At 50.0% G+C, this 69,108-nt stretch overlaps 2 protein-coding genes across 3 annotated transcripts in view; one reads left to right on the forward strand and one right to left on the reverse strand.

The window, feature by feature from the left end:
- Positions 1 to 990: 990 nt before the first annotated feature.
- Positions 991 to 32,310, reverse strand: AIFM3 (AIF family member 3; the record flags this gene model as incomplete). Of its 2 annotated transcripts, XM_084297082.1 has the most annotated exons (20): positions 991 to 1,030; positions 1,616 to 1,636; positions 2,409 to 2,513; positions 7,092 to 7,167; positions 7,674 to 7,772; positions 8,465 to 8,582; positions 8,915 to 8,991; positions 9,585 to 9,648; positions 10,075 to 10,146; positions 11,699 to 11,814; positions 12,915 to 13,045; positions 14,869 to 14,960; positions 15,756 to 15,842; positions 17,691 to 17,803; positions 18,818 to 18,914; positions 19,797 to 19,841; positions 20,333 to 20,442; positions 22,221 to 22,330; positions 26,385 to 26,598; positions 32,280 to 32,310. In XM_084297082.1, the coding sequence occupies 20 exons, from the start codon at positions 32,308 to 32,310 to the stop codon at positions 991 to 993; spliced, it is 1,818 nt and encodes a 605-aa protein (XP_084153208.1). The 2 variants fall into 2 exon arrangements, with proteins under 2 accessions (XP_084153208.1, XP_084153209.1); XM_084297083.1 differs by lacking the exon at positions 1,616 to 1,636.
- Positions 32,311 to 42,936: 10,626 nt separating this feature from the next.
- POLE (DNA polymerase epsilon, catalytic subunit) overlaps positions 42,937 to 69,108 on the forward strand; it is a gene marked incomplete at both ends in the record, with an annotated part of 27,733 nt that continues 1,561 nt past the window's right edge. Inside the window, 46 exons of the mRNA XM_084297446.1 lie at positions 42,937 to 43,004; positions 43,091 to 43,226; positions 43,357 to 43,437; positions 43,549 to 43,593; positions 44,130 to 44,222; positions 44,855 to 45,009; positions 45,943 to 46,084; positions 46,416 to 46,496; positions 46,801 to 46,908; positions 47,354 to 47,464; positions 47,745 to 47,830; positions 48,395 to 48,514; positions 49,367 to 49,499; positions 50,264 to 50,377; positions 51,091 to 51,303; positions 51,620 to 51,727; positions 52,311 to 52,439; positions 52,834 to 52,936; positions 53,026 to 53,172; positions 53,849 to 53,994; positions 54,734 to 54,882; positions 55,278 to 55,370; positions 55,691 to 55,835; positions 56,450 to 56,607; positions 58,088 to 58,283; positions 59,023 to 59,237; positions 59,514 to 59,616; positions 59,835 to 59,915; positions 60,009 to 60,131; positions 60,214 to 60,432; positions 60,746 to 60,955; positions 61,407 to 61,550; positions 61,919 to 62,059; positions 63,516 to 63,669; positions 63,756 to 63,862; positions 63,995 to 64,171; positions 64,560 to 64,783; positions 64,967 to 65,187; positions 65,913 to 66,117; positions 66,596 to 66,769; positions 66,988 to 67,113; positions 67,563 to 67,695; positions 67,819 to 67,996; positions 68,334 to 68,465; positions 68,587 to 68,780; positions 69,008 to 69,108. The exon at positions 69,008 to 69,108 is cut by the window's right edge and continues 100 nt beyond it. Coding sequence (XP_084153572.1) covers positions 42,937 to 43,004; positions 43,091 to 43,226; positions 43,357 to 43,437; positions 43,549 to 43,593; positions 44,130 to 44,222; positions 44,855 to 45,009; positions 45,943 to 46,084; positions 46,416 to 46,496; positions 46,801 to 46,908; positions 47,354 to 47,464; positions 47,745 to 47,830; positions 48,395 to 48,514; positions 49,367 to 49,499; positions 50,264 to 50,377; positions 51,091 to 51,303; positions 51,620 to 51,727; positions 52,311 to 52,439; positions 52,834 to 52,936; positions 53,026 to 53,172; positions 53,849 to 53,994; positions 54,734 to 54,882; positions 55,278 to 55,370; positions 55,691 to 55,835; positions 56,450 to 56,607; positions 58,088 to 58,283; positions 59,023 to 59,237; positions 59,514 to 59,616; positions 59,835 to 59,915; positions 60,009 to 60,131; positions 60,214 to 60,432; positions 60,746 to 60,955; positions 61,407 to 61,550; positions 61,919 to 62,059; positions 63,516 to 63,669; positions 63,756 to 63,862; positions 63,995 to 64,171; positions 64,560 to 64,783; positions 64,967 to 65,187; positions 65,913 to 66,117; positions 66,596 to 66,769; positions 66,988 to 67,113; positions 67,563 to 67,695; positions 67,819 to 67,996; positions 68,334 to 68,465; positions 68,587 to 68,780; positions 69,008 to 69,108 — 6,422 coding nt within the window. The remainder of the gene's footprint in view (positions 43,005 to 43,090; positions 43,227 to 43,356; positions 43,438 to 43,548; positions 43,594 to 44,129; positions 44,223 to 44,854; positions 45,010 to 45,942; positions 46,085 to 46,415; positions 46,497 to 46,800; positions 46,909 to 47,353; positions 47,465 to 47,744; positions 47,831 to 48,394; positions 48,515 to 49,366; positions 49,500 to 50,263; positions 50,378 to 51,090; positions 51,304 to 51,619; positions 51,728 to 52,310; positions 52,440 to 52,833; positions 52,937 to 53,025; positions 53,173 to 53,848; positions 53,995 to 54,733; positions 54,883 to 55,277; positions 55,371 to 55,690; positions 55,836 to 56,449; positions 56,608 to 58,087; positions 58,284 to 59,022; positions 59,238 to 59,513; positions 59,617 to 59,834; positions 59,916 to 60,008; positions 60,132 to 60,213; positions 60,433 to 60,745; positions 60,956 to 61,406; positions 61,551 to 61,918; positions 62,060 to 63,515; positions 63,670 to 63,755; positions 63,863 to 63,994; positions 64,172 to 64,559; positions 64,784 to 64,966; positions 65,188 to 65,912; positions 66,118 to 66,595; positions 66,770 to 66,987; positions 67,114 to 67,562; positions 67,696 to 67,818; positions 67,997 to 68,333; positions 68,466 to 68,586; positions 68,781 to 69,007) is intronic.

Consider the following 69,108-nt stretch of genomic DNA (forward strand, 5'->3'; position numbering starts at 1 on the left):
AGTGCTGTGTCATAATAGGAAGATTCAGAAGGTTCTTGGATGTACGAGAAGGGAACGTGCTGGGCCTAACACAAAGCTCCCCCAGGACAGAGCACTGGAAGCTCTCCGTGGGGAATCTCCCCCCCAGCTCTGCTTGGCTGACACACACGGGGCTCTGGACTGGCCAGGCCCACTCCTGAGCTAGAGACGAGGCCCTTCTGCCAGCAAGACGGGTAAAACACAGCTGCAGAGCACTGACACGGAGAGCTGAGATGACACAGGTGGCTTCGTCACCACCTGACGAAGAACAGAGGACAACCAGAACACAAACAGGGGCTTTCAGAACGCGAGGGAAAACTGAGGCCATCTGCATGCTAAATCTCCCTGGCCACCTAGGGTGCTCATGAGGGCTAGGGACTGGCTGCAAGCAGAGGAGAACCACGGGTGAGTGCTGCAGCCATGCAGTGTGCAGAGAGGGTGTGGGTACTGACCTCCACAGGGATGCACTGAGCTAGGAGGAAAGAGGATTTGGGGAGGAGAAAAGTGCTGGAGAGCATGTATGGGCCACGGAGAGCAATGAAAGGCACTCATGCTATTAACAGGGACAACAGACGCGCTCAGGGCTCTCATTGTGCTCCTTGACGAGCGTAGACGCAGCTCCCACTGGCTCCCCTGACACCAGTGTCTGCAGTTCACAGCAGCTCCTTGCCAGCCGTGTGGTGCCCATGCTGGCTGCTGGTGCCTCGCCTGCTATCCCCAGGATCTGTTTCCTGACTTCCCAGTGTGAATTTCAGCTGCGGACCCCCCAGGCCCGCTGGCTGGTGGGGCAAAGGAGCTGGCGGTTTGCACACACAGGAGCTACCTGGGAAGGTGACTGCTGGGTGAAAGAGGCCAGGTTCCTCCAAGTCCCAAAGGAAAATGATTCAGGTGCAGTGTTTGAGGTGCTCCATGGAGCTGCAACTCTCTTCTTGAGGTGAGCGCAGCATCAGGAGGACGCAGCCACATCTGGTGTTAGGAGCCTTTCCCTGTTAGCCAGGACATATCGCCAGTTCTAGCAGAGACAGAAACAAGCAGCACTGTGAGATTTTGCCCGGCAAGCATAAATGAAGCTATTCAGCATGCTTCCCAAGCTGCTGGCCACACAGGTCGGGTGCTGCTCTGCCGCAGCACTACGCTGCACCCAGGCCATGCAGCACCCTTCCCTCTGCCCTCGCCCCATCCCATGCAAATCTGAATTCAAACAGTTATTTTGTAAAAACTTTTTTTTTCTTTAAACAAGTCCTTGTGGCATCCAGATGAAAATTCATGGAAAAGCACTGAAAAATAGACATCCTTAGTGGCTGGGAGAATTCAACCAAATGGCAGGCATGCCATCCTGGCAGGTTTGGGCACCAGGGATCTGCAAAGGGCATAGAGCAGCCTGGCACGGGGTTCTCCTGGCATGGCTCCTGCCAGCTCCACCACCCAACACATCATCATTGCCCGCAGAGAGGCCAGTCTGGGTTGCAAAAGAAGCACATGGTCATAGTCAGCATCTCCATGCAGGAATTGGAGATGTGGCCCAAGCAGGGGGCTGAATGACCCTTCTGTGAGCCCTACACCCCCATGTGGACTCGAGACCCAAAACTGAACGTACTTGCCATGACGGACAAACAGCCTAAAAGGTGCGAATGCAGTAGGAGACAGAGAGAGAAAAAAACATCTAGGGTTAGGTGGTTCTGCTTGCTCTGTGCTCACTGAGTCACCACAGCTCACCCCAGCACAGAGGCCAGCAGCTCTCCCCACCTGCCACCCACAAGAAATGACCTCCTTCCCAGTCCCTCCCAGTTCCAAACTTGGTGGTCAGCAACCACTGCCTGATTCCCAGACACCAAGCACAACTCCCCCCCAGAACATGCATGCTGGAAGCTGGGCAGACCCTTGATATGCTCCCAGTGTAAGCTGGGAGCAAGCTTAGGGCAAGCTTCCCTGAGCCGTGGGCTTTCTAGGCTGAGGGCTGCAATACTTGCACACGGGTGGTACCCCCAGCCTTTCCTCTGCAGGTGCCCCCAAGTGCCCAGGGGTGCCCTTGGCATCAGGCAGTGCTGTTCTGGTGGCAACAAGTGCCAGGCATGCCAGCCCCTCAGGCCAGCCTTTTGTCTCTGGCCCAGGGGGAAACAATCGCATCAAGTCTCTGCAAGGATATGGATCCTGATCCTGGTGTTCAAGACAAATCCCCTGTGTGCAGGACGCAGTCTAGGAGGAGGCTGGGTGGCAGCACACGGAGTGAAGGAACGAGTGAGGTGAGCAGGGAGATGTGAGCAGTGTATAGGATGGGAAAGAGCTGCCTGGTGCTGGTGGTGTCCTGGCTGGGGATGCTCAGCCTTGCCTTACACCGTGAGGGTAAGCTCAGCCCCAGCACCACCGGATCCTGCAGTGCACCTACTTACTCCACATCACGCTTTCGGATGGTCCTGCCGGCAGCCAGGACTTCAGCCACCTTGGAGACGATGGGATCGTAGTTCATGCTGGCCACAGCCACCACCTCGTCACTCCTAGGGTCAGGTAGAGCAGAGCAGTTAGAACAGCCCATGGTGGCCACATCTCCGTCACCCACAAAGCAATATGCTGGAGAGAAGCGTGAAGCAAAGAAAAACACCCTCTGCTCCAGGGCTAGGACGTGTCCCAAGGTGTGAGCACTGCAGGGATTGTGATGTGGGACAAGAACAGGAGAGGACGTGGAGCAGGTGCTCGAGGTTGGCCCCACTGGTCTCACATGTTGGCCTGGCGAGCAGCACCAGGGTGCCTAGAGCTGTCCCCGTCCTGTTGCTCAGGAGTGGGACCCCGGACACCTAAGGGAGGTGGGATGGAGACAGCTCTGGGCACCCTGGCACCTGGGAGAAACACCAGAAAAGGTGGATGTGGTGGATAAAAAGTTGCAAGGATGCCCAGTGGTCACTGTCAACCACACAGCTTTGCTGCCCTGTGCTGAGGGAGCAGAGGGGATGTTAGCAGGGACTTCCCAGTGGCACACTTGGCTGTGCTGCTCCACATCACTTCCTGAGCTACTCCTTGGAACAAAAGCACCCACCTCTGAGCTTGCTCCACAGGCAGAAACAACTGCATCTAGGCTCAGGTTCTGAGCAGGGCAGGGCTCCTCACCAGACACCTAATGAAGCACCAGGACAGCTGGGTGGCCAACTCCACATCCAGCAGCACATCCCAGTCTGGCTGACCTGATGGTCAGGATCCCATTGCTGGTGGCACAACACAGGATCAAAGGCTGAATGTGAAATGAATGAAGCAGAAGGAAGGAAGATGTAAAAATGCTGGAGAAGATTTGGATAAAGATGAGAAGGTACGGGATAAATGAGAGGGGCACCTCTACTTTGACATCTGCAAAATTCAGCCTGAGCATAAATCTGAGCATAAGTCTAGCTCAGGAGATGACTCATAAATAGGTAACCAAACAAACAATTCAATGACTAGAGAAGGTGCATAAGATATTAAATACTGGTGATGTTGTTGAATAAGCTGAGGAGTGGAAGCACCCAACAAATCAAGATCTGCTATTCAATCTGCTGCCAAGGAGCTCCATGACCAACAGAGAAAAGACCAGCGTGGGGGAGAAACACGTGCCTGGCCTGAGAGGAGGAGAGCAGAAACCATGCTTCAGAGAAAACTTCATCTTCATGGAGCCAGGACAGTTGAAGTCCTCTCTCTTAGCTGTCCCACAGAGCCGTGGGGCAGCAGCATCACAGGCTTCCCTCTCCCACAGGCAAGCACAGGAATGTAGGGCAGATCATAAGCCTCAAATCTTCTCCAGAGACACTGAGCTCTTCCAAACTGGCCAGACCCAGAGACTGACCAAACTCATGCAGGCTCCTTCAGAGGCTGGACCTGTGGTTCCTGCCCAAATGCAGAGTCCTGTGGAGCCAGCACAAAACAGTATGTGAGAGCTACCGCATTGACCAGAGCTCTAGAATGGCTTGGGTGCCACTGGAAATTGGGATGTGCACGTACAGCAGAGGGACATTTCTGATGGCATGTGGCTCTTCCATCCAGCAGACAAGGTAAGAATAAGCAGCAATGGATGGACACTGATGAGACATACATTCACACTGGAAAACAAGCACCCACGGTAGGTAGGAAGGATAACTAACGACACCAGAAGATCACAAAGCGTGTGTGTGTTCAGCTGAATTGCCTGCTGGGCTGTTACATTTGAGGCCTGTTGCTGTGATGTAGAAGAGCTCTCCAACTTCTGAGCCTGGATCTCCTCATCTGGTTGGCCTTACGTCTTGTGCAACATGAATGAGGTCCTCCACTCTCCCCAGGACTGGACAACCTTCCCTAAGGACATAACTCTCATCTGTGCAGAGACTGACAATTTTGTTTACAGAATACAGCTGGTCTCCTTGAGGATATTTGCAGCAGTATTTGACAGAACCGCACTGCAGATTTCCTCTTTTCCTGTTGCCCCGAAATTCAGAAATACAATCTACAAGTGAGAGCACCTTCCGCACCATCCTCCAGGTGCGCCCATCACACAGATCCTGCACCACTGCTTGATGTCTTCAGTGCTCAGCACACAAAAGGCAGCTGAGATTTCAGGACTCCTGGGAGGCTCCATACCCCAGCCACACCACAACACATGTTCATGACACTTCAGTGGTTTCCTCCATGTGCCTCTGGCCTCTGTGGGTGACAGCGGGTGTGCTTTCTTTCCTCCTTCTGCTCTTCTTTCCTCCAAATGCTGTTTGTTCTGTGCCAGGATGCAAGAGGCATGCTGCAGAGGGAACAGTGACAGCACTTCACCAAGTGAGAGGCCTCAGTTTATCTGTTAACGCCTGCACAAAATGGCTGGTGTGTGCAAGAAGCCAGCAAATTCTAGGCTGGATGCTGTTTTAAACTACACTCTGTCCGCTGTGCCACCTCATGTGAAGATCACTAATGTCCAACACAGACACAGAAAGAGCATCCTGCCACTGGGGACAGCAGCTGAAACACTACAACCTCAGATGCTCTTGAACCCTGCACTGACAATTGATCCAGGAGGTTCTCTCACCCCAGTGAGATGCTGTCTTGTACCGACACAGGTAACCATGGTACATGGATCAGACGTGGAGATTTCAAAGCTTTGTTCTTCCCGAGTGCAGCTCCCGGCTGCACTGCTGGGGGAAGGAGAATGAAAGATGAAGATTTCTGCTCCCAATGGAGAAACAAAGTGGATGGAGAGGGAAAGATGTGCTATTCTGAGGGAAGGAATAACCAAGGTAAGCAAGAGCAAAAAGACCTAATTCTGCCAGCTGGGATGTGAATGCAGCCCAAACGTTTCTGTCAGCAATAAAAGTGACAGATGGTCCTTTTGTGAAATAATTTTTAGGGGAATGGTGAACTGGAGAATCCCACATCAGTAGTGGCTTGTAAACACTTTGTCTGACAGACAGGGAAGGCCAGGAGGAGTCTCTTTTTTTTCAAGTGGTCTTTTGAGGCAACAAGGGTGCCCTTTCTGAAACTGGGACTGTGAATAATCAGAAGTCTTGGCCTAAAGACTGAGGGAAGGTGAATCGCTGTGGATGTGCACTGTGTCCATATGGCCTTCCCTTTCTTTGGAGAGTTCAATGCATGGGAAACTGTGCACCACGAGGAAGACAACCACAGCCACCCAGTGGATCTCCCATGATCTCCAAGGTCTTAGGGACCAGGGTGACATCGGTCTGTGCTGGAAGAGGTGCTGTGGTGAGCACAGTGTCCCATGAGGACAACTGCAAGGCACCTCATCCCATGCACATCCCCGCACAGGGCCTCACGCTGACCTCTCAGCAGCTCACCCTCAGCTCTGAATGGGGGTAAACAGTTTTATTCTTCAAACTCTGGAAAATAAAAGAGTTTTGTTATGAAAGTCGATGCTGAGAGCAGGCTCTGGGAATGGGCATCACCAGTGTTTCATGCAGGAACCGAACCAGTGCACACCAGAAGTCCAAACCATCAGGTGGATATGGAAAGCAGGAGGAGGTGGCCTGTTTGGGACAGTGTCCTCAATCCAAAAGCGTTAGTACCAGTAGCAGGACTATCACCAAACAAGAAGAAAAGCAGGAAATGCTCCCAGTCGCCTCTCACAGCTGGGCAGTGAGAGAGGAACCAGCCCGAGCCCCACCAGCTGCAGTACCTCTGGCTCTCTGCACAGGATGCCGTCCTACCACACCAAAGCCATCTCCTGGGGCCCCTCCTGGGTGGCAGAAGAAGGCAGCTCTCAGCACCCGCCCCATGTCAGTGCCGGACCCAGTGTGAGGCCCTGCACCATGCAGGGGATTAGTCACCTTCCTCTTGAAAGGGCTCTACAGATGTTTTATTAAAGTGGTCTGGCATTTCCTTTCTAATTGGGGTAGGGATAAACAGCTAAATCTGTTGTGCTCTGATATGGGACGGAGGAATAGGGTGATAGTTCAAAGATTGTATGCTGAAAAGAAATGGGATAAAGGCAATAAAAGAACAAACAGCAGCAAATATTCTGGGAATAAGTTTACAACACATAGTCTTTCCAGTCTAAACAGCCAGCTGTCTAAACAGCCAAGGCAGTGGCTATTGACATCCCAGCTGTCAACAGATCTCAGGAAAAGTATTCCCAGTCTCCCAGCCTTGGGGATAGCTGCTTTTCAGTCCAGGTGTAGCAAAAGCTCCTGAACTCTTGCTAACTTTCACAGCTTGTTAATAGATGGGAGTTTTCAAAGCTTAAGTTGTCAAACCAGAAACAGAAACAGCGATGCCTGACTGGTCCAGCCTTGGTCACAAATACTAACACACTGTCGATACGGGAAGGAAATCTTCAAAGGAAATAGTGAGCAACAAATTAACAGAAGCCATTATTTGCTCTCAGATGACAGGTGAACAAATCTGGCAGAGATACTAGGTCCAAGGAACTGCTTAACTTGCTTTACACTCAGCACAACATTTCTCTAGTGCCTGGCACTAATGCATCTGTATGTGCAGTTTTATTCATGTCCTGCATCATCAGTGTCCAGATAGAAACAAAACTGACTGAAAGAATCTCCAGCAAAAATATTTTCCAGCCTAGCAGCACAAGGTGAGACAAACGTCCATGTAGGGACACGGAGAAGAGAAACACTTACTTGGTGTAAAATGCAACAAACTTCAGTTCATCTAAGTCCCCTTGAATCACAACATCATCAAATCCTTCCCCGTGGCCTGAAAGACAAAGAAATCATGGGTTGGAGCAGGTGAGTCCCTGCCCTGTAGTCCCACAGACAGGTGGATGGCCCTGGTTGTGCTCCCCTCCAGCCTCCCAGCCTCATCCTGCCACTGGTGGGGAGTTTCAGCTTCACCCTGCTGCTGTCCCTCCTCCCCTGTGTGGCACCCTGAGGTGACACCTCCCTCCCTACATCTTACTGCACCTCCCAGTGCAGTCTTGTGTGAAATGACCTCAGGACAACACCTGTACCAGCCTAGACCTCAATGTCAGGGAGAAGGAAAGGGATGAACCCACGTGATCACAGGACAGTTGCTGAGAAAGCAATTTCCAGATCAAACGTTTTGCTCTAGTTTTTATTTGCTTCTATCATGTGCCAGGAAGGAAAGCAGACCTGAGCCAGAGGCTGGCCCAGAGGGGACAAAGATGAAGGTGGCTGTGACTTCTGTATCCCATGGCACCTCCACCAGCACAGTCTCTACTGTAGCCCTGGGTACCCCCTCACCTGCATATCGAATGCTCTTCCCAAACATAGCAGTCCACAGGTAGGGGATGGTGCTGATCTCCGTGCCATGGGCCAGCATGTTCAGTGCTGCTATACGGCCTGGAAAGCAAAAGCAGCAGAATAAGCAATAGAGCTCTGAGCCTGAGCAAGCATCGGGCCCTCAGGCCACGGCACAGCTCAGGTCATCAGCACCTCTAGTCCAGGAGCGCAGAAAGACCAATTCCTTCTGCTTCAGCTAAAGTAACCATACAGCATCAATCACCTTCACAGAGGAAACCCAACGCATCCTCCATGGCTGGGCTTGGAGGAGTCGTCCAGCGGTGCAGCTCTTACTGACTCCTCAACTCCATCAGCACTAACATGCTCAAGGTCCTGAGCAGGCCACTTGCTCTGGGAGCTATAGGATCCAGCCCTGGGCAGCCCAGCTGGGGACGTGTGCCTGCAGCCTCTCACCCTATGAGCTGATGGGTGCAGCATGAAATGCTTTTGACCCTCCCCGGGGCAAGGAAAAGATCAGGCTCCTGCAGGGACTGATCTCCTGGGGACACCTTGGTCTAGGAGTTATGAGCATCATGAGTGATCGTCAGTGTGTGTACGTCCAGAAGGCTGACAAATGAATGGGTAATGGACAGGATAAAATACACATTTCCAAATGTTGAATACAACTCCACGGTTTCCATGTTCTCAGTTCTCATTCTCTTCTTAAAGTGTTGGAAATTTCCTGGGTATCTGGAAACGGCTCTTCTCCTCAAGCAATTTTTGCTGCTGCAAAGGGACTGAAAAGCACCTACCATGCATATGGGCCATCTGCCAGTGAGGAACGTTCACTTTCTTGTTGTTCCTCAAGGCCAGCGGGAACATCACAGTGTCACCAGCTGCAAACACTCCGGGGATGTTGGTCTGCATCATCTGAAGGAGGGAAGCAGAATTGCATGTTGGTGGGGTTTGCACCCTCCAGGAACAGCCAACAGGGAACTGCCTGAGACCCACCAAGGTCCCCAGGAGCAGGAGGCGTGTGTGTGTGGACACCCACAGCATCCAGGGCCAAAAGAGCTGGGGTTTTGCAAACCCATCGCTTCAAGGAGGTTGTGCTGGCCCAAGTGCATGGCAGTCCTCACACCTCAGCATCTAGGGACAGACTGTCACCGTGCTGGTGGTTCAGAGGCCAAGACAAGTCCAGCTTGGAGGAGCCAGTGCGACCAAGATAGCTGCAGCTCTGGGGGCTGCAACACCAGGCTCACCTTGTTGACCACAATGAAGCCTTTGGAGTCAATGTTGATGCCGCTCTGCTTGAGAAATCCCGTTGCTGGCACTGCACCTGCAGGGGAAAGCAAAGGGCTGTTTTTCTTCTAGCCCTCATATATCTGTTGTGGATTGTTGACTGTTTGGAAGCAGTCCATAAAACAGCAGGAGAATGAAACCGGAATCTTGTTATTCTTCCAGTTTGCAATGTTTAGAAAAGTTGCCATTATTTATGGGCTTTTTTATCCCCAGGCGTCAAGGAGAAAATACTGTCTATGGCAGCAGCAATAAAATAAGATAATAAAAATAAATAAATAAATGCAACAAGAAAAAAAAAAAAAGTTTGGACTGTAAGAAAATAAAAAATTGAGAGAATTAAATTTAATGTTTTTTCTGAAAAAAAAAAAAAATAATAATAATAAAATGAAACTTAATATCACCCAAATGTTTTCAACTTCATTTTTGGATGTTAAGACCTAGAAAAGACTTTTTCAGCTTTGCTACAGATACAAGCATAGGGTGGAAGCTGGTACACCTCTACCTGCACCCTTCAGCCACCTGGCCAGGAGGAAGATGACTGCCCCGTCTCCTCCAGCACCAGCACTGTCGAAGCAAAGCACTGCTGGCCTGATGGGACCAGCACTCAGCAACGCAGCAGCAGCCCCTTACCTATACCAACGACACAAACGTCTGCACGTAGGACCTTCCCACTCTTCAGCACCACCTCCTTCAACTTTACAGGAGAGAGGGGAAATTACAGTTATTTTAGAGACAAAAAAAAGAAAAAACATGTAGCAGCAGCAAGTGAAACTAGCTTCTTGCTTCATTTCTGACATGCAAGTTGGCTGTAATTCCTTATACTGGGAAAAAGAAGAGTTTCAGAGACCACTAAGGGAGTCCTGCAGGTGCTTTCTAGGGACAGGGTTAAAACCATGCAGTGTTTCAGCAGGGTCACCCTCAATGCTCTCTCTGTCCCTCCAGGATCTCAAAGCAACAAAACACAAACAGGAGCACACTTGCTCCTGGGTGCTACGCTCAAGAATATGAATTTCAGGGGTTGGGAAAGAGAGAGGGCAAAAGCCCAGCAATGAAGGAGACGGCGGCCTCAGGGCGAGATGTGGCCACCTCTCACCCCAGGGGAGCCTTCGCCATGCTGTACCTTGTTCTCCTGCTCCCGCAGCTCCGACACCTCAGTCTGCATGTAGAACTTCACCCTGTGGTTCTCGAACATCTGTGGGGACAGCAGGCACATCACAGCCCCATGCTGTCCCACCCTTGTGCCTTGGCACCCTCTGAGCTCCCCTCCCTGCCTTCAAGTCCTCCCTTGCAAACCTGGGCCAGGCCCTTTCACAGCAAGCAGCCCCCAGAGGGAAAGGTCCAGCCCAGTCTTCCTCAGGGGTACTACTGTTGAGCACCTTCACATCTCAATCAATAAATCAGCTTTTAGAATAACTGCATCAGCAAGTTAATGAATGCTATCGAATGGAATCATGGAATCATAGAATGGCTTGGGATGGAAGGGACCTTAAAAATCACCCAGTTCCAACCCCCCTGCCATGGGCAGGATGCCACCCACTAGATCAGGTTGCACAGGGCCTCCTCCAATCAGTCCCTGAACACCTCCAGGGATGGGGCATCCACAGCCTCTCTGGGCAACCTATTCCAGTGCCTCGCCACCCTCTGAGGGAAGATTTTCTGCCTAACCTCTTATCTTAATCTCCCCTCTTTTAGTTTAAAACCATTCCCTCTTGTCCCGTCATTATCTGTCTCAGCAAAAAGTTGCTCTCCATCTTTTTTATAAGCCCCCTTTTAGAATTGAAAAGCTGTAATAAGGTCACCCCTTCTCTTCTGTAGGCTGAACATCCCCATCTCTCTCATAGGAGAGGTGCTCCAGCCCTCTGATCATCATTGTGGCCCTCCTCTGGATCCTCTCTAACAGTCCCACACCCTTCTTGTGCTGGGGGCCCAGACCTGGATGCCTTGCTCCAGGTGGGGCCTCACAAGGGCAGAGCAGAGGGGGACAATCCCCTCCCTCCCCTGCTGCCCACCCCTCTGGTGATGCAGCCAGGGTGCACTTGGCCTTCTGGGCTGCAAGCACACTCTGCTGGCTCGTGTTGAGCTTCTCATCCACCAAAATTCCCAAGTCCTTCCCCGCAGGGCTGCTCTCAATGAGTTCTTCTCCCAGTCTGTCCTCATGCCCGGGTTTGCCCCGACCCAGGTGCAGCACCTTGCACTCGGGCTTGTTGAAGCTCACTAGGTTCATGTGGGCCCAAATCTCAAGCTGGTCCAGGTCCCTTTGGATGGCATCCCTTCCTTCTGTTGTGTCAACTGCACCACTCAGCTTGGTGTCACCTGCAAAATTCCTGAGGGTGCACTGCATCCCCATGTCTATGTTATTGATAAAGATATCAATCAGCACCGGTCCCAGGACAGATCCCTGAAGGACACCACTCATCGCTGGCCTCCACCTGGACGTGGAGCCATTGATAAACACTCTCTGGGTGCGACCTTCAAACAAACTCCTTGTCCACTAAATGGTTCACCCATCAAGTCCTATCTCTCCAATTTGGAGAGGCATGATGACACTGGGCTGTCATATGGAACCGTGTCAAGGGCCTTACAGAAGTCCAGGTAGATGACGTTGGTCAGCCTTCCCTTGTCAACTGACATCGTCACTCCATTGTAGAAGGAGTGAATAAGTGAACAAGTTCACATCAATAAGTGAAACCAGCAGAACCCACTCTGTCACCAAAACCACCCCCAGGACAGGAAAGCGAGGTCACCTTCATGACAGCGCGGCCAACCCTCTCCCCAAAGAACTTCTTGAAGGGGACTTCCTCCAGCTCGACCAGGGACACCGAGTGGGCCCTCTCTGCAAGGTAGGCGGCCACCTCCATCCCTGGGGAACAGAAGCACGTCCCAGCGGGGCTGCTCTGTGGGGATTCCTGGGCTGCAGCCAGGCCCCGTGGCCACAAAGGGCCCCACAGCTTTGCATGAGATTTATCATTTACAGTGATTTATTCTTAGAGGCAGAAGTCACAGGAGGACTTTAAAGATCAAAACAAGTAACCAGCCATAATGGAGTCCCAAGAACCCCAGGAAGCTTTTGTTAATGGACCTCAGAGGAAGAGAGAAATCTGCCTCTTATGGCTTAGCAGAAATAATGAGCTACTGGCTGAAAATTGCCTCTGTGACTTCAGCTTTTTTGTTCTGTTCAGAAGAGACCAATTTTGGTGCTGGCAATTGCATGGAAACCTTCAGCATTTTCTTTCTACGCTTTTTTTTTTTTTTAGAAACTGTTCTCTTTGGTGGTCTGCAGTTTACAATCGGTCCCTCAAACCACACATTTTGTTGTAGACAGGACTGACTGAACCTTTAAAGCACGAAATTTAAAAAAAAAAAAAAAAACAAAAACAAAAACAAACAAACAAACAAAAACAAACAAACAAATAAAAAACAAAACAAACAAGTACTGAACATTTTGAAATAAATTCCCTCCCTAACAATCGTTTATGCTTAAAGCTTGCAGGACGTGCCAAAATTTTGTTACAGACGTATCAAACAAACAAAGAAACGAAACATTAAAGAAATTATAAGGCTTCTGTGTATTTTAAAAATTCTCAGTCCTGATGAAAAGTAGAAGAGAAATAAGCCCACAACCTTTCATCTACTAAAGACTCTCCTATCTGAAGCAAAATCTGCACTTACACACTGGATTGAAAACACCTGAGTGACAGTACTGAACTCATCATATGCTTTCCAGACTGGGATAGCAATGCTCTTTGTCCATGCAAGCTGAATTGCCCAGCCTCTCATGTAAAAATAATTTCTTCAGGTAGGAGATGTTTTTAGCACTTGGAGCTGCAGGTTGAACCATCCAGATCCAGTCTGTGGGGGATTACCTCCAACAGGGTAACGACAAATTAGGGGAGGGTCAGTGACAAGCTGCAGGGACACATGGAAAGTTGAAAAATGCTAATCTGCAAAATGAGAGCTCACCAAGGAAGGAGGCACCCACTATAACCACATTCTTGCTGGTGGCCAGTTTCACCACCCGGTTTGCATCTTCTGGTGTTCGGATGTTGAAAACATTTTCCACTTCCTTGCCTTTACAGCTGAGAGCTTTGGGTCTGGGAAAAAAAAAAAAAAAAAAAAAAAAAGTTGAAGACTGTCTAGGTTGGGCTTCTGCAGACACTTTGGCTTGGCTATCTGCTTCTGGGGGAGCTTTCTTTTTTGGGGGATGGGGGAACGACACAGATCACTAGACAGGAGAAGGCAACATGCTGCAGGATGTCACACTGCAGCCAAAACACCAAATTTTGTCATGTTTCTCTGCAAAGTCACCCTGGATAGACACATAATATAAAAAATAAAAAAATGCTGGTGGACAATGGAATGAGCTCCCAGCCCCATCCCCTGCCCTCATGCAGCTGCTTGGCAGGCAAATGGTGCAAGCCTGGCCTATGCTGTGTGTAGAGAAATGGTGCACAACACGGGATGGTTCCTGCTATAATTTTAAGTTTAACTGCTGTCATGTGGTAAAATTTTCAGAAGCTTACTAGGACACAGAAAACTAACTCTATCCTTCGGTAGAAAATTCAGAGCTAGATTTTAAAGGTTCCATAAGCATCTGCAGATGCGGGTTCTGTAGCAATTTAATCTTGTCATCCTCGTGTATTTACTGGGGCATATGTATTTTTAAATATCTGTCCCCTGCATATACATGTATATGACTCATGTCTGGAAATGCGAATGATGATCCTAAATAATTCAGGGATCTTAAAAACATTTACCCAGTGTACTTGGAGCTTATGCATAAGGATTTTGAAATTATTTCCAAAGGTTTAATCCTCTCTTGAACCTCATTAGGTAGAAAGTGCATTTGGCTGAGTACCACATCACCCAACACCAGGCCTAGCAGCTGATGTGGCTGCAGCTGAATCGTAGCATCCCAGTGGCAGAGCCAGACACCTGCAGATGACTGCAAGGAATCCAGGCATCAGACCCAAATATGAAGCAGCACCAAATATTGACAATTACCAGCGGCATCAGCAGTTTGCAAAGGGAGTGATTTCTCTTTTGCTCCCTCCCAACCAGGCTTGAAGCTCCCTGTACCACCTGGCTGGAAGCATCCCTAACCCAGATGATAATTTTGCAGAGGTTGAATTTGCCCTAGTCCACTTTGTGCCTTTGTGGCAGGAGCACACAGAAAGGGTGAGCAGCCCAGGGTTGCCAGACCTGTGCTTGGGTGCCATCCTGACAGCCCCTTTTACACCAGCACAGCTGCTCAAGGCCAGGCGTGTGAGGGATTCAGACACTCGCATTTGCCCCAAAACAGGGCAAAAAGCAAAATAGTGAAATGTCAATGGAGCAGTAAGGTTCAGAGACTTTGCTACAGAAAAGCCTGGTCTTGTCTACAATATTTGACATTTTCTGTGAAAATGTAATTTGCTCTTGAGCTGGCCCACAAGGAGAGACTTCTGGGAACAGTGCAGCATTAGGGTGCTGCTGGCAAATTCCTCCACCTTTGCACGATCCAGTTTTCTCTCTGTATTTTTTCTCTCTGTGTCTGTATGAAACAACTCATGAACTCAGGCTGCTTCAGCAGGTACTTTTCATTAACACTCTTTTGACCTTAACTCTGATCATGAAACTCCTGGGCAGCCTTCTTCCACACACCACAGCCCTTGGTGCTGGTGGTCCCTTGCTTTCTGGGCTATATTTGGGTGACACACAGGCTCTTTAACTCTGGCTGAGCAGATACACCCACCATAGCTAGAGGGAGATACTGACATATCAAATATGTATTTGTTACCTTTTCTGCAAACATTCTTGCAAACAAATTCAGTTTCTAAACGCAACTGCTGTGTTTGATCCCTTATCCCCAGGCACAAGCTCCTCAAGTTCTCAGATAAAATAGTTTCTCGTGATCTTTAAAATGTTTGTAGCTTACGTGTTTCCAGTCGCTATCAGCAGTTTGTTATATTCCATCTTAAATCCGTCCTTGAACACAGCTATCTTGTTCTTGATATCCACAGCTGCAACCTGAAATCATTTCTAAATAATGTTAAGAGATGAAATCTCAAGACATTCACTGAGATGCCATGTGCTGATCCAGAGGCACCCCAATTGCACCAGCCCACCAGGAGCCTCTTACGGCACACCTTGCTTTGTTAATGACTGCAGAGAATGCAAACCATTTGTTATTATTTTCTACTTCTGAATTGCTTTCTTGCAGGGGATGATCAGCACCCACTAACACACACAGGCTCAGAAGGGAAGACTTCAGAGCAAGCCTCAAGGCACCACCAAAATCCATAGCAGCAGCATATACCTGTTAATTTTTAAGCCTTGAACATTTTTGTTTGTTTGTTTCTTAGGCTTTAGTCCCCTTGGTTTCTGTCCCCAGCTCAGCCGACCCAGATCTTAAATCATCCTAGCTGCCATTTCACAAATCCTTGAAAATTCCCAATATGAATAAAATAATAGGGAGAAGTATTTAATCCATCACTGTCTGTGCTGCTTGCAGGCAGATTATCCTGATCAGAGGCCAGGTGGTCACCCCAAATCCATGCGAGGATGACGGGCAGATGGCAGGCAAGAAATGATGGTCACTATGGATTTTGCACAGGAAGAAATTGCATTAATTATGACTTAGAAAACCACAAGCAGCCTGATCTTGGAGGCACAAAACAGCCCGGGGAATGAGGGAGACTTGGCATTTCTGCAATGGAAATCAGTGAGCTGAAAACAAAGACACAGACTTTGTGTGCCAGCACCTGGAGAATAATCTGCAGGCACAATGGTGAGACCACACCATACAAACACGATTCTCCTCACCTGCATTTCAGTCAGGACTTCAATGTCGTATGTGCGGAAAAATTCCTTGGGGCGCAGGGCTATCTGCTCCGGGTGGGAATCCATTGACTGAAAAAAAAATAAAAAAAAAGACTGTTTTTCTCTTAATACCTGTAAATTGAATACCTCTCCACTCCCCTCATGAGGAAGCTGTAGACTGCGATGAGGTCCCCCCTCATCCTCCTCTTCTCCAGGCTGAACATGCCCAGTGCCCTCAGCCGCTCCTCATACATCTTCCCCTCTAGGCTTTTCACCATCTTCGTTGCCCTCCTCTGGACACTCAGACACTTTCACATCCTTTTTGTACTGTGGTGCCCAGCACTGCACACAGTGCTCGAGGTGAGGTTGCACAGTGCAGAGCAGAGAGAGACAATCACCTCCCTTGACCAACTGCAATGCTGTGCTCGATGCGCCCCAGAGTACAGTTGGCCCTCCTGGCTGCCAGGACACACCGCTGGCTCATATTCAGCTTGCTGTCAACCAAAACCTTCAGTTTTACTGCAGATTCTTTAAATACCCAACATTTACCAAGAGAGGAGCTTCTGACCCCACCACTTCAGAGTGCTGTTTCCCAAGCTGGTGCACAGGGAGGGCAGCAGGAGCAGTACAGAGCCCCCGAAGCCTCTGCTGCCGTCCAGTGCTCCTGCGACAGGAATGGGGACACAGCAGCACAGCAGGGAGCAGGTCATGGTCCAAAGGACATGGAGAGGAGCAGTCTGGAAGGAGTTTGGGACAGGCTGATAATGACAATGCTGCAGTTTCAGGAGGCAAGAAGTCTGCTGCTTACAGCTTTATGTGCTCCTCCTCTAGTGACTCTTTCCAGTGCTAATACCACTCACAAGAGGATTAAGAAAAATCCCCCTTTCTTCACCCTGCTCTAGAATATTCTGCCCTTTTTTTTTTTCATGAGTTTTGTGCAACTTCCAAAAGCAACTGCGGCCAGATATGTTCAGCGGAGAGTTTAACAAATCATGTATAACATTTCCATTGTATGAGGTGTTTTTACTATTTAAAGGAGATTGAAGCAGGCAGTTCAATGGTCACATGATGGGGATAAGCATTTCTGAGAGTTGCCTGGCTGGGACAGAGACCGTGAACTTCTCAGAGATGCCCAGCACAACCTCTGCAACTCAGCCAGCTGCTCCTTGCCCCAAGCAAATCTTGTCCAAGCAGAGCAACAGCTTGAATGCTCTATGCATGTTTGCATTACAAATGGCTTTGTCTTGGAGATGGAAGCTGAGTCAGATGTTCTGATTACCTCTCCCCTAGATAAGTGTCCATGATGTAAAGGGGAACACACTGTCTGCTCTTATGTTAACTCTAAGCTTCAAGACCAATTGTTGCTGTTCAACCTGAGTTGCTGGTCTGTTATCAAGCAAAGCCCTGTGTCAGTGATAAAAATGTGATTAGAAGACCATCCTGTCGCTACAAATTGGCATTCAGAATGGAATGTGTGCCAGAAAAAGTGATCTTTGCACTGAGATCAGGCTATCTGATGAGCAATAATATTAGTAACTGTAGCAAGCAGCATCGCTGCATCTTAAGAAACATGCACTAATAAAAATCCAGGTAGACAATACCATTTGTTTACAAGCCCCATTTCATTGCTTTAAAGATTTTGATCCAGAAACATAGGAAGCAGATCCATTTAGGTACAAGCAGGCCAAGACAGCTGCTTGTAGACCTATGGAGAATAACCTGGTTTCTATGCTGGTGAACTCTTGTTCGGAGTTTGTACAACTCACAACTCCTCTTCTGTGTTCTGACTTTCAGTCACTAACAGAAAAGACAGCTCAAGAAAAAAAGAGAGACAGGACTAAAAAGGAAAAAGAAACATGTTGGTGCAATGAATAATGGTGGAGAAAGGACATAAAGCAATTTGTAAAACTCAGGTGACATACTCAAGATGATACAAACCTTACTGAGCTTTGGTCTATCATAGGGCAAGTGTCTGTCCATTGTGCACATTACAATCCTGTCTGAGAAACCCTCCTGGCGCAAGGTCTCTGCACAGACTAATCCAGCTGCACCTGAAAAAGAAGGAAGAGACATGGTATTAGGTGGTCTGAACCCTTTGAATGAACTCTTTCAATGCCAAAGAAAAAGATGGATCTGAACAGTATCGTGTTTTGGTCCATCTACAAAACACTGCTATCAATGGAGGCAAGGGGCAGTGGAAGAACAGACAGCAAGGCAGTTGTTCTGTGCATGCTGCCTGGAGCACACTAAGCCAGGACGGATGCTGCACTGACACTGACTCCAGGGGTGACCCTCAAATGAGTCCTCCTTGCAAATTCATTTTTTCATAGAAAGAACTCATCCAAATCCACAGAGCTTTCAACAGGGACACTGGGGGACGTTTCTGAGCCAAGCAGTGCAGGGCAGCAGTGGGCAGCCTTCAGCAACCCAGCACAATGGGCTGTGGTCACTTGCCCTCGACTCCACCAGGCATGGCAGCATCTCAGCCCTCTATGCAGGGCTGGAGGGGGAGTCTCTTCCCACCTAAGGAGCTTTGAAATCTCCCTTCCTGTTCACCAGAACAGACCTTGTTCTTCAGAAAGAGCTGTCAACGTAGCTGATTAAGCCTGAAAAAGCTCTTTCAGCAACAACTAACATCACCCGCTGAGCATATTGGCTCAGGATTTGGATGACTATTTACCTGCAGCCAAGCTGTGCTCCCTAAAGAGCCCAGCTGCCCCTGGCCAGCAGGAAGGTCACACTCCACATCTCAGTCAACAAACACCATGGGCACAAGGAAGGGAAAAATGCTGCCCAGCAGCAAGGGAAGAGCAGGCCTGGCTGGTTTTCCCTCTCTACTCAAGCTGTGAGACATAACTTAGATGATAGGAGCAGCAGATCACAGCGTGCTGAGCATTCCCACAGCTTGCATCTGGTGACCTGAGGGCTATAACAAAGTGAGAACAACCAAAGTGCCCTGCGCAGCCATTCCCTCCTAGCCCCAAGGTCCAGCACGGCACAGCCTGTGCCCTCCCACCCTCTTCTTCACCGAAGGCACAATCCAGCCTTCCAGTGCAAATCAATACCTGCACCGATGATCAGCACGTTGGTACTGCTCAGGTTATAGTTGCTCAAGGAGATGCACTTTGCCATCATCTTTGTCCTCCTCTGTGTCTGAAGAGCCTACGCCACCAACAGCAAGAAAAACAGGCATTATCCTTCAACGCAGGGTTCCAGGTGAGGTCTCAGAAGAGCAGAACAGAGGAGGACAATCACCTCCCTTGACCTGCTGGCCTTGCTGCTTTTGATGCGGAAGCCATCAGAGGCCAAAATCCAGCACAGCCCTCCTCACCACATCCCACCTGCACCAGCTGGAGCAGTGTGATTCCATTCCAGTGACCTGTGGGGATCAAACCCCTCAGGTGGTGAAAAGGTCCAGTTGGGCCAGAGCACTGAGCCTCTGTACTTACATATGCATATATGCAAATGTGAACCAGAATAAAAGTCTTTGTAGAAAGAATGGCACTGGCCTCAATAGGCTTCACTCTGCATCCTGCCTTGGAGAAGACAGCCCTCCCTGCCCACCCACCCCATCCCTCTCCAGTTGATGTCTGTGCAGAGATGAGCTCCGCCATCACCATGCTGCATTCAGACCCAGCTGGTGAGGCCACACAGCTGAAGGGAGAGGCCTGCTTCATGGCCCAACCAAACTACAAGCTGCTATGAGCTGAAGGAAACACGGCGTGAGTTCAGGACAAGCATTTAGCACGACATCCTGAACTCACAGACACCTCATCCAGCTCAGGCACCCTGGAGCAGCTCCTAGCAGTCAGAGGAGTGCAGGAGGGTGAGGGGGAGATGCTACAGCTCTGCCTGGCTCCACTCGTGTCCCAGGGACAGACTTCAGGATGTTGCTCGAGACAGGGTTGGGCTAGGTAGACCTTTGGGTTACTCATTTTGAATGCTCACACATCCTTCTGCTCAGGTACTTCTTCCCCTGCCTTCCCCCATGGAGCCAGCCATGGGCCTTGTTTTTGGGGTGTCAGCAGTGGCTCAGCCTCTCACCTGCTTGCTCGCTCGGATGTACACCTTCTCCTTTTCGATCTTCACCTGAGGGTGACAAACAGCATTGGTTTGCAGGAGAGCAAGCATCTCTGGTGTGAAAAAGGTGCCTGCTCCATCTGTGCAACAACTTCTGAACACAGCAGCGGTCTCACCAGCCCACCTGCACTGCAGAGCTCATGCGAGAGCTGTCCAGCCCCCCCCCCCCAGCTCAAGGCTGGAGGATGCGTCTTGTCTAACACCAACCATGCTCTGATGTTCAGTGCAGAAACTGCCTGTCTTTACCTGACTTCTCCCCCAGCTTGAGGGCTGTTTTCTGCTGCACAAGAAGCCTCCCAGACCATGCACCTCCACCCTCACCTTCCGAGGTCTGCCTGACATCCAGGAGGTGCAGATAGAATGACAAAAGGAGATGCAGGAAGGACGGAGTGTTGGGCGATACGCTCTCCACAGGCCATCCCACCAAAATATTTGCTCCACACCTCTGCAGAAGCCATGCTAACATTCATTTCCTCTGCTGCAGGAACAAAGGTTCTCACCTGGAACCTGGGCAAGCTGTCCAAGCCAGGAAAGTCCTCTATGTCACCAGTGCTGATGTTGAAGCAGGCTCCATGCCAGGGACAGCGGACTCTTCCTTTGGACAAAACCCCTGCATGAAAGACAGCATAGCCACATCAGTACGTCCCTGCCCACAGCCCACTAGGTCAAGCTGCTGCCCCCAGCTGAGGGCAGAGGGGGCAGAGGCCAGGTCTCACTGCCAATATGCTCCTAGGATTCTAGAATTCTTCACAGTTTCACCACAGCTGCTGAGTGAGGCTGACCTCCTGAAGGCCAGAGGTTGCTGTCCTGAGCCTGCTGCAGTGGCAGGAGCTATACACCTCCACGCAGAGCAGTTTCAATGTCCAGACTCTGAACATATCTCTGTGACACTCTTCTCTTTACCTAGAGCTGTCATCTCTCCTACAGGGCACACGGCAACTGTCGTGGACGTGGATGGTCAGCAGCATCTTGGCTGCTTCACGTGGGCTTCTCTAGCTTGTGCATGGGGCTGGTCCAGCCATTTGGGCTAGAGGGTGAGGTGCCAACTGGGATCCTGGGTGTGGGATCCTAGCTCAGATGCCCTCACTGAGAGTGCCCCTTCCAATGCCTCCGTGCACAGCTCCACCAGCTCTCTGCTGTGCCTACAGGATAATCTCACTCAGGGATCACATCACCAGGTCCTGCGTTCATCTCTACAAGACAGGTACCACCACAAGCAAGCAGTGCCTCAAGCAGAGCATCACATATTTAGAGCAAGCCTATGTCAGCACAGATGCTGACACATCAAGGAGTATGCATGCCACTGGAAAAGCACGGGGCATGTTCAAAGCAGTGAGGTCACTCCTCATAAGTATTTGCTCTGAGTCTGCTACCTTGGACTTTGTCTGTCCCTGCCTGGAAGAACTGGCTCGAGGCAGAGTGAACTGCTATAGTTCAGCTGTGCTGGGCTCATCCTGAGTTGGTGTATTTGCTTGCTGCACTGCCATGTCTTGTCACTAGATGCAGGGACGCAGGGGCCACCCTCCTGCATCTCCAGTGAGATCGCTGTGCAAGGCCGCAAGGTTGTTGACACCAGAGGGGGACAAGCAAGGCCGAGAGCATGCCTGCCTGCACCCAGCACTGCTGCTGGTGCCAGGACAGCACGTGAGGATACCCTGCCACCTTCCCCAGCACCCCACCTTCAGCCAAGCGCCCACAGTTAAGGCACACAGCCAAGATGGCACTACCAGGGGCCCTTACTCAGGCCATGAGGGCAACCCACTGTACATCACCCCACTTTCACCACTGACAACAGAGACGTGTCTTTTTGCTGCTGAAATAAGTCAATTGGACCAAAGATCCTTCCCTCATGAACATGATTTTGATTTATAGGGAGTTGTGGATTTTTGTTTTTTTTTTAAGACTGGGTGGCCTGAAAAATCATAAAATGCAGAAGATTGTTGTTGTTTTTTTTTTTCTTTAAAACATCTTTTAACTCCTCAATGGCTGAGAACCAGTAAACAGAACAAAGCCCCGTAAAATGAGGCTCTGTTTGGATGCAGTGAGCTGAGGCTGTCTCACACAGTCCAAGAGAGGTTCAGACCCCAGCTGAAGAGACAACACGTAATGATGCTAGATGAGTTTTGTTCTCTGAAGTCACCCAAGTAAGCCTCAGGCCTGTGTCAGTGAGTTCACTACCAAACCAAACCCAAGGCTGAGTACCCTCGGAGGCTTCTGCACTGCCACCTTTCTGAAGACACATTTCCCTCACCAAGAAGATGCTGGGATGAGGTTAAGAGGAATGGCACTACCCGATACTCCCCACAGCACCCATGAAGGACCTCGGGGCTGTAAAGGTAAACGCTTTGCCTCCCATTTTTATGCGCACAGCAAGTGATACAGACAGACCTTTAACCAGCGGGGCCCCATAGTGAGGGCATTTGTGTCCCATGGCGTAGAACTCGCCGCTCTCCTTGATCAGCAGCGCCTTCCCGCAGCCCAGGTCCACCTCACGCATCCTAAGGAGGAGGAGCACAGAAGCAGGTGGCAGAACAGCCGGTGCCAAACCCTTCACCCTGCACTCCAGCCCCATTCCACCCTGCCCAGCTCCTCCTTCCTCCAAACTGCTTGCCAATGGCTCTGGGTGGCTCGCAGGTATTGCCACCCCTGCCACCAAGCTGGCCTTGGAGGTGGCTCTGCTGCTGCCAGCCCACACCAGATCCAAGCTGGGTCACCAAGCAGTGCCCAGGAGAGGAACCTGTGACCCTTTGCATGCTCTGTGTCAGGGGCTGGGCTCTGGTCCTGGCCACGTCATATGGGTCACATTTTTCTGATAGAAACCCCAGGACGTCTACACCTGACTCCCCTGCTCTTTTCTTCTGCCATTTTTGCAGAACACAAGTCATATGGCAACCTGGCCTCCTGCTCAGGCTGTTGGCCCAACTCTGCATCACAGTGGGGTTCTGTCTCCCTGCTGCCCCAGCACTCAGCTTCAGGCTTTTACAGGAGCCAACCTAAGTGCAGGCAGTCCCCCAGGAGGCAGTCAGGTGCTCTTTGAAGCACAGCTGTTGCTTGTGGAGATACCCTGGAAAAAGTGTAATTAGCACAGCAAGCATCCCGTACACAAAGTTTGTGGTCTCACGATGGGTCCCCCACCAGCTACATCGGGCTCCAGCCCCAGCCACCCTTGCCCTAGCCAAAAGCACACTTTTGCCAATCATGCACCCTCTCTCCAAAACAAAAAACAAAAAAAAAGCCACCACAGCATCCCCACCTGCTGAATGTGTGGTTAATGATGCTATCAGTGCTGGGAAGCTAAAGTTTAGAAAATCATACAGGTTGCAAAAGCCCTTCAAGGTCAGAAGTCCAACCACCAACCTGACCTACCAAGTCCCACCACTAAACCACATCCCTAAGCACCACACCCACACATCTCTTAAATACCTCCAGGGATGGAGACTCCACCACTTCCCTAAGCAGCCTAGTCCAATGCTTGATGACCCTCTCCATGGAGAAATTCTTCCTAATGCCCAGTCTAAACCTCCCCTGGTGCAACTTGAGGCCATTGCCTCGCATCCTATCCCTAGTCACCCCAGAAAAGAGACCAGCACCCTCCTCACTGCAACCTCCTTCCAGGTAGGTAATCGTAGAGAGAGCTGCAGAGTGTTTCCACATCACAGTCCTATTCAGGCTGCATTAGGTGTACTGTATGTATCACTGGTGTGCACACAGCAAACCCCCTGTGCTCAGGAAAACTGGCTATGTGCGAGCCACAAATGCTGTGTATGCACCACACACCTCGATCTCAAACAAACAGGACTCACTTTGCATGCCCATTGCAGTTTGGGTAACATCACCCTAACCAGCACCCAGGCTGCAGACACACTTCTCCTGGTGAAGAGGGGTGTGAGACCAGTGCTCAGTCCACAAGCATGCCCAGAACACCTGCAGAACTACCTCAGACAAGTCCTCAGGCACATGCATGCTTCACCTGCATGAACTGTCCCACTAGAGGAACAGCAGATGCTGATTTTCTTTGCTACCTCAGTCAAAAGCAGCAGCACAGCTCGTCACACTTGCCCTGGGAGCCATCCAGCCCTGTAAGCTGGCAGACGCCCTCCCAAGCAAGGCAGCTCTGCTCCCTCCCCATGCAGGACACTTGGCACTCAGGTGTCCCTCAGTCAGCACAATGGGGATAGAGCAATACAAGTCCTGCTGCATTCCTCAGCTGTGCAGTGCTTCAGATAAAACCTGTGGCTCTCGTTAAATGACAACCAAAACTACACAGGAAGATAAGATAAGATAAGTGACTTTACAACTTACCTAAGGAACTGTGTGATCTGACAGAGGGAAAAACAAGACCTGGCATCTTGAAGGCAATGCACAGCCACCTTCACTCAGTCCAAAGTGAGCAAGAGAGTGGCTGACACTGCACTGCTCCCCACTGAGCTGTTTCCCCAGTGGGAAATTTGTCCTCTTGCCCACCTCCCCTTCTAACCTGGGCAGCATCAGCAGAAGCTCGGCTCTGGCCCACAAAGGACGTGGCAGAGGAGGCGCAGGTGGCTGGGGGCTGCTTTCTGGGTGCAGCTCCCTGAACTAAAAACACGGCCAACTGTGTGCTCCCCATCCTGGGGCCTGTCAGCCAGCTGGGAGAATGTCTGGGCAAGGCAGCAGCAGAGCTCACGCACCAGAATCCTTCACTGGTTCTGCTGGGACCATCCTGGTGCCAGAAAGTTAAAAACTAACTCTATTAGAGAAAGAGTCATTCTGAATTTAAAATGTCCGCTGATGGGAAGTCTGCTGCAGTACTTGGGAACTTGTTTCAGTAGTTAAATGCACACACAGTCGAAGTGTGAGCCAGTTTCCTGACTGATTACAGCTTCTAGCTCTTGCTTTAGCTGTTGCCTGTTCGACCAAGCAGCTTTCTGCTACAGCCACATATGTTCTTGCATGCTGCAGCCAAACCACTCACCCCTCTGCAACCTACAGAGTAAACCAGGCTCTTCCACTCGTTTTCTCTGCTATACTGCATGCTTTCCAGGCAATATACTTACCTAAGCCCTAGTTTTCCATTATGTTTCTTGCACTGGGGCACCAAAACACAGCAAACTCTTTTAGGAACACCCCGAACATGAAGTTAGCAGAAGCTGCCTCCATGAGCACCTGGCATTTCCCCTTGGCTGCAATGACTACAGCAGCCACCAGGCTACATCTGCTCCCTCTTGACTCTCGAAATTCGGTAGGGCAGATTCACCGTCAGGATCGCCCCTGTGCAACAAATATTCCCCAGGACTGTCTCTTTTTGGCTTTGCTCCAGCCACAAGTCAATTCCAGTATTTGCCTGTCCTCTCCCAGGTCCTTCTCCCCCTGCCTTGCCTCTGTCCATTACTTGCCCCAAGCAGCCTTACACTCACTGTGCCTTCCTTACACCCAGTGTGTCTTTACTGATGCCTCATCAGAGGCCATTCACCCCCAGGTCCTGACAGACCTCTATCCTTCCTCTGAGCAGCAGCAGAAATTGCAGTGTCGGCCAAACCTCTCATGAAGATTTAATCCAGCAGAGAGTCCAGTGCATCCCTTTGTAGAATGGTTTAATACATGAATTCCCAGAGATGAAAAGCGCAGTTTATTTCTGGATGAACTTTGCTAACAAGAATTTATAGCTCATGATGCCCCGTAAGTTTAGCATGAAGTAGCTTGTATTAAATGGATTATTCTAGATCATCATCACATATTATTCTGCGGTATCATTACATGCAATAGCAAATTAAAGCAAATGCTCCCAGATTCCAGCTACATCCAGCTTCACCCAACTGCTCACTGGATTCAAATTACATTATTTTTCACACAGTTCAGCCTGTTTTGATTCTGTCATATTAATGGGACACACTGCAGAAAAGGCTCATCTATCCGAGGTAAGAAAAATGTGCCTACAAAGCACAGTGACTGGAACAGGCACTTTTCAGAGTTCAGAAAACTTGTAAATCAGGGTGAAATTGTGCACAGCTGAAGTGTGCTGCCATTAGGAAAAACTTTGGAAAATTGCATTTTTGGTGAATGAACAAGTCGAAAGAAATGAGCTCAGCTAAAGAAACAAGGCACTGCAGAAATGGTGGAGCACACGATCAGCCCCTCCATCCCACACATGCACTATTCATGCTGCTTCATAAAAATACTAAGGCCAGTATAATACTAATACTAAATTTATTTTGTAAGTTATTTGTAAATTTAAATAATAAATTAATAATAAATTTGTAAATTTATAATTGCCAAGGTTGTCTAACACAAGCTGAATAGAACCTGCTGAGAAGTTCTGTTATAGAACATCAGGTCTGTCTAAGATGGGTCCCAGGGAGGACTGCACACTTTGAAGGGAACAGCAATAATTCAGGTAAAAAACAGTTGCGATTACTTGTCTGTGATGTTATTTTATTCAAGATATGAAAGCAAAAAATCATTTTAACAAGTTAAATCATCATCTTCAGAAACTAAAGAACCAGGTAGAGGGTCTAGCTTGGATTATAAGGTCTCCCAAGATTTTTCAAGTTACCTATAAAGACTTTAGGCACTTACTGTCCATTCTCCAGGTCCTTCACATGGCACACAGATGCTTCCACCACATCCTTTGGGTTGTGGTAAGGATTGCTGGCAATGGGGTGTTCCTCGAGATGATAATGCCGGGCAGTCCCATTGACTTTGTAAATCAATGGGCTGGCTTTCCCATTGGGTGACATCTCCTCTTTGCTTCTCTCCTTCTCGGGTATCACCACCTCAATTTTCACTTCAACTGCAGGAACAAACAAATTAATTCATTAAAACAAAGCCAGAGGTTTTGCTGCCATGATGACTCTCCCTCCTTCCTTGAACTTCAAAAGGGGCTGACAGATGTCATCAGAACTGACATTTTCTGTCAGCTTGCTTGGGAAAAAATATTTCATAGCAAACTTGGCTTGATTACTTGAGTCCATTATTCCACTGCTCTTTCTCAACTGTGTACCTTTGCATTCATAAAGTAAATATTCTTGCAAGTAGGCATTAGTCATTGGTGCAAAACAATCCATCTATCACAGTTCCGTTCCTGTTTAATGCAAAATAGCTTCAGGAAGTTAAGCGTGAGCATACCAACAACTCTAGGTCTCAAAGAGACTTCAAAAAACTCTTTTGATTGTTCGTAAATAACATTAACTGGAAGCGAAAGCCATCACTGAATAGTGTTTAAAGCTGGTTCATTAGATGGAGACCAATTAATAAATAACTAGTATTAAAAATGCTCAACATTATTTCTGTAAGAGTGTAGAGTGAATCTTCAGCATTAAAGGGGAAAAGCAAGAGTTGTCTGGTTTACTTAAGTTAATGCTATTGAGCATGTTTGACTATAAAAGCATCCCTGGCCATGTAAGGCCAATCGACAGCTTTCTGGAAGAGATTCTCAGTGATTTCACTGATTTCAGACTTTACATTCTGGCAAGGCATGAGGATCTGTGCCCAAGTGAGAGCCAGACAAGCACTCTTCTAGTCTCAGCCCCTTGGCTGAATGTCTGTGTCTGAGCCCTGCACCTGCCAGTGTGATCCACTCGTGCCTGGCTGGGCAGTGGCGATGTCCCAGCTCCAACCTGCACCTCCAACCCATGCAGAGGCATGGGGGCACAGGAGCCCTCCCAACACCTTCGTGAGGATCACATCCGCACAGAAGTCCTCTGCCTGGGAGCCAAGAAAGCTGCTCCCTGTAATGGGAACCCCTTGTGCCCATGCAGTGGTGCTAGGAGTTGCCAGGAGAGGTGCTCCCACATCAGCTCGTTCCTAGACACTCCAACTTGTAAGCAACAGAAAGTGGGAAGAATTTCCTTGGTCATTGATGGTAGTAGTCATCCAGCCTTTCCTTGGGCATGACTAGTTAGGGTCTCTGAGCATCACTGGGGTGCCACAGGAGAAGGAGGACAGTCACAGCACATGCCAGGGCCTTCAAGGAACTGTGTTTTCTTCTCAAATCAGTCACGCCAGATGACAGCTTTGACTTTAAAAATATATATTTCAGGTCCATAGCTGTCAAACAGGCACAAAATATCACTTTATCTCCCAGGCACCTCATGAAACTAAAGCCATTAATATTTATAATAAACACCAGGGGATTTTATAGCAAGCTGGGCATAATTGCCAGAGACCAAAGAGGCACCCCAAGCACGTGGGTGAGTATTTAGCTTTCCCAGTCTTGTAAATGTCATGAAAATGAAGAGCTGTACAGAAGATAAAAATCAAAAGCTCACAACTGAAACAGGTTAAGGACAGGCAAAACCAGGGGAATACCACGTCCCAGTGTAGTGTGGTAGGAAACTGCTCCCACCACATATGGCACCAGCCCAGCATAAAGCAGAGAGTGGTCAGTTTGCTCCAGCCTAGCCAGGGAGCCACGGAGGACAGCAAGCACCTGAGCATGGAAAGGGCAGGGAGCAAGGTCTGGGCAGGCAGGAAATGAAGGTACTGAGAGCTACGAAATCAAGGACACACTGCTCCCTCATTTCTGTCAAAGCCCCACTGTTTCCTGCTTAACAGAGCTGAGCACACAGTCCAGCTGAGATGAGTGGAGACGTCAGCACATTTTGCGTGTTTTCTCTCAATCCAGAAGCGGAGATGGGGAAAAGGCTGGCGTGGAGGTTACCACATTGACAATCTTTCAATAAATGAGTAGATACCAGACAAATTATGGAAAACAAATATTTTTCTCAGCAGGGAAGATGCCAGAGCAAAAGGAAATCACCAAGAGATGATCTCAAAAGAGATGCTCCAGCCATGCTGCTGAGGTCAGAGCACAGAGGCTGCCCCTCGCCTGCCTTGGCATGGCCAAGCAGACCTCTGCAGCTGTCTCCTATATAGGACAACCACACTTTTCCCCTTCTGGCACACTGGAAACAGTAGCTTGTTATGAGGCCTGTGAGCAGCCACTGTCTGCGCTTTTCCACATCAGCATCTAACACTGCATTGTGCCCTACAACCAGCTTTCACTTGACAATATGACATCTGCGATCCTGCATGACTGGATGAGGCAGTCCCTGCATCCATCCCTGGAGCTGCTTTGTGTTGAAGCACCCAACCCTCACCATCATCACCATAGGTTCATCTGTGTCTCTGAGGGACAGAGCCAGAAAAGTGAAGTTCTGCGCGCCTACGCTGAACTGATGGAATGACAGAAAATGTGAACTTCTGCTGCATCACTGTATCTGCCATCTGCAGGAGTTACTGCACACAAACAGGTCCAGCTCTATGCACTGAAATAAAAAAATGCTGTGATAAGCCCATGTCTTCCTGGTTCTCTCCAAGGGCAGTGCAGTGACACAGCTCCGCTCCAGCAGGCACCCAGCAAAGAGACTGCTTTTTAAGCGTGGCTGTCCTATAGCATTTGGAAAAGCTGGCATGAATTTTCCAGCACAGAGCTAGGCAATGTAATATACATCTGTTTATGTCATTTCCTGTAAAACACTTCCAGTCAAAGAAACATGAGAATCACTTCGTACAATTACGAGGCTGATCAGTAATTCAGCAGGAGCTAATGCACCCACAGTTTCTTGTGACTAAACAGCTCTGTAACAGGCCATACCGGGGTTGCTAAAAATCAAGCACCAAAATGATGATAATTTTTGGTGTGCGTGAAAACAAAGTGCCCTGGACTGGTGTCTGCACCCAACTCACCCAGGGCTGCTGGACCCACAGCTGGGCATCACCATGCTGCTGCAGCCCCCTGTGCAGGATGATGCCTTCAGCGATGCTGATGCTGCTGAATTCTCTGCTCGTGACAACCCCCCTAGCAACTGGCCGGCTGTCTTGAAATTTAGTTTTCCAAACTATGTTTGGATCATGTGAGGACACGGAGCACCTGGCAATCCAAGAGCTTGCATGAATGAAGATGGAAATTTAGATCTGAGCCTTTTGCTTGTTTCCCTGTCAGAAAGATGCCTGCAGAAAGCAGCAGCTCTCTGGCACCACTACACTGCAGCATTCTCAGCGCTGCTCAGCTCTCATTGAGCAGGGACTGGTGTGCCACCCAGCTCTGAATAAATGTCACCAAGGAAAGGAAGATGAAGCACCAGATCTTATCCCCACTATTTCAGGTCCCTTGTCTCCATACAGGTTGATTCTCTCTTGCCTCTCCCCAACCCTTTGTCCACCTCAGTCCCCGTCTACATGTACACATGCTCACCCATGCCTCCTGCCCACATGCCCCTACCCAGTGCTTCCTTGCCCCAGCCTCCTCCCCCTTGACACTGCCCTGCCCTCTTTGTGGCCTGAAAGAGACTCGAAAAATGGTAGAATTAACGACAAAATTGTAAGATCAAATGTGTCTGGTTCTACCCTTTCTCTACAGAAGTTACCAAGCTCCCAAAACCCAGGACATGGGCAGTGAGAGATGTGACAAACATAATAATAATAAATAAATAAATAAATATGTATATATTTACTATTATTATGTGCAGAGACTGAGGACTAGGCTTCAGAACAGTATCTGGAGTCATGGGACTGCAGCACTAGAAATAACAGGAGACTACATTGCTACTTGAACATAAGTTCTTAATTAAGCAGTGATCTTTATATCAGGATTGGTTGGGCTCTGCAGCAGCAGACGGACTTTGGGGCTGGGTGCAGCCAGCACAGTTATTTACTGCCTGCAGGACTCCACTCCTGCACTGGTTATCTGCCCATCAAAAGGTCTTCCTGGAATACAGAAATGTGTTATCAAGGTTATCTTAAGAAATGCTGAGACTTTGGGGAAACTGAGGGTCTCTCTCGGGTATAAGAAGATGGAGCAGATAAGGACCTCATGCAGACCTCTCAAAAGTCTCTAAATAAGTTAAATTCTATTGACTTCAGGCTGTACCTGAAATATTTCCTTCATGTTAGAGCAGTACTAATAGAGAAAACAGCGCTACTTTGTCCTTGCATGGCCTGCTCCTCATTTGTACAGGGGATAGGTGGATTTTTAGAAATAGTAAAGTCCAGAAGCTAGCTCTGACAGTTCACTATTCCTGCAAAGAACATGAAAAACAAGTGTCATAAAAAGGTTGTGAAACCTCTGGCAGAGCAGTCAGTATCTGCAAATCTGTATTTGTTTATCTCACTGCACTCAGAGGTTTTATAACCACCAAGGTGAAGCACTTGCAGTCATTGGTGTGCTAACAAGGGCTGGGGAAAGGCTCATCAAGCGATTCTAAAGGCTGCTAATCAAAAAGAGAGTTGCAGGAGTGTTGCTTACAGGGTGGCATTTTCTGTCATTGGCCCTACCATGGAAATACAGCTCCACATGAAAATACACAGCTCAGGAAAGGCGCCTGCAGAGCACTTTTGTTTCTGCATCAGTCCAAGATTAAACACAATTTTGCTGATGGTATACAAAATAAAGTGGAACTGCCAGCAGACTTTGCTACAAGTTTGTTCAGTGATGGTGTTTATTCCTGGATGTGTTTTCACTTCTTAAAGACTTCAAGGAAGGCTATCAACAGTGTGGTTCTTCACGAAAGAAAACTTACAGTTCTGCAGGGAATGTGAAGACAGGAATTTGACCACACTATCCAATGCCATATTATTTGGGTACCACAATCTCCAGTGAAATAATCACAGCACAGGTCAGTGACAGAAACCACCTGTAATTTTTTCCTTTGTGTCTCAGAAACTGCCCACATCAGCATCAAAGAGAACTTGTATGCAAAGCAAGGGCAGACAACTTCAGTCTAGGGACACTTGGGGGCTTGCAGACATGACTTGTATCACAGCAACAGACTCTCGAATCCTTCAGCCTGAAATCCCCACTGCCTGAGACAGTGGAGACAAATTGCCCAAAAATAGGTCCACAACAGGAACTTTTCCACCCACAACTGCTACACATGGATGGATGGATGATCCGACAGATGAGTGCTGTGAGCTGATTTCACTTTCATTTGGGCATGAGCAGGTGGCAAGGACAGGGAAGTCCTTCAGGTCCTTTTCAGGTGGCCAGGATGAAATGATGAAATGCAGGACACAAACTCTCCTTGGGAACACCAACCACGACAGCCTGACACCTGTGAGCCCTCAGGGACCAGCACCACTGCACATGGTGAGCGATGCAGAGCCCCAGGAGGCCACTGGGACTGAGTGGGATGCAGCTGAGATCCAGAGTATTTGCATGGGGTCATGAGGCAGCTGGAAACCAGCTAGTGATGAGAACTGCAGCCACCAGGGCAGGGAGGTCACTCTGGGAGGGAAACGTTCCTGCAGCTTCTGGACGTGCCTCTGCATCCATGGTGGCTGCGGGCTGGGCACATGCCCTGCATTCCCTCACAGCCCCGCGGGACTCCCCGCCGCAGCCAGAGCACAGGAATTTGGGGGATTAGCAGGCAGTAATCCTCCCCGCAGGAGCAGAGAATTAACATTCCCCAGCAGGGCCTGCGGAGCTGCTGCTGACCTACATCCCTGCCACCGTGGGGCGGGCGCGATCGTCACCTGGCTTGGGCTTGGAGAAGCATCCTCCCATGGCGAGCCGAGCAGCACCTCGCTGCAGCCCTCACGCTGCACAGGACACAAGCCAGGGATGGGGACGGTGGAAAGGTCAGCGAGGGCGCAGGCACATCCTCGCATGGCAGCCCTCCTGCTCACACCGTCCTGGGCTTCGGGCTTCCTTCACCACCTGCATGGGGGAGAAGAAACGCGTGAGAAGCACTGCCTGGGGTGAGGGTGGGTGTTGCAGTGATTGCTGCGAGACCATGGCAGCCGGTGACACAACAGACAACAAGAGACTGCGGCACCAAGGTCACCCTTCTGGGGTCCACCGGAAAATTCCATCACCCTTCTGAAGTTTAAAACTACAAACCCCATATGATTTATCTTCAGATTTCATTAGACTTTCCAAAGCCCTGTCTTTGGTAATTAAATCCTTAAGCACTTAGGTCTGAGCCCAAATGCAATGATTAAACCATAAATACAGTTCAGTCAGATTTCTGCTTTTATTATTAGATGATGGGGAAGAAAAAAAAAAAAATCCACTTTACTCATTCTGCAGTCCCTTTCCATTAACACTTATTCCTGCAGAAATCCCATTCCCTTTGGAACAGTTATTTGTGTGAGACAGGGTTTTCATTACCTTGCCATTTTGCACCAAAACCCGGTTTTAATACTGTTAGGTCAGGATATTTTATGTTTAAGTGGGATGGCCAAACAGAACTCCAAATTATATTTAGCTCATTAGCTTTGACAGATATTGCTCTCAGTTTTCGTACAGACTAAGAATTGGGATAAAGGTTTTAGGTTATACTCCTCGACTGGAAATAGTGAAGATCCACATAACATAACTGGCAATAAAATAAAGCATTTAATATCATTATATATATATTATAAATATATATATATATTGTAAAAAATTCACCCATTTGCACTTGTACCTGAATTGATTTACCATGGTTTCACCATCTATTTTTCACAATGCCTTCCAAACTCAGCAGGAAGGTAAAACAGTTTCCAAAGAACAGATTAACACAGGCAAAGAATACTTTTTTTTTCAGCTTCAGTACCAGAAGTACCTGAAGACCTTTCCAATCAGAAGAAAATACAGAAAAATAAGTGCCAGGAGACAGATACCAAGCATTGCAATTTCTCCCCAGGAAATGAAAACTTGGCAAAGGTACAGAAAAAAAGAAAAAAAAATTAACCACTTGCTAGAGCCAGCCCTGCCCCATGGCAAGCAAGGGCCATGGAACAGCAAATGCCCAGTGCTCCAGCCTGGCTGATCTTCTGCTGGGTGGCCAGCCAGCCACCAGCACTGTTCTCTCTTGCTGAACGAAGCACTTCTGTGCACATTTATCTTCTGGAGATAAGATAAGAAACTACGAGGCGTAGGTTGCGCCCTGCCAGGGAGGTTGGTGCGCACCCAGTCTCTTGCTAGTGTTGAAACCCCTGGTGCCTCTGTCCCATGCCGTGCCCCATCTGGCTGCACCAGTGGCACCCAGTCTGCTGTCCCTCCAGCAGTGGCTGACTGTAGGACACATGGCAGTGGGACATCTTCCAGGCAAAGCCTCCTGCTCCTCCACCATGGGTTCCAGCGATGGGAGACACAGCCACCATCACCACGGGCACCTCTGCAGAGCCCTGACAGCACCTTCCTCAACACAGACTACATCAAAGCATCCCAGACACACCCTTTCTTTAAACAACAGCTCAAAATATCCAGACGTCTCTCCCCCTTTCCAGCTATATCCCTCCAAAACAGACACACACAGTTCCACACGCCTACAAACTTCCCTTCTGCTGTATGTCTCATCCATGTATGGCATACCCTCAACAAAGTCCTAGGAGTACCTTCAAAGCCTGAAACATGTGAAATTAGTAACCAAGACTGTAGAGGAACATAAAACTGCTGCCTTACCAAATAACATAAAGCATAAGTGCCTCATTACCAAATCCAAGAGGTATGCCAATGTGAAATAGACTGTTAACAGGACTAAAAATGCACAAGTTTGCCTTCGAGTACCTGTTTCTGAGAGCCACATTCAAAGATCTATTGGATATGCACAGAGCTACCAAACAAGCTCATTTGCAAAGGGAATGAAGCAGGGAAGAATCAATTCATTGAGTGGCAAGGGTGAGAACACTCAAGGAAAGCAGCATGCCAATACTTATGCAAGAGCAAATGCAAAAAAAAATATCAAGTAAGAAGGTGCATAAATGCAGAGGAAGATTTGGGAAAAATACAGCAGGAAAATCACATGCAGAAATTGCATGGACCTTTGCCAAAACTCACAGGAAGAAACAGAAAATGGTTTTGTATGAGAGAAAGAGAGCCTCAGCTGTTGATGTGTCAGTGATACAGGACAATAATTTACTGTAAAATGGTAAAAACAAATACCATGTAAAGGTTGGTAGGAAGCCAAAGAGGAGCAGCTATGGAGCAGAGCACAGCACACGCTTCTGGGTCTCTCTCCTCCACCCAGCCACATATCTCCATAAAACTTGCAGGAACTTAAAGGCTAATAGGTTAAAACTTACAGGAGATAGATAGAAAAACAGGAGGAGACCAAACCACACACCCTCAGCTCTCAAAGGCTATAAAAGGCATCAGTGGAGAAATCACTTCACTTCTTCCACTGGTCAGATGCAGGGCCTGGGAAGGACTTTTTTTTTTTTTCCTCCCTATCATTTCTGGAGTTTTCTCAGAAGCCCCTGAGATGCTCCCAGATCGATGGAGGAAAGGAGTTTAACATGCTGGTGTCCCTCGGTGGGCATGCCAGACCCCTGCCATGGGGCCAGCAGTCAGGTCTTGCTCACAAGCTCAGGGTACAGCCAATTCCAGCTGTGGGCTCAGGAAGGAATTATTTTCCCTAGGCAGATTGGCACAGGCCTCCAGGGGGAGTCTCCTTCTTCTGCAGCACTGAGCACAGCCCCCTGCCTTGCTCCTCCAGGCCATTTCAGGTCAGTGATTCCCCATTTTGCAGAACCAGAAGAAATCCAGCTGTGCCCTTGATCTCTCCAACACTCTTCCCCATGGCAGTTTGTTTTTCTAGTTTTCAGTCATTTGTAGCAGAGATATTCTAAGGAAATGTCCTAGAGCTTCAAGCTCAACAGGAGCTGCTATTTTTTAACTGCCCCTGCATACAATAAAAATTTCTTTTCTTTGTATCTCAGTTCCATTGTTTGCAAACATATGCCTGTTTCTGTCTCAAGAACTTTGGTCTTCAGAAGTGTTACAAGTTACTGCAGATAGTTTTCGCACTCACAGCATTGGAAGAACTGAGCACTTTCTTCTCAGGACATCCTTTGTGAGCATCTCTGAAGAGGCCAAGTTAGAGGATGTCAGAGGCATTTCTTTCCTGCTCAGTATAAGGATGCCTAAACGGGGTCTCAACAGCACCCTGTGCTCTGTACGCTTGGATATCACCAACTGCCACAATGTACCTAGGTCTGAGAGAGGGGAGAATAAAGTCAATGGAGTCTGTACCCAGGGACATTTTCCCAACAGAGTTTTTAGAAGGTGCTTGATGTCTACCAACAGTGCCCTTTTCCTACCTTACCCAGGTAATCCCTTATCTGGAAGGCCAGATAAGAGAATTTAGCCTTCCAGAAACCATCCGCAGCTGGGGACTTGAACAAGGAAACCCCTCCAATCTGCTCCACCACCCTGAACAGTCACAACAGTGCTGGACATGTGAAACTTGTTTTCTACACCCCTCACCAAGCTCTCTAGCAAAGCCTAGATCTCAGAACACCTCCGCATGGACTTTGTGAGACAGAGGAAAAAATGCAGAAGGGTGAGCACAAGCTTCTGGCTCCTCTATCCCCCATATGAGCCCATACATAGCTTTGCAGTTCTTCCTTCACCTTCTCCATGGATGCCTCCTGAAGGGTCCTTTAGCAAAGAGCACAGACCACATCACCTCCTGGCTGTGTCTTGTATAGCTATGGTGCTTTCAGTTCTGTCCACTGGGTCATCCAGCAATCTGGGCCCTCTGCAACCAGACGGTACACTGTGACACACAGCAGATTTTCCATCTCTACTCTGAACCAAATCTATGTTCAAAGATAAGAAAACAAAACTTTCCTGTTTATAAGCCTGAAGACATGCTGCCCTGTGCTCACCAACTACCAGCATGCAGTTCCATGTAGATCAGGGACATGAGGGAACAAAGTATGAATGGCAGCTCTGCATTTGCCCAACAGCAGATCCTCCTGGAAACTGTGCCAAGGCACATGGAAAACAAAGAGGTGACTGGTAACGGCCAACGTGGCTTCAGCAAGACGAGCAGAGAACCATGTGCCTTTGCTAATGAGAGAGATGTGTGTTTGTAAGCTGTGCCCCCATCAGGAGAGCAGGAGGAGCAGAGGGAGGACGCTCAGAGCATCTTGTGGCATTATCCGCTCTTGCAGGAAAGTGCTGGCTCTCACTCTGGTCCTCACTGTGGAAAAAAATGACCCTTGATCCCAAAGTGTACCATATCTATTGCAGAGTTACCTCCTTCCCAACTCTCTGTACATGCACAATATTGTCTTTCACACAGGGCACAGCAGGAGCCACTGAGCCATTCCAGCAGGAGACCTGTTTTGGAAAGGCCTTGCAAACACTGAGAGGAACAAACCCCACCAGGGCACAAGGCCCAGCTGCACCACATCCCGTGGCTCAGCCACAAACTGGTAGCAGAAGGACCGACAAGGAGGGGGGAGCATGGCCCTCCCACACCACAGGCTGAGAGCAGACTCAGGCACTGGGCTTCGCTGTGAATCCTGAGGCTCTGTCCCTGCTGACAGCCCCCAGACCCCTCACCAGTTAACCACCACCCCCAGACCTGCTGGTGTCCCCCTTCCCGCTGAGTCCTGAACAATGCTGGGGCTCCAAGCCCTCCTTCCCCACCTGCAGCACACAGCAGCACACCCCGGCTCCCCATCCCTCTGGGCATGCCCCCACCACATGGCCAGCTCTACACATCCAGTGCACAGCACCAGAAGACCCATCCCCAAACAGCTTTCCTCTGATGATTGCAAACCTCCGATTTCCATCCTAAATATACCCACCTTCCCTTTCATCTCTACCCACACCACCTCCATACTCAGCAGACCTTTTCTCTCCTTGGTGTTTATCCCAGCACATTCACCAGATCCACATCCAGGCTCCGTTTTGTATAAGTGAATTCTCCTGGTGTCCTCCTGAGACAGGGGCTGTCCATTTCCCTTATTTTTAAGGGGATTTGCTCTAATTTGATTTTCACAGAAATTACCAGAGCTATAGAGTGGGTCCCCACATTCTACCAGACCCTGTCATGCCTGGCACAGCAATGCAAACACCCCTCTGAGCTGAAAGGTTTTAGGATGGTCACTGCACATCCCCCTGTTCCAGATGGCTGCCCCAGGCTGTCCACCTCCATCATTTCCTGCAGGTTAGCTCCTATTTCACAGCAGAAACTTTTGCCCCCCCCTCCAGTGCCTTGTGCACCTCTTCTCCTCCGTCTCCCTGCTCAGTGGGGAGGTACCAGCCACCAGTGATGCCTCTCATCATCCTCGGCAAATTTCATGAGCATCTACTGCTGTGTGGGGCAGAGGTCATTCATTAAAAAATGTAAGGTGGATCCCTATTGGAATTCCATTGTGAGCTTCTCCCCAGTCTGACACCCTCTCCAGCACAGCTCTTTTCCTGCTCTTTCACCTTCAGTGATGACCAAGACCCACAACAGCCCTTGCAGCCCACCAACCAGCACACCTGCCAAAACCATCCCCAGCTGAATGCACCTTGTTCTCTGCCAGTCATGGCATCTGTCCTCCACCCAGGGCACGGACCAGTGGCCAAAGCCCCCACGGGAACTCAAGGAGCTCGGTGTCAGAAGCTCCAGTTCCGTGCAAGGTCTGGCTCCGTGGAGCTGAGCTGCCCCAGGGCTGGCTCTTGGCTCCAGCTCCAGAATAACACAGGCTCTGCTGCCAAGGAAAGCAGGACTCTCCTCTGGACACACAGCTCCAAACACAGCCCACGTGTGGCCAGAGCATCAGGGGTGCTGAAGCACTGCCCAGCACCGACCCAGTCATGCTGCGTGCTCTGTGTTATCGAGGCAACGTGCATTTTTAGAGTGAGTCAAATGTGTATTTTTAAAATAATCTAGGGGTGACAATATATGTGTCTCCAACCTGGAGGTTACGGTATCACCTCTTTCAGGAACTGTACTACAAAGTATGCACATGGGGTCCTACAAACCCCTGAGATCTGGCACCTGGTGCTTACACAAACTGACCTCCTGGCACAGGGTGCACAAACGGGGAGGGAAATGCACTTGCTTGTGTGGCTTCCTCCCATCCCTGTCTCAAGGAGGCCAATGCCATCCTGATGCCATCACACTGCCATGCACCAACACAGCACCCGACCGCATCCCCTGCCCAGGCGGTGATGAGTCGAGTTCACAGAGGCTGGCGTGCAGGAGCTGCAGCAGGGACCCCCTTTCCTCCTGTCTGCCCTGGTCCCATGCACCCCAACGTCCCCACATCTTTACCCCCCTTTCCTCCTCCCAGCAGCTCTCCAGACAGTTCCTCTCCCACTGCCCAACCCTCCCATTCCCAGTTTTTCTGCCATTTTCACACCTGTCCCTGGGAGCTGACTTGGGCAGCCAGGGGTTTGCTTTGCATCAGCATGGATTTGGCTGTGTTGGGTGCTTTCCGATGTCCATGAGAAACAGAAGCAAAATTTATGATGCAAAATGCCAGGAATAGCTTGTGCATACCTGCAGCCCTACAGACGTGGTACAACAGCCCCATCTCTTCTGGCTCAGTCACTGAGGAAGGGGAGAAAGCCCCATCCTGGTGCACTTGCCACTAGAAGTGATTCCCAGTGGCAGCAAATATAGCTACAAAGCTGCCATTCAATGTGCCCTGATGGCTCCTGAAGAAGCACAGCAGGAACACTCCATCAGACTACAATTAGCCACAACTGTTTTACCGGTTGCTGCTTCAGCAATTTACAGGCTCCAGGTTAAAGGCTCAGTCAGCAGTGCTCTCATTGCCACCGCTCTAATACATCCTCTGCAAGCTGGATTGGAAATGTTCTGAAATTAATAATTAAACAAGAGATTTGGTTCAGATCTCAAAGGTATGCCAATAAATAGAGAAATGCTGAAAAGTCTCCCAGGTGCAGACTGCTTGATGCAAAAATCAAAGTATTTCACAACACAAAAGAGGTTTAGTTCTCAATCACTCTGTTACAGCCAAGACCTTCTCCTGCTTGCCATCATTGCCATTTCACTATTGCACAAGAGAAAATCGTGTTTCCTACAGAAGCTGCAAGCAGTGCAAAAGGAGTTTATCATGGGAATGTTTTCCAAGGCTAATGGCTAAACACAAAACCACCAAATTTGAGCTTCCATCCATCACACTGGGAATTTGATGCTTTCACAGAGAGAAGACCATGCAGTTTGCCACTTATCCAGTCCCCCATTCACTCATGCAAGGGCAGATTTACATCTGTATGTATATTTGGATCATATGCATTTTGCCAGCCCACCAGCTGCTGGTCCATGAAACCGTGGCTGTTTGCCCAGGTGGGATTACGGTCCCCAGAGACGGACAAACCACGTCCCCCCAAACTTGGAGGACACGCTGAGCACTTGGCTCATTCAAAACTGGGGGGGGATGGGGGTCACGAGAAACGTCAGCGTTTCCTTCGTCAGGGACCGTGGCCCATATTTTTAGCTGCTTTGATTTCTTGCTGCATTTCGGAAGAGCAGGCGGGTTCTCCCGCAGTGCCACCGGCCGCTCTCCCCTCGGCCCCGCAGGTTGCTCCCGGTGCAGCGCAGCCCCCGCTCCGCCGCCCGGGAGCCGCCGTCCTGCTGGGCTCGGGGGACACCGGTGGGCACCCTGGATGCGGTCTCCCCCCTCTTTTTCCCCCTTTTTTTCCCCCCTTCCCGGCGAGGAGCCGAGCTCGGAGCCGCTGCAGCCGGGCTGCTCCGGGACCGGCTCCGGTGCCCGCCCCGTTGCGGTTCCCCCTCCCCGGTACCTGGGCAGCGGCTGCGGGTCCCGGCGCGTCCCGCAGCACCGCGGCAGCGAGGAAAGGTGGAGGGGGGGTGGAAAAAAACGCGGCCGCCCCCGTGCGGGCCGGGCCGGGGCGGAGCGGGGAGGGGCGGAGGCACCGGCACCGGCACCGGGGCTGCGGGCGGCCGTGCGGGGCCGGGTGCGGGTGCGCCCGTGGGGTGAAGCAGGACCCGTTACCAGGCCTCGGCGGGGTGGAGAGGACAAGTCCAGCGATGCTCCGGGGCACCGGGAGGTCCCTGCCTGCCCCTCCGGGCTCGGTAGCCCGGTGGCGAGCGTCACGGAGCGGCGGAGGGGGTCGGGGCCAGCCGCTGCTGCTGCCCGGTGCCCCGGCCTTTGCTGTTCTGCTGCTGAAGAGCCAGGCAGGGGATCGCCATCTGCTGCCTGGGCACAGTTACTCCTGCTTTCTTGGAAACAGCCAGCCTCATCCTTTCCCGGGTCACTTATTTTACGTTGCCCTTCCGGATTTACGTTTTTCTACTCGCTTTGGAGACGGGGATCTATTCCTCCTCCTGCCTGCCCGGCATGTTTTCTGCTTTCCCCAATAAACTGCTTTCCTTATCCGTCAGACTCCATCTGGGGGAACGTCGGCATCTCTGTATGCCTTTTACTTGCACATGCCCCAAGTATATATTCTGTTTTTCCTCTGTGAATTTTGGGATGCCCCTGGATAAAGAGAAAGGTTTTTTCTCCCCTACATGCAGACTATCTTGGGTCACTGCTGTCTTACACCCTGATTATATGACTCCCTGATGCTGTGCAGGACGTTGACTGCCCTCTAATGCACACCTTTATTGCTCCCTGATCCAAATGATATGAAAGGCTTAGCTGGGCTGCTCAGATACATTTTTTAGTTGTTAACAACAGCTCGCTCCCAAGGGATGCAGTACAGCTGGCAGCAGGGACCCACAGCTCCCTGCCCTGCCCGAACTGCCCTGCACAAACTGCCTGCACTACCTGCCAAAGTCTGTCCTGTTAGCACGTCCTGCTCGTGGCACTCCTTGGATTGCATGTGAGCAGTGCTGGAATAGTTTAGAGAGAATCTGCTGCGGAGAGGCTGTGACCTGGGCCCATACTAGGCAGAATGAAGCCAACCTTGATTTAGAAGTAGGGGCTGAAATTATTTGATATTCCCCGATCTGGATGCTCCTCCAGGTAGGAAGAGTGGGGTTTAAAGATGGCCTGATGAGGGACAGAAATTTGCTTCTCACAGGTTCTGTTGTTTCTATTCCATTGCTCATAGGAGAGAGAGCTTGAAAACACAAGGGCTAGGTGTTTGCCCCTGAAGTCAGATACACTCTGATGCTTGCAACCCAGTGCTGGTTTTCTGCTACCTCTTGTCCTGACAGGGACCAGCACCAAGCACGCGTGGATCAAGGGAAAACTGTGGGGATGGGAAGAGATCATTTAAATCTAGCCCTCCAGAATGACAGAAATAGTACAGAACTGGAAGTTCTGCAGAATATAAATTCCTGATTAAGCTCAAATTAAACCCAGCCATCTGTCCTCCCTTGGTCAGTTCTCCCAGCTCAGACTTTGTCTCTTCTCTCTCCCCTTTCTCCCACACCCCCAGTTTCTAATTTCTAACAAACTCTTGCCACCTTTTCTGTCCTCTCCAACTGATTGCCCAGCCAACACACATTGGTCCCTGTGGCATCGGGTGTACTCTGCTCTCAGCCAGCTCCCAGCCTAAAGGTCTGGCATGCTCTGCCCAGGGACACAGACGTGGAGCTTTCCCACTCCCACAGGGGTGACAGCTCTGGGCTGGTAGGGGTGAGCCTGAGATCAGCTGTCAGCAGAGGGGACAGCAGGGTTGTCTGTCCAGCAGCTTCAGGAATTTCTGACTGAGGGCTTTTGCTTCCCACTTGCTTCAAATACTGTCCGGTAGCTTTCATACAGTATCCTAGCCTAATTTCTCCAGGGCCACAGCACTTCATCAGGGCCCAGCCTGGAGATGTATCTCGGTGCCCGTGCTCTGGTGGAGGGGCGGGCAGGGAGGAGAAACTGGGAAGCGCTGCCCACTGCATCGACCCTCGGCATCAGCACTCTGCTGCCCACTGCTGCCTTTCCAGGCTCTGTGCCTTCACGAAGCGTTTGCAGTCATGAGCGATTTTAGAGCTTCTGAGCAAGCCGTGCTCTGAATTAGAAGCTCCTTGTCTTGCAGGGTGCAGGGAGAGACAGCAACTTCACGTCCAAGACCTGTAGGAGCCCTAGATGGAGAGCCCCCCGGGCTGCCCCCAGCCTGACCACCCCCAGCTCTGCATTTACGATCCTACAGCCATCCTCGCCCTGTCTCCAGCGCTCCCACTGATGGCGGTGGGAGCATCTTCTGCCTGCTCAGCCCCCCGGCCAGCGAGCAGCGCTGCTGCTGCAGAGCAGGGAACGGGAACGCGCGGCGCTGAAACAGCGGAACCGCAAGGGAAGGGAGAAGGAGGCGCGCCAGGGGCCGGGCGCGCCACGGGCGGGGCGCGCCAGGGGCGGGGCGCGCCGCGATTGGCGGGCGGCGAGAAGGGGCGCGCTCTGATTGGTGCTGCTCGCCGCGGCGGGGGCGGGGCCGCGCGGTTCTCGCGGGAACCGGGCGCCAGCGCGCCAAATTCCTCCCGCGGCGGTGGCCGGGATGCGGCGGCGGGGCGGCGCGGGGCGCGCCGAGCCGGGCGGCGGCGACCCCGATCCCGAAGGGGCGAGGTGAGGACGGGTCGGGGGAGGGGGCGGCGACAGTGACAACCAGCGGCAGCCCCGGGGGTGGCGGCTGACGGTGGCGCGTCTCGCAGGGACGATGGCCCCGCGCTGTCCGCCCTCAAGCGCCTGGAGCGGTCGCAGCGCACGGACCGGCTGGATGCTCTGTTCGGCTTCGAGCGGCCCTCGGAGCCCGGCGAGAGGACGGGCTGGCTCATCAATATGCATCCGGTAAAGGGCTGGCGGGGCGGTGATCAGCCAGCCCTGGGTTGGGGGGCGAGGGGAGGTCCTGGGGGGTGCCCACGGAGAGGCACCCGTGGGTCCCGGATCGCCCCGCTGAGGGTGCGTTGCCCGTGTGCAGACAGAGGTGCTGGATGAGGACCGGCGGCCGGTGAGCGCTGTGGATTACTACTTTGTGCAGGAGGATGGGAGCCGCTTCAAGGTGGGTCCGTGCCCAGGTGCCGGTGGGTGCGGTGCCTGCCCTGCCCGCTGCCCCCCTAGGGTGCCAATGGCAGTGGGGAAGCACGGCTGTCACCTCTGTGCTCTCTCCTAGGTGGCTTTGCCCTACAGACCTTACTTCTACATCGCCACCCAGCAGGTGAGAACGGGTGCGGAGCTGCGCTCTCTGAGCCCCTCGGGTGGCACAGGACCCTGCAGAGCTGCAGGAGCTTGGGGGCACCCTGGTTTGGGATGAGAAAAACGCGGTGACAGTGTTCCTGTCCATGGTTTCCTTGGGGTGGTTGGAGAAGAGCTGTTGTGGGAAGTGGCCATTGGCCATGCTGGGACTCGTCCAAGCTTGTTCATCGTGGTGAGGAGCTATCCCCAGCACTGCCTGTTTCGTATTCTCCCCTGTTCTTTTTCTTAGTTCTCAAGTGGTTTCCCACAGCCTGGGCAGTGGTGACCATCTGCTCTCACCCCCCTTTTCATCTGCGATACAGAAATTCACCTTGTGAGCTGCAAACCTGGGCCCAGTCTGACCGCTCTGTCAGCTGGCAGCCAAAACCTCCCTGCTGGAAGGCACTAGTTTTGAGGCTGTCCTTACCTTGCTGTGCCAGCACCCAGAACCACTTTTGAAGCTGTCTTCTCTGGTAGAGCAGTGCCTGGCTGCGGTGCTCAGTCGCAATTCCTTCACAGGGCTGTGAGCGAGAAGTGTCCTCCTTCCTTTCTAAGAAGTTCCAAGGGAAAATTGCAAAGCTGGAAACTGTCCCCAAAGAAGACTTGGATCTGGTCTGTATTCCTCTGCACACTGTACTGTTGAGTAACATCTTTTTCTGACTCTATCTCTGCTGAATATAAGTAAAATAGAGAACCGTCCTGGTGGAAGGGATCTTCAAAGATCATCTAGTCCAGCTGCCTAACTTCTTCGAGGCTAACCAAAACCTAAGGCATGTTACTGGGGGCATTGCCCAAATGCTTCTTGAACACTGACAGACCTGGGGCATCAACCACATCTCTTGAGTGCCGAAGGGAAACTGCATGCTTGGCCTCAATTTCCTAGCGCTGTTTGCAGTGCATATCAGAAATGGATTACTTATTGCTTGTTGCTTACTGATAGTAACTAATATGCTTTTCCATGAGGACGTTATCTTTTTCACAGCAAGTTCTAGATGTTTCTTGAATTTCAGCAGGGTGGGAGAATCCTTGGGGGGTGGGTAGGAGAACTGCTTCTCTTTGACCAGCTCTTTCTGGGTGCCCCATTGTGCCTTGAGGCACAGGGGCTGGCTGGGTTCTAGCTGCAAAGCACAGCTCCTTGTCTACAGCGCTGTCAAACAGACTTCCCCACTCTTCGGTACCTCTTCTTTTACCAGTTCTTCCACCCGTATCAACGTAGTTTACCTTCCGATCTCATTACCTTGTAGCCAAATCACTTGGTGGGTCTGAAGCGGAACTACATCAAGCTGTCCTTCAACACAGTGGATGACTTGGTGAAGGTGCGAAAAGAGATTTCTCCTGCTGTAAGGAAAAACAGAGAGCGAGACCAGGCGAACGATGTCTATACGTCCATGCTGTCCAGGTGAGAGCTCTTAGGATGGTTGATCACCGGTATTAAGTTTCCCTTGGATGTTTCTTAGCTCTTGTTTAGACAGGGATTTTCCTGCCTGGGAACTAAATTCATGTGTGCCACTGTCACCACTCTCCAAGATGATTCTTGGAGCTCAGTGACAGAGACATGCTGCACCTCAAGAGGGCCTCAAAGCCTCTTTGTGATGTCTTGAGCTGGTACCTCTGCCTGTAATCGTAATAGATGCACTGATTCTTGAAAAAGATTGCTCAGTGCCTCCCAGATCACTGAGAATATTCTTATTACTGGCTATGACTAAAGAGGGGAAAAAAAAAAAACAATCACCTTTCTCTATCAGAATGACAAGCTGGACACTTGTTTACAAAACTGGAAACACAGTATAAAACACACTTCTTAAAGCCTACCAGAAAATGCAAGAGAAAAATTCAGCCTTCTTTTTGGAAAGTCCCTGAAGTCTGCTTTCAGTTGAGACATATCTGAGGAAGAAGAGTCAAGGGAAATGAGCATTTTCTGCTCACCTGAAAGGTGTATTTTTGCTCTTCAGAGTTATTCCTGGGTTGCCCCATTATCCTTAGACTTGTTACCCTACTTTATAAATCCAGCTCTGTGGAACGTATTCATTATACAGGCATCTGTGGGTTTTTGTCTGTACCTCTCTATAGATATAGCAAGTATGACCAAAGGTGAGCTGAAGATGGGGAGTTGATGGGATGGTGCAGCACTGCCTCATGCTGTCAGTCCCGAGATCCATCTTTCCACAGTTTTTTGTACGAAGGGGAAGTGTTTCTCATCTTATTTACCATTGACTGCTCTTGGGATGTTGCTGCCACCATGCTGCTGTCCCTTACATTGCCAATGCTGCTATGTCTGAGATGTGCATCAGCCTGCTTACACACAGTGGCTGCTTTCCTCTGCTCCTCGCAGTGCTCTGGCTGGAGGCAGCCTGACCACGGAGGAGGAAGGAGCCTCAAAAAAGATTGCCAACCAAATGGACAACATTGTGGATATGCGGGAGTACGATGTGCCCTACCATGTCCGCCTCTCCATTGACCTGAAGATCCATGTGGTGAGTAAGGAATAGAGAAGTCAGAAAAGCTTTGTTTTCTTGCTGCTGTGCTCCTGAAGTGCAGGCATGATAGGAATTTTCTCCCTTTCTCTTCAGGACCTTTACAAAGGTGTCCTTGACAATAAGTTAACATGTAAAGTTTGGTCCTGTACTGCTGGTCTTTTTTCTCAGTTAATGACACACAGAAAAGTTAAATGATCGTACGCCCACGGTTTGTGCCTTTCTTCCAAAGCATACTTAATTTGTGCAGTTCTGTTCGCAGCATACAAACAAACGCACTGCTAGCAGCCAGCCTTGCAGAAAGGCACTGCTGACCCTTCTCTCTTGCTAGGCTCACTGGTACAACGTGCGATACCGGGGCAGCACCCTTCCTCCAGAAATCACCCGCCGAGATGACCTCGTGGAGCGACCAGTAAGCATTTGTCAGGCCGGCTGCAGTCTGGCCCTGGACATGGCTTGTTTTCCTCTTAGAAGCTGGCTCGCAGCAGTAATTTCCCATATGCATCAGGTGTTAACCCCACAGCATTGCTGGGGCAAGTTTTGTCCATGGGCTTGGGTAGCGGTATTACTTTGGGTGGATAAAGCAGTAAAATGATTACCTGGGGGCAGGTTCTGGCTTACTTGCTGCCCCACCACTAGGCAATGCAAGCCTGATGAGAATCACTTTTACCTTCAAACCAGCCTTAAAACGTTTTAATGTGTTTGCCCTTACCCAGGATCCTGTTGTTCTTGCCTTTGACATTGAAACTACCAAACTCCCCTTGAAGTTTCCTGATGCAGAGACAGACCAGATCATGATGGTCTCCTACATGATTGATGGGCAGGTAATGGAACAAGAGTTGCCTTTATGTTTCAGCAGCAGAGCTGGGGAGGAGGCCAGTGTTTCACCTCCGACCAGGCTTGCTTTGCTGCTGGCTGCTTGGTGTTTAGCCAATGGATCTGGAAATGAAATTAAAGTCTGAATGATACATGAGAATTTCATTTGGTGCTTCATGGACCCCAGCTCAGGCTGATGGTTCTCTGATTTCTGCTGTCCTGTGTTGTCTGCCTGTGGCTTCCTTTGCTGATGTGCAGCTGTGGGTCAGGAACTGATGCCCAAGCAGTTGCTCCTACCTGACAAAAACTCTGACTGTCAAAGCATGTGGGGTTTATTCCCAGCAAGAGAAAAATGTTTCATCGTTTGGACAGCATCTTCTGTTTGCCTGCAAACCTGTCTCTGGTGCACAAGGAACGTGAGTCCTCCTAACTGATTCTTTGTCACCATCCTAGGGCTACCTGATCACAAACAGGGAGATTGTCTCCGAGGATATTGAAGACTTTGAGTTTACTCCCAAGCCGGAGTATGAGGGACCATTTTGTGTCTTTAACGAACCAGATGAAGTAAGTAGCTTCCACCTGGTAGATACAGCTGCTTCTTACATGCGTGGTTCTCTTGTTGGCCAAGGATAGCTTGTCGCTCAGTATCCTGCCTCCCTGGGAAACATGGTGGGCCCTGTAGGTTCAGTCATGCTTTAATTTCTTGGTAATAATGGTAAGACAGATCGGGTTCTGGCTAGGTGGGGAGGAGAGCAGAAGGGTGGAGTAAACTGTGTTATACCCAGTGGCTCTCTGTGAAGGGAGCGAAGTGATTTCCTATTTTTCTCCTTCTGTTTCATACTAGGCTCATTTAATCCAGAGGTGGTTTGAACATGTCCAGGAGACCAAACCTACTATCATTGTCACATACAATGGAGACTTCTTTGACTGGTAAGATCAGGAACGGAAACTAACCTGTTTTCTACTGGGAGAGTGTGACATGAGCTATGGGTCAGAGTCAGGTACCAGCCTCGATATCTTTCCCCTTCTGTAGCTCACAAAGGGGTTGTGTGTGGTTTGCTGTATGTGATCCGTGCTGATTATCCAGCTGGTATGAGTACCTCACTGAATCCTCTGTTCAGTAGCTTTGCAGTATGACCTTCTGTAGAGTCCCATTCACTTGGTCAGGAGATTGCTGAGCTAATTCTAAATCATTGTCAGTTTGGCAGCGGTTGTATATTGATGAGCCTAGTGTTTGAAGGTGGAGAACTGGAAAAGGGGTTCAAAAGAAAAGGGGAATAACGAGGAGCACTGGCGAGCCTTTGGGAAGCAAGAGAAGCTAGGTCATAGAGCTCTGCCTTCTGGTAAACGATATAAGCAATTAGCTTTGCCTCTTCGTTCATCCTGTAATTCTGCCCTAAAGGAAGCTTTTCCTGAGTCCAGATATGGGCTTCGTCTCAAACGGTTGGTGGAGATAACGGAAAATAGCTATTGTTTCTTCACCTCTTTCCTCAGGCCCTTTGTGGAAGCAAGAGCAGCAGCTCATGGAATCAATATGTATCAGGAAATTGGATTTCAGAAGGACAGCCAGGGAGAGTACAAAGCATCACAGTGCATCCACATGGACTGTCTAAGGTATCAAATGCTACCACATAACTGCGTCTTAGATTTATATCAAATAATAGATTATAAAACTTTATAAATCTATAATAAATTATAGATTATAAATCTTTCTATTTTAAGATTTTATAAATCTTAGATTTATATAAAATACCTAAAGTTAATGTGTTTGAACACTGTATTCCTGTCTCTTCGAGGCTTGCACTTATCCTACCTCACTAGATGGGCATCGTAGTCTGTTTCTTTGCCCTGCTGCTCCCCTTGGCACACTCTTCACTACAGAAGCTGTGAAGTCTTCACCATACTAGCCTGAAGGGCTAATTCTGTTCATGTAGTCTGTCGCTGGTTTACACTAGGTGTCTGAGATCTGACTTGAGCAGTGGATAAAGAGCAGGGTGAGATTAGGCCATTGTGGTTGGGCAGGGACCATATCCTCGCTCACCAGCCTGCCTGGCACAGGGAGAAGAGGAAAGGACATGTGTGCAAGAGACTGCGATCTGTCTCAGAAGCTAAAGTTTTTGTGGGGCTTTCCTCCCCTGGACCAGTGTCTGAGCTTTGGAGGATGGCTGGCTGGCTGTGCAATGCTGATGGCTTCTCTTCCTGTAGTTAAATCATTGAGGGATGAAGTGCGAATGCTGTAAATCTGAGCAATGGCAATGTTTGGATGGTGGGCTTGTCCTGGTCAGGATTTCAGTGCGTTAGGAGAGATGCAGAATGTGCAGCCTCTTATTCCACCGCTCTTGGATCCTCTGCTCTTAGCTGTCCTTGTTCTGTCTGAAGTCAAGGTCCTGTTTGCATGCCTGAGCACTTTCTGAAGGTAAGGGCTGGCTTCTGTGCACAGACTGACATCTTCATTGCTCTGTCCAGGTGGGTGAAGAGAGACAGTTACCTCCCAGTGGGAAGTCACAACCTGAAAGCAGCAGCTAAGGCAAAGCTGGGCTATGATCCAGTGGAGCTGGACCCTGAAGAGATGTGCCGGATGGCTACAGAGGAGCCTCAGGTATTCCCTCCCTGTGCTGTATCTCTTCTGACCAATTGGAAAACGATCTGTGGAAGTCTACAGCACCTGCAATATCGCTGAGTCTTGAAGTGTTACAGAACGTCTTTGCTTAATGCAGTGATTTTTGAGAAATTAACTCAATCTGTTTCTCCAAATTTTAGATACCTTTGAAGCACTTGAGCTTGTGGGGAGAAAGGATGGGATTTCTTTGGAAGTGTTTCTAACAGTGGCATTGCACTGTATACTATTTACATGGGTGCAAGGAGTCAGATATCACCTAAATTAGGAACACCATGACTTTCTGGAGGGACATAAAATAGGCTTACTGCTCAAGGTTGTTGCAGCAGAGCAGGTTATGGACAAAGGCATGGGATATATAGTTAGACGAGATGATCTTGAAGGTCTTTTCTAACCTGTAATTTCCAATTCTGTGATTTCTGCTGAAGCCCTCAAGGGTTCAAGCCCATCTTTGCAGGCCTGGAGCAGCCTCCTGACTGCAGCATCTGTGCAGATACATGCAATGAACTCATCTTCACTATTTCTTTAATTGAAAACTGGGGTGTAGCTGTGCAGTTAGAGCTATAGCAGGATGTCCTTCTAGGCCAACAGAAAATTATTTGCATCCTAGGATATGTAGAAGTATGCCTTTCCCTTCTGCCTGATGAGATGGGCATGTACAGCAGGAAACAGTAAAAGATTGTGTTCATTGAGTTGCTATATCACATATGATAGGGACTAATTTGGCTCTCATCCTTCCCCAACAGACCCTGGCCACTTATTCAGTGTCCGATGCAGTTGCTACCTATTACATGTACATGAAGTATGTGCATCCTTTCATTTTTGCGTTGTGCACCATCATTCCCATGGAGCCTGATGAGGTGAGTGTACTCCTGAAATGACAAATCGCCTGCTGGGCAAAGAGCTGCATCTCCCACAACACAGCATTGCACTGGCAAAAGGACAGATTCCTACTGCCCACGTCCATTCCCACCCATGACAGTAAAGGAGGGGGAGTGGATTTGGAGGCTACTCCATTTTCCTCCACAGTCCTTGGGCATTTCAAGGGCCCATGAACTGGTGGTGCCCAGATTCAGCTGATTTTTAATCTGGGACTATAGCCATGAAAAGCTGGGTCTCCTGATCACTATTCTGTCCTTGGCTTTAGGGAGGATCATAGACAGGAAACTGTCTATGCTGAACACATAGAAAATGTCCCTTTGTCCTCACACTGGTGTATTTTATAAAGGCTCCAGATGGTGGAGGAGGGTCAGAAGACAGACAACAGCAGACATTCAGATGTCTTTATGCTGTGATTATACAGAGACTGCTAAGAGCTCTAACCCCAACAGTGCATCAGCCATCGCTGTCTTCCTATAAAGTATTCCTGCATCGCCGAAGCAAAGGAGTTTTGCTTTTTCCCCTGCTCTGATCATCCTGGCCTTGCACTGCAGTCCTGCCTGCTGCGTGGTGTAATCACAAGTTTGTCACCGGCCGACACATTTCAGTTCACTGGTGTGGCAGCAGGGCCTGGTACCACCAGCGCTCTGTACAGCACTTCTTTTTGAGCCCAAATTTGATGTCTCTCTTACAGGTGTTGCGGAAAGGCTCTGGGACACTGTGTGAGGCACTGCTGATGGTTCAAGCCTATCACGCCAACATCATCTTCCCCAATAAGCAGGAGCAGGAATTTAATAAACTCACAGAGGACGGGCACGTGCTGGACTCGGAGACGTATGTAGGAGGCCACGTGGAAGCACTGGAATCGGGAGTTTTTCGCAGTGACATCCCCTGCCGCTTCAAGATGGTAAAGGGCCTCAAACCAAGCTTGAACCCTTGCTTGGACCTCTTTCACCTGGTTAAAGCTGCTATGTTATCTCTGTCACCTCCCCCTCTGAGATGCATGCTTTGTGCTCATGGACTAAGCTTTTAGAGGCAGCTCCACTCTGCTGTGTGGTGCACCACACTTTGTTGTACACCTCAGTGGCTCTAATCTAAGAAATGATCACAGGGGAGCATGCGCCACATGTATAAACGGATCCTTCCTGTTCAGTTATCTCTCTCTCATGAGAGATGTTCTAGAAGCAGTGCTGTTTCTCAGTGCTGTTTCCATGCCCCTGCAGAATCCTGCTGCCTTTGACTTCTTGGTGCAGCACGTGGAGAAGACACTCCGGCATGCTATTGAGGAGGAGGAGGGTTTGCCATTAGATCAAGTCACCAACTTCCAGGAGGTAAGTTGTTCAAGCCCTGACCTGCAGGGCATGTCTGGGCTTTCTGGGGAAAGCTGTGCTGTGAGGCTGGAGCTGCAGTGAGCCTGTGTCCTGTGCGCATAGGTCAGTGTTGTGTAATGGGTGTCTTCAGCTCTGAGTTCTGCTCTGTGTATGTCTGTGACCTATTTCCCGTTTCAATAGGGAATATAGGCATAGGCTGGGGGCAAGGCTGTGATTTTTCCTTATCCTGAAAGTATCTAGTGAGAGGTTTCACGTTTAAAGCTCCTGTTTTGAAATCCTTTTATACTCTGTGGAAAGAGACAAAGAAATTTTATCTATGACCACGTGCAAGGTAGATGATGGTCGTGGATGTTCTAAGCAGCCACCTCCTGCAGCCACTCCAGCCCAGGAATCTCCTCCCCAGCTGCTGGAACCCAGACTGGCCATCCAGGGTCTCTTGCCCCAGTTGCACAATTTGACTGCTACTTTCCCATTTGCAGGTTCAACCATTAGCAAAGCTGAGCAGAGATCTGAGAGACCGAATTCGGCATGCATTTGGCTCCCTACCTCTCTATCAGAGTTTCACTTCTTTGTCTCCCCACAGGTTTGTGATGAAATCAAAGTCAAACTGAATTCCCTGAAGGATGTCCCTAACAGAATTGAGTGTCCCCTTATCTACCATTTAGACGTGGGGGCCATGTACCCCAACATCATTCTGACCAACAGATTGCAGGTGGGTAACATCAGGAAAGTCTCCTATTTTGTCTTCCAGATCTCTGTGGTCCCTCTGATTTGATCCCCTGAACAGCAGATCCCCTCTTTGCTCAAGTCAGGGGTATCAAGTAAGGGTGGGTCTAAAATTCAGTCAAACTGCCATGGATGTCGGGTCTGCAGAGCAGAAAGGTCTGTCAGAGGTAGAGCTAAAGGTTCGGGTAGGACTCTTCCAAACAGACAAATGAAACATCTATTGTTTTTGCTGTAACTTTAAGCAGAACTTACAGTATATCATCTCTTTGCTAATAAATGTGTTCTTTTGCCACCCAACACCTGTTCGGTTTTGACATGAATCATGGTTTAAAAGCAGAGCTGTGTCCTCTGACATCTGCACGTCTCTTACTTGTGTCCAGCCCTCAGCAATAGTAGACGAGGCCACGTGTGCTGCCTGTGACTTCAACAAGCCGGGTGCCAACTGTCAGCGCCGAATGACGTGGCAGTGGAGAGGAGAATTCAGTAAGTACGAAAAGGACCTTGCTCTCCAACTCAGGCTGAGACTAATTCCTGCTTCTCCCTGGAAAACTCATAGTTGCCTTCCTTTGCAGTGCCTGCAAGCCGCAGCGAGTACCACCGCATCCAGCAGCAGCTGGAATCTGAGAAGTTCCCTCCCCTGTACCCCGATGGAGCACCCCGGGCCTTCCACGAGCTCTCCCGTGAAGAACAGGCCAAGTATGAGAAGAAGCGACTGGCAGGTAGAAGTCAATGTCATGATCTGGAGTAGTGTTTTGCAACCTAAACTGTAAATGGCGTGCATCAATAGTTGCTGTTTTGGGGTTAGTTTGCTTGTGCTGATCAGAATGAGTCTGGCCTCAAACTATGCAATGAAAATTCTTCTCCAGGATCCCAGCTTGGAGTGCCTTCATGCTTTCCAAAGAGAGGTCAGGCACCCATACCTCTGTTGGCTTTTCTCTTTCTGTCTGCTGAGAGCCATGCCTTTGAGTTCAAACACGAATGACTCAGTTTTGAAGGGTACTAAAGACATTCATAATTCATGAAACAGAAGCATCACATTATCCCTGCACCTAGAGTGATGAAGCATCCAGCTAGGTGGGGACTGCGAGCAGAGCCTGGATTTGTGGATGGGCTGTATGGATGTGCAAACATCAGGATGACTTTTATTTCCCTGCCTTTCCCTGTGTCTCAGTAAAGGGATTTGATTTTGGCTTCTCTCCACACTGCTGTATTCCTTCTCCTCCTTTTGTCTCTCTGCTCACACACACCTGATGCGTATTTGTGCTGAAAGAACCTTTCCTGGACCACTTCACTGTGGATCTGCTGGGAGTGCCCTGCTGCAGTTCTGTCCATCCCCTCTGTCCGTAGTGGGGCACTGACCCCTGAGAAGCTCCTTCTCTTTATTTCCTTAACTAGATTATTGCCGGAAGGCCTATAAGAAGATCCACGTCACCAAGGTGGAGGAGCGGGTCACCACCATCTGCCAGCGAGAGAATTCTTTCTATGTGGACACCGTGCGAGCCTTCAGGGACCGTCGCTACGAGTTCAAGGGGCTGCACAAGGTATTGGGCTTGAATTCTGGTTTTGTTTGTCTCCCTGAGGATAGGGAGTTCTCATCTCTCACCTGGGGCCCTAAAGGATGATGTTGTTTGGCCTTTGTATTCAGTAGGGAAACAATGGATTTCCTGACAGTAGTTACAACCTCCGATTTTACTGGATTTAGCAAATGCTTAGTTCAGCTGTTCTGTCTGGCCTGTGTTCAGTTTCAGGCATTCTTCTTAAGCTGAAAATGGGATATACTGAGAGCAAAATCTAGACCTCGGGTCGAGAAAGGAGAGAAGCACACTCCAGTTCTCAGCTTTTTGGAGCCTGTGATGGAGGGGACCGGGGCATGTTTATTGTTAAATTATGTTGAAGGAAATGACAGGGCCCTGGGACTCTGTCTGTGAAAGAACTCATTAAGGAGCCATTTGCTCTGTGGTTTCTCTTTGATGCTGCTTTTGCCATGAATCATGCAGCTTGCTGAGAGGTTTATTCTACACAAGGGGTTCAGCTGTTAAACTAGATGCTATCTATTGCTGCAGGCAGCGTATTCAGGTCTTGCCCACAGGACACATGGTGCACAATTGATGCAGGAAGGAAAAAGAGTATGTAGTTAATGCTAGTCTTCCCACTGTTCTTTAGCGGTGGTACTGGGCTAGAGCTCTAATGTCACAGTGGGACCTGGGGGGAAGCAGCCTGCATACTGTTCCTGCCAGCAGTGACGTGTGGGACTGCTCTGACTCTGCCTGTTGCTCCCAGGTGTGGAAGAAGAAGCTGGCTGCAGCTGTGGAGATGGGAGATGCCTCTGAAGTGAAACGCTGCAAGAACATGGAGATCCTCTACGATTCACTGCAGCTGGCACACAAGTGCATCCTCAATTCTTTCTACGGCTATGTCATGCGGAAAGGGTGAGTTGTTGTTGCTGGAGTCCTCCAGAGAGGATCCTTGAAAACCAGGATTATTTTAGGAAGGCTGTCACTTGGTTCACCTACTTCTGAAGCACAAGATGATGATGGGTCATCACTTTTTCACTGGAACACTTTTTCCTCTTGCTTCTATTAATGACTTCTAATCTTCGAGACCTTTCCCAGACTCTGTGGCTTTGAGCAACAAGTGTCAGCAATCTTGTCTATTAGTGTTTTTTCAGCTTTTCTGATCATGAAGAGGGGAAGGAGAGCAATCTACCAAGGCCCAGTATTGCTGTGTTTCTTGTGCTTCTTTCTCTGCACATCCTCCTGACCTTTCCCATAGATGGGTTTGAGGTAGCACTGCACGCTCATCACTTAAACTCCTTTGTTCACAGAGCTCGCTGGTACTCCATGGAAATGGCTGGGATTGTCTGCTTCACCGGAGCAAATATCATCACGCAGGCCAGGGAACTGATTGAGCAGATTGGGTGAGTACGTGCTGAGCTGGGAAAGAAGGGTGGTTCTGCATGCGGTGTGAGAAAATTAGTAAGAGCAGGATTGGACGGTGTGGAGTAGAGGACTAGTGGGACAGATGTGGGAGCAAGTTGGTTGCTGAAAGATCAGGTGCTTAGTGTTGCAGGTTGGGATTGCTGACACTGCTGTGGTTTTTCTTTTGCATTACAAGGGCTCCCTTTGCAGAAGGGACTGGAGGGTGGATGCAACAGGCTGTGTCCCCTGTGCAGGCAGAAGCAGAGCAGTTCTTTGGCTTATTATCCGCTCTCCTGAGTGAGTTTTCTCCCTTCCTTAGGAGACCTCTGGAACTGGATACAGATGGGATCTGGTGTGTCCTTCCTAACAGCTTCCCAGAAAACTTTGTCATCAAGTCAACCAATGCCAAGAAGCCAAAGGTGACAATCTCCTACCCAGGTGCTATGTTGAACATCTTGGTGAAGGTGAGTCTTGCACACATCCAGGCCAGCTCTGCAGTCTGGGGAAAAAAATGGGGGACTGATAAGGAGAGAAAGTGTTTTGCTTTTCTATGGGCCTGCGAGACACCTGGACTGTTCTTGCAAGCAGAGTTGGCAATAGAGGCAGTGGAGTATGCCTCTGTGTTCTGGAGTTTGGCCCAGCATGGAGAAGGGGCTCTGTTTTGTCTCTGCTCCATGCGTAATAAGCAAATGTTGAGGCTGGTAGCTTTGCTTGCAACACAGATGCTCTCTGATATGGACAGCATCTAAGTGGAGGAAGAGGCTCTGATATCCATGCAGCTGAGAGGGTGGCATACAAGAGGCTAGGGTTGATGTGCTCTCATCTACCATAAAATTGTAGAATGGTTTGGATTGGAAGGGACCTTAAAGATCACCTAGTTCCAACTCCCCTGCCATGGACAGGGACACCTCCCACTCGACCAGGCTGCTCAAATGTTCAGGATGTGCCCTTCAGGCACATCTCATCTTTCTAGAGAGATGCTCAGTGATCCCTTCAGACAGGATGTGCCTGAAGGGCATCTCTTGATATAACCAGCCCAGCTGTTGAGTGAAGCCTTCCCTTGGGGCTGTGCCTACAGGAAGGCTTCACAAACGATCAGTACCAGGAACTGGAGGACCCAGCCTCTCTCACCTATGTCACACGCTCAGAGAACAGCATCTTTTTTGAAGTGGATGGACCATACCTGGCCATGATCCTCCCAGCTTCCAAGGAGGAGGGCAAGAAGCTGAAGAAAAGGTAAGACTTCAAATCTTGAAATGCTGTTATGTCCCTGTGGTTGTTGGCTCTGAGCTGGCAGCATGTTTCAGTTGTTTTCTTGAAATGGCAAGCTCTATATGTCAGATCCGTCTTTGAATCCAGTTATGTACTTGCCTCCGTTAACATGCTATAGCAATAAATTTTAGAAAATAATAGTAAAACAACATTTCTCCAGCTTGCTGACCCAACATATTCTCCCTGTGTAGCTGTAAGGTGTGCAGAGAACTTTGACTTTCCTTCTGAGGACTTTTAATATTGCTTATACTCAACCTAATCTCTTTTAAACTCACTAGTTCTGGTCTTTCTGTCTCTCAGGAGTTCCACTGATCATTTTCCGTGAGGTTTCCCCTTTGTTTTCTATTTGGAGAAAGGAATAGGTCTTGCTGTTATCACATTATAGGGAAACAGTTGTGGTCAAATTTTACTGATTTTTTTTTTCCACAGCATCCTAAACTGTAATACCAGCAATCACTAGCAACAGGAGTGCACATAGGCCTGGGTCTGAATTTAGAAAAATGCCATTGCCATCCTCCAGTCCCCTCTGTCCTTAAAATGCTCCATTTGTTTGTGCTTTTTGTCCCTGTCAGAGAAGTTTTAGCATCTGCATCTAGCATCTCCTGGCAGTGCCTTCCCATGAGAAGCAATTCCATGCCACAGAAGTCAAGCTGAGGAGCTCTGAATGGATGCTGTGCATAGGACACATCATGTGCATCTCAATGTGCATCTTGTCTCAGGGACCCTTGATCTCCTGTAGTTTCAGGATGTTGGCAAGTGCACGTAATCCTCAGTCATGCTCAAACAGAAATAGTCTAGAGGTGGCTGGCAGGCACCATCACCAGTGGGGGAAGAGAAGGGTGCACTTATAGGAACTGGTTCAGGTGTGAGGAGCACTGGCAAAGTGGCACAGACTTGAGTATCATCTTTCTTCCCTTAGCTGAGCTTCCTGTAACATTTATCTTGAGACCTATGTACAAATAATAGGCAGGGGAAAAGCAAAAATGGGGTAGTGTGTTCTTATAGTCACATTGCTAGCTGTATCCAGTTTCCTCTGAATTGTTTTGCCAGCAAAACAATTTGTAAGCTTCTTTTTTGGAAGCTTACAAACTTTTTTACTTTTCCTCTAAAGCTCTTCTCCACTTCCCCACCCATCTTATCCTTTCTCTCACCTCATGGCCTTTTTCTTGTGTGCAACTAAGAACATTTTCCTAGTTGGTATGAATGAGCTGGGTCACGAGCTGATGTGCTTTTGCAGGCCAAGCTGAAACAATTTGTAGAGCTACCATAAATTCTCTGAGATTATCCTGGCACAGAGAGCACCGCAGCTTAGCTTAACTTGCCAACAGCTGCCCAGTCTGGCACTGCTGGGAGAAGGGCCCTGGCAGGAGGAGAACAATCAGGGCCCTGGGAAACACATCCCAGGGCCAGAGGACAGGTTTTGCACAGGCTGTGTGTGTCCCAGGTATGCGGTGTTCAACGAGGATGGGTCCCTGGCTGAGCTGAAGGGATTCGAGGTGAAGCGACGAGGTGAGCTGCAGCTTGTGAAGATCTTCCAGTCCTCTGTATTTGAGGCCTTCCTAAAAGGCACCACCCTGGAGGAGGTCTACGCTTCTGTGGCCAAGGTGGCTGACTACTGGCTAGACGTGCTGTACAGCAAGGTAGGCATTCCTCTGCAGGTTGTCTGTCCCTTGTGCATCTGTGCTTCTGGAAAACAACGATGTAAAAGCTGGTAGGACACTGTGGGAGGGAGGATTTTGTTTACAGGGAGGTGGTGGACCACTGTGCCTCTGGTCATTTCTATCTTAATTCTGCCGCATTGGCTCTCTAGGGCTGCAGTTCAGTGTCTTTTAGGGCTGAGTGTTGTGCTTTTCCAGTCATCTCTTTCATGGAGCTGGTCTGGCAGCCCTCATCCCCTAAGGATGTTATCTGAGGGCATCTGATGGGGCAGAGAACAACAGAGCCACTTGCCTGCAGAGTGTTATGAGAAGTATGGAGAGCTATGAAGAAAATGGTGAGAGCAAACACAAGAAAACTCAGATATTGGGGTGCAGGATAGACTGCGAGCTCAGCTGGGGAGTTCCTTGGGGCCACTTTCAATTTTTGCAGTGACCTGGTACCACGAATTCTTGGTGAGCCGAACTCTGCAGCACCAGGTGCACAATTCAGAGTGGTGCTACCACAGCCCAGCCACAGGACAAACTCCAATAAAAGCCTTAAACCCATGCCAGACATATTTAATGGGTCACGTTGACAACTGGAACAGCAGGCAATTTCCAAACTGATTATGAAGAGAGCCACATCAGCTGCATATGGGCGTTCCCTGTAGCTAACAGCAGCAAAGTTTGATCATTGGGTTCTTGCTAGCTTTTTTTTGTGTGCCCTGCCTCTACTTTTCAGGCTGCCAACATGCCTGATTCAGAGCTGTTTGAGCTGATCTCGGAGAACCGTTCCATGTCTCGCAAGCTGGAGGACTACGGGGAGCAGAAATCCACCTCCATCAGCACTGCCAAGCGCCTGGCAGAATTCCTGGGAGACCAGATGGTGAAGGATGCAGGGCTGAGCTGCCGGTTCATCATTTCCAAGAAACCAGAAGGGTCTCCAGTCACTGAGAGGTAAACCTGTCTTGAAGGGGACAAGGCTTTTGATAGTTTGATAGGGTGACTATGAAGGAAGGGCAGGGTAGCAGCACCTAAGTGAGTTGGTGCTGTGTGACCACAAGCTTGCCTGCCTGCTGGCTTGGGCTGTGAGCAAGGTGAGCAATTTGTAACCCTGTGCAGTGGAAGAAGAAGAGGAGAATCCCTGAGTGTCTCTGCAGTATGGGAGAGGGGATCCCATGCAGCCAGAACCTTAGTCCTGCTGGGTAGTAAGTGCTTCCATGCCTTTTCCAGGGCCATCCCCCTTGCCATCTTCCAAGCAGAGCCCACCGTACGGAAGCATTACCTCCGGAAATGGCTGAAGAGCCCCTCGCTACAGGACTTCAACATCCGTGCAGTGAGTTGAGCACCTCTGTGATGCAGCACGGCCTGTGGCTCTGTCACAACAGCTCCTCCCTTTGGAGGCACTGCATGGGCAGCAGCTATTTATGCTTGCAGATTGCTGTGGAAGGTCCCTAGGGAAATGCCCGACCCTGCATCTTAGCAGCAAAACCTAAATTTGCACCCTCCTGCTGCATTTTTTTTTCACTATCCACTGCTCTGCCCTGTTTGCAGATCCTGGACTGGGACTACTACATTGAGAGACTGGGCAGCACCATTCAGAAAATCATTACTATTCCTGCAGCTCTGCAGCAGGTACAGGAGTAGAGGGTTGCAGGTCCGTGGTGGTGGGAGGGGTGTGTGGAGGGTATTGGTCAGCGAACTCTGTAATTTGGGGATTTTCTCCAGGTAAAGAACCCAGTGCCACGGGTCCGGCACCCTGACTGGCTGCATAAGAAACTCCTGGAGAAGAACGATGTGTACAAACAAAAAAAAATCAATGAACTCTTCACTTCTGAAGGCAAGAGACAGGTAATGAGGGTGAAGGAAGGATGCTGGCTGTGCTGAGCAAGTGTTTCTACATGCATGTCTTCCTGCTGTCTTTTCCTCTCAGGTCCTTGCCAACCAGCCCCAGGAGGGAACACCCAGCTCACAGATCAGTGACATAGAGGATTTTGGGGTTGCCAAGAGCCTTCAGCCATCAGTTCCCATCGCAAATAAACGGAAGCGAGTCCCTCTGGCAGAGGAAAGCCAACAGATGTCCCAGAGCCTGGAGCTATCCCAGTCCTGGCGAGAGATCCTGGGCCCACCTCCCCCTATGGGAACCAGCAAGGTAGGCAAAGCAGCGGGGGGCAGGAGCAGACCAGAAGACGTCCTGGGGTTGTGTGCTTCTACCAGAGAAGCTTGGGGACCAGCTGGAGCAATCTGTGGGTCTTCTGAAATCCTCTCTACTTCCATGGCTTAGGGCTACAAAAAGAAATAGAACTGGGAGAGGCCCCTAACAGAGCAAATGGGGGCAGTGACAGCTTCCCAGCCGTAGCAAGGACACCATCCAGCCTCGGCAGTGCACAGCTTGGAGTTGCATGGCTGGGAAGCATAGCCTGGTTCCTGTGGCTCCTGTTCATGCATGCTGTCGATCCTTTTAGGAGCAGCACCTGGTGTGGCTGCGCTACCACAAGAAGAAGTGGGAGCTGCAGGCCCGACAGCGGCAGGAGCGGCGGAAGCGGCGGCGGCTGGAGGATGGCAGTGTGGCCGCAGGAGGAGGAGTGGTCCGCGATGTGCTCTCCAAAGGGCTGAGCAGCTACCTGCGTAGGACAGCACGGAGCATCCTGGACTTACCCTGGCAGATTGTGCAGGTACCAGGTGCCCACAAAGCCCCCACTGCGTGCATCTGCCCCAGGGAACAGCTTGGGGCCCCAAGCCTTGCCTTTGCAGTGATTACTGTTTTGTCTTTGCAAATGGGCATTCTTGATGGTGAATCTGGAAGGTGTGTGTAGATCCCCTCCAGTGGGGCAGCCCCAGGTCAGCCCATTTGGGTTTGGGTTGTGGTGCCTGGAAGCAGCCAATTTCAAATGTGGAGGCGAGGTGGTATCAACTAGGCATGGCCTCAGCTGTCTGAGTCCTGCCTCTTGTCACACACCTCATCTTCCAGAAGGGCCTCAACTGGTTCAGAGCTGCAGGCAGCCTTTGCCTAACTGTAACTGTGAGGCCATACAGGACCCAAAAGTGCTCCATAGCACATATATAAGATCTAGTAATGTGTTGGATGTCCCTACTAATGCCATCTTGAACCCCTGTGTCCTGCAGATCGCTGAGACCAGCCAGCCAGGCCTGTTCAGGCTGTGGGCAGTGATTGGGAGTGACCTGCACTGCATCAAGCTGAGCATCCCCAGGGTGTTCTACGTCAACCAGCGCATTGCAAAACCAGAGGAGGGAGCAGTCTACAGGAAGGTTGGTACCTGATCCAGACCTGCAGCTTCTAGAAGGCAAAACATTGAGATAAGGCACTTCACATCTGCTGCAAGCAGGTATTAGGAGCATCTGCTATGCAGGGCTTCACTGTCCTGCTCTGCTGATGTTCCACATCCAGTCTCTTGTCCCTCTGCTAATCTTAACCTGCCCAAAAGCCAGATTGTCAGTTATGGGAATTTGTAATGGGCATGAGCATAAATTCTCCTGATATTCTTGAGAGAGGAACACCAGGAGGTGGCTCAGCATGATCCTGGAGGTGCTCAGAGCCCAGCTCCTTACAGCCCTGCTCATGGGAGACACACCACCTGGTGCCAGGTGCCCACTAAGGGTGCCCCTTTGCTTGGCAGGTGAACAGGATCCTGCCCCGTTCAAATTTGGTTTACAACCTCTACGAGTACTCTGTCCCTGAAGACATGTACCAAGAGCATATCAACGAAATCAATGCTGACCTCTCTGCTCCAGACATCGAGGGAGTATATGAGACTCAGGTAACTCTTCCAGTGCTCAGTTTTCCTCTCCATTTTTTAAGGAGTGTTGAGCGGTAGTTCCCTAGTCTAAGTACTGGTGGCACAGGAGGATGCCTGGAAGTTAAAAATTCAACAACATGCTAACAGAGCAAACATTGAACCTCCACAGCAGAGTACTCTGGAATATACGTGCTTCTGTATGGCCAGAGATGCAGAATGTCAGTATCTGGGTTAAGGCATGTCAGGGAAAGGGGTTTTGGTTTACCTGGCGTTAGAAAACTTTGGGAAAATAAGACCTTTAAGCAGAAAGGGAGATCTTCCTTTAAACCAAACCAGAGCCAGCCTGTTAGTATTTAAACCATAAAAGATCATTTAGAGTAAAAGGGAAGGGTGGGGGGAGACTGACCCCATGTAGTTCTGGGTGTCCTGTCCTCTAAAATGACTCTAAAATCTTTTTATGCCAGATAAAAGAACAAGAACTTGACAGATAAAAGAACTTGACATTTTTGGAAGAGCAAAGACCCATCTAAACAAAGTTCAGTTGTACAACGTACAAAGCAGTCAAGACAAAATTAAATGTACTAGTGCTATTAATGATGACAGCCTGAAAATGAAGATGGGAAACTGGAATGCCTGCTTCTAAAGAGGGCAGTGATTTGTTCAGCAGCTCAAAACCCAGTGACAGGAATGTAATTGAAAAGACATCGTAGTGTCAGGGTCTGACCTATATAGATGTATGGGTTGCACCATTTTAAGAGTGGAGCTGTGTGTTGAAGAAAGGGTAAAAACAAGTGAATTTGCTATTGAAATGCAACATAGAACTATTAAGATTTGAAAATCTTTGCCTAAGCAGGAAAAGCTTGGTCTAATCACTGGTGCCATTGACTACAAAATGCTTTATGAGATGCAAGATGCTGTAAGGGCAAAAAGAGCATCATAATGTTGGGAGACTTCAGCAACCTGAGTTATTTGTATAGACTGGGAAGTATTACATGAGGCATGATGCAGAGAAAACATTTTTAGCCACCATAAATTTCTGCTTTAGGGAAAGCTAATAACAAGAGGGGAGGCTCAGGGGGACCTTATCAATGGGAGAAGGGAGAAGTAAAGAAGATGGAGACAGGTTCTTCTTGGTGGTGCCCAGTGATATGACAAGAGGCAATAGGCACAAACTAAAACACAGGAAATGTCATGTAAATGTGAGAAAAAATGTTTTCTGTGAGGGTAGTCAAGCTGGTTGTTCAGAGGGGATTGCAAGGTTTCGGTCCTTGGAGTTATGGAGAAACCAACTGGACATGGTCCTGGGGAAGAAGGGAAAAAAGAATCTTGATATGCAAAAAACTGCATTGCAATTCTGAACATCGTCTCCAAAAATGTGGCAGGATTAACACAGGAGAACGTCAGGGGGCTAAGGTCCAAAACCTTAAGGAGGAGCTCCCCAGAGGGATGTGATTTCATAGTATCTCCGTTGGTACAGGTGCCACTGCTCTTCCGAGCCCTCATCCAACTGGGCTGCGTGTGCATGGTCAGCAGGCAGCTGGTCAGGCACCTGACGGGGCGAGAGGCCGAGATCTTTGACATTGAGCACCTGGAGATGCGCTCGCTGGCCCAGTTCACCTACCTGGAGCCAGGTAAGGCACCGCGGGGAGAGGAGCTCGTGGTGCACCCAGGAGCAGGCACCCGGCGGGCACTGCTGACGGCTGCTCTGTGTCCCTAGGAAGTATTCGCCATATCTACCTCTACCACAGCTCCCAGGGCACCAAGGCTCTCTTTGGCCTTTTCATCCCCTCGCAGCGCAAAGCCGCCGTGTTTGTGCTGGACACGGTAAGAGGGGGCTTTAGAGGCTGGGGGGACCGTGGGGGTCAGGCAGCAGTACCCAAGGGGTTTCTCTGCAGAGGCGTGCATCCCTGCTGAGAAGGGGGGCTGTCTCTTTGACCAAGTCTGCCTTGGGTGCAGGTTCGCAGCAACCAGATGCCAAACCTCACCAACATGTTCTCTGCGGAGCGCAGCGCACTGCTGGAAAAGGTGGGTGAGGATCTGCTGCCTCCGGACAAGCACATCTTTGAAGTGCGTGCTGAGACCGACCCCAAGACCATCTACAGAGCCATCCAGCGGCTGCTGCTGGGCTACAAGGTGAGAGCTGAAGGCATGAGGAAGTTCCCCATGGGACTTTGTCCCCAGGGACATGTGGGAGGGTTGTGAAAGGCACTGGTCCAGCAGTTCCAACAGCACCTGCATGTAGCTGCTGGCACCAAGTTCAGAGGTAAAAGTGGATGTTGCTGGAGGGCTCTGCCTTGCTTGGGGTGGCTTGCCTAGTGCAGTGGCAGCAGGTAGGCTAGCTCAGCATCTCCCCACATCTTGTCGATGGAGCTGGTTGCTCACAGATTACTGCTTCTGGAGTGTGCTGTCCCCACCATGGGGAGCACAGGGATTTGCTGTAGGGGCATACAACACCAACACCTTCCTGCTGAGCAGAGATGCTCGCTGGAGAGTTGCACCAGGACATGTTTCTTTTGCACAGGATGAGCGCCGGGGCCCCACTCTGATTGCTGTGCAGTCTAACTGGGATCTGAAACGGCTGGCAAGTGGGATTCCCATCATCGAGGAGTTCCCGTTGGTCCCCGTCCGAGTGACAGACGACATCAGCTACTCGGTCCTGGACTGGCAGCGCCACGCAGCCCGCCGCATGATCCGCCACTACCTCAACCTGGATACGTGCCTGTCCCAGGCTTTTGAAATGAGCAGGTGCCTGGGGTTGGCCATGTTCTTCTACTGCACTCCTGGCTGGGTGGGGACGAGACTGCAGCAGAGACCAAGGCCAAGTCAAGGCCAGGTGCTTTGTCCCTTAATGGGACAGGCAGAAGTGGTGGCACAGCTTCTCCTGAGCCATGCTCATTCCTGGTGAACATGCATCTCCCTTTCTTCTAGGTATTACCACATTCCAATTGGGAATCTCCCTGACGACATCTCCACCTTTGGCTCTGACCTGTTTTTCTCGCGCCACCTCCGCCGTCACAACCATTTGCTGTGGCTCTCGCCCACGGCTCGCCCAGACCTGGGGGGCAAGGAGGCTGATGACAACCGCCTGGTCATGGAGTTTGATGAGAGAGCCTTGGTGGAGATCAACAACCCCGGCTGCTACTCCACAGGTGAGGAGGGAGCAGGGTAGCACAGCGTGGGACAGAGTCAGGTGCTGCTCTGTGGGCACCGTATGGAGCTGGATGCATTATCTGAAGTCTCTGAGTAGCTCTGTGGGGATGGTGGTGACCCACAGCAGTGATCTGGGACGGGTGCAATGGACACATCAAGGGGAAAAGAAGTTCTGCGTGCACTATCAAAGAGGGAGAGCAACATTTCATACAGATAGATAGTGATAGGACAAGAGGGAGTGATTTTTAAACTAAAAGAGGGGGGGCCTAGATGGGATCTAAGGAAGAAATTCTTTACTATGAGGGTGGTGAGGCAATGGAACAGGTTGCCCAGAGAAGCTGTGGATGCCTCATCCCTGGAAATGTGTAAGGCCAAGTTGGATGGGGTTTTGAGCAACCTGGTCTAGTGGAAAGTGTTCTTTGAAGTCAGTTAAACAAGGTTTGAGGAGCAGCACAGTTCCTACACTGCTGCAGTACAGTGTGGGCTTTCACCATTTCCTGATCTAGACATCAGAGTGTTGCACACCTTGTGCTCTGTGCTTTTATGCTTACACCTGCATGTGAAAGCATCTCACAGCTTGATGCAACATCTTCTATAAATCATCCTCATAACTTGTGAAAAGCACATTTGGCAAATGGTTGCACTTGCTGAGTTTGAGGTGCAGATGCTGTCCTTGATGGTTCTTTGCACTACCTGCCTGCTGAGAGGTTGTGTTTCTTCTTAGTATGTCTGGAGCTGGACATCCAGAGCCTGGCTGTAAACACAGTGTTGCAATCTCATCACGTAAATGACATGGAAGGAGGTTCCAGCATGAGCGTCAGCTTTGATGTGATTCAGCAGGCATCCCTGGAAGACATGGTGACAGGGAACCAAGCTGCCAACATCCCAGCCAGCTATGATGAAACTGCCCTCTGCTCCAACACATTCAGGTACTGCTGTAGGAGCCAACAAGATGTGGAGTGTCTGTTCACACCAGTGTCATGCCTCTTATTGCCTTCTGGTTTTAGCCTTTACCCATGGTGTGACTTGTGGGATACTCTAAAGGAAAAATTCCTGCCTTTAGGGCAGGACAGTCAGGTCCTTTGCTTGGCAGAAGAGGGTGCTCAGCCCCCTGGGGTAGGCATCTTTTGAAGATCTTGGGCTCAGGATTACATGGTGGCTCAGGCAGCAGGTGTGAGGGCACGTTGGCAAAGGCTTTGCCCTTTTCTGTTTCTTTCTTCGTGCTCCACAAGTTTACAGAGGCACATATTTACCCTGTGGTTCCTGGGCTGAGGGCTCGTGCATCTCTGCATTGGCAGAGCTCCCATCCTGAATCACCCAGCGTATCTGAAAGTGTGTCACTGCCTGGAAGGAGGAAGCTGCTGTTCGTGGCTGGTGGGGGTGACACTGTTCTCTGCTCCCCGGCAGGATTTTGAAGAGCATGGTGGTGAGCTGGGTGAAGGAGATCACGCAGTACCACAACATCTACGCGGACAACCAGGTCATTCATTTTTACCGCTGGCTTCGCTCTCCTTCTTCGCTGCTCTACGATCCAGCGTTGCACCGGACTCTGCACAACATGATGAAGAAGCTTTTCCTCCAGTAAGTGAGAACTGGAGTTTGTCAGGCCCTGTGGATGAGAAGGACACAGGCATGGCATTAGTGAGCAGGACACTGTTGGTACCCACAGCTTCCAGAGAGTGGCCTCTGGGGGTTGCCACCTGCTCCTCTGGCTTGTTGTTCCCTGTCTAACTAACGGGGAGCTGAACAGGAGCGGTTCTTCCTGCACACCAAACCTAGCTCCTCTTTCCTGTCTGCAGGTTAGTGGCTGAGTTCAAGCGGCTTGGCTCTTCCGTGGTTTACGCCAACTTCAACCGGATCATCCTGTGCACCAAGAAGCGGCGTATTGAGGATGCGATCAGCTACATGGAGTACATTATCAATAGGTGGGGTGCACTTGGCTGCTCGGGGTTGTGTTTAGCAAGCCAGGCCTGGGGATAAGGCTCCTGGATCACTGAGCTAAGACATGGCTCAGGGCATGGGCAGAGAATGATGATTTTTGCCTTTTGCTGGGCCTCAGCACAGAATTTTTTGCAAAACTCATACCCTGTCTGGCTCCCAGCATCCCAGCCATGGTGTCCAAGCATCTAGAGCAGGCACCTTTTTGCAAGCACAACAAGCCAAGGCTCAGGCACAGCTTCCCTTGGTGTCCTTGCTGGTGACTACACTGCCACCTTTTGTGCAGAGCCCATTTTTTTTGAAGCAGGGCTGGAAGAGTGAGGTGACTCCTCTCTCCTCGCCAGCACCACCTCCTCCCTGGCGTGTCCCCTGGAGAAGGCTCTTAACCAGGGAAGATGCTGCTAATGTTGTGGGTGACTGCATTCTCTCCCTCCAGCATCCACTCAAAGGAGATCTTCCACTCTCTTACTATTTCTTTCTCCCGCTGCTGGGAGTTCCTGCTCTGGATGGATCCAGCAAATTATGGAGGCATCAAGGGAAAAGTACATTCTCGCATCCACTACGGGGAGGTAAGAAATACGAAGTGCCCAATTCCCCCAGGAGCCAGGGGCTAGGGGTTGAACTGAGTGGGGAGGTGTTGGCTGGGTACAAGGAACTGCTATAATGCCACTCGTTGTGCTCTGTTCCAGAAGGATACCAGCAAGAGGCAAGTGCTGGAGGAGGAAGACAGCGAGGAAGAGGAGGAGGTGGGGGAAGAAGAGGAGGAAGGGGAATCCAACGTGGAGGAGCTGCTGGAGAACAGCTGGAATATCGTGCAGTTCCTGCCCCAGGCTGCCTCCTGCCAGAGCTACTTCCTAATGATTGTGTCAGGTGAGTGCTCCCAGCTCCTTGCCTGGTTCCACTCCTGTAGATAAGCCCACGTTCCTCACTGCTTCGTGATGCCTGCAGGGCTGCTGAAAAAGGCGTGATGGCTGATTCCAAGAGCACCTTATGGCCGAGCCTGTGCTGTGCCATGAGCAGTACAGAGGGAGCCTCCTCTGTTGTGGGTGTTAGTTTGGGGGTGTTCCAGTTTGGCTGTGAGCTCTCCCGGAGAGGGAACAAGGTTATTTGTGTCTCTTGGGTGCCTGGGAGAGTCTGCAGCAGACTGGCTGCTGGTGCAGCTGCCCCAGCATGGGCTGTACCAGGAGCCCCGTTCATGTCTCTGCAGCCTACATCGTGGCTGTGTACCACAGCATGAAGGAGGAGCTGCAGCGCAATGCCCCTGGGAGCACTCCCGTCAAGAGGAGAGGCACCAGCCAAGTGTCCCAAGAGGCACCGTGTGAGACAGGGGCCATGCCTGGTGAGTGCCCAGCACGGGGCCCTAGGGGTAGCAGTGCTGCAGCCCTGGGATATACCCCTAGGCAGAAAGCCACCTGCCCCACATGCCATTGTGCTTGAATGCTTTCTGCTCGTCTCTCTAGGCATGATCACGTTCTCACAGGATTACGTGGCCAATGAGCTCACCCAGAGCTTCTTCACCATTACCCAGAAGATCAAGAAGAAGATGGCTGGTTCTCGTAATGCCACCGAGCCTTCAGACTTGTTCCCAGTGCTGCCTGGCTCCTACTTGCCGCTCAACAACCCGGCTCTAGAGTTCATCAAATATGTTTGCAAGGTCGGTGGGTCCGGCTGGGACTCTTTTCTGAAGGGTTATGATCGAGGGCTCAAATTCTAGTCCACGTGTGTGGCTCCGATTTGCCGCAGTTCTGCTTCAGGAGTGTGCTGCAGATCTACAGCCAATTTGTTTTTCCCTGCCAGCACTCTTGCATCCACATGAGGTATGAGTCGTCATTTTGAGGGCTATTCTCTGCTGGTAGGTTCACCTGGCTCTTTGCCTTGTAGGTGCTGTCTCTGGATGCCAACATTACCAACCAGGTGAACAAATTGCGCAGGGACCTGCTGCGCCTCATCGAGGTGGGCGAGTTCTCAGATGAAGCCCAGTT

The sequence above is a fragment of the Netta rufina genome (assembly GCF_964035555.1).
Source record: "Netta rufina genome assembly, chromosome: 17".
Lineage (NCBI taxonomy): Eukaryota > Metazoa > Chordata > Aves > Anseriformes > Anatidae > Netta > Netta rufina.